The sequence below is a fragment of the Gossypium hirsutum genome, chromosome A12, assembly GCF_007990345.1.
Source record: "Gossypium hirsutum isolate 1008001.06 chromosome A12, Gossypium_hirsutum_v2.1, whole genome shotgun sequence".
Lineage (NCBI taxonomy): Eukaryota > Viridiplantae > Streptophyta > Magnoliopsida > Malvales > Malvaceae > Gossypium > Gossypium hirsutum.
Window position 1 is genome coordinate 87,099,702 of NC_053435.1, and position 72,089 is coordinate 87,171,790.

At 32.4% G+C, this 72,089-nt stretch overlaps 1 protein-coding gene across 1 annotated transcript; it reads right to left on the reverse strand.

Annotated features, from left to right (window-relative positions):
• Positions 1-5,611: 5,611 nt before the first annotated feature.
• LOC107932619 (diacylglycerol kinase 5) lies at positions 5,612-39,224 on the reverse strand. The gene is made up of 14 exons (XM_041082977.1): positions 39,077-39,224; positions 38,788-38,844; positions 38,480-38,689; positions 38,145-38,267; positions 37,511-37,639; positions 37,069-37,154; positions 36,353-36,476; positions 32,803-32,851; positions 27,193-27,275; positions 18,721-18,788; positions 8,265-8,339; positions 6,516-6,603; positions 6,291-6,392; positions 5,612-6,071 (listed from the first exon to the last, which is right to left on the reverse strand). Exons 2-14 carry the CDS (start codon positions 38,824-38,826, stop codon positions 5,706-5,708), a joined length of 1,542 nt encoding a protein of 513 aa, XP_040938911.1. The 5' UTR covers positions 38,827-38,844; positions 39,077-39,224; the 3' UTR covers positions 5,612-5,705.
• Positions 39,225-72,089: the final 32,865 nt, after the last annotated feature.

Below are 72,089 nucleotides of genomic sequence, written 5' to 3' on the forward strand. Positions count from 1 at the left end.
CAAATCTAAGATGATTTAGTGTCTCTGTATTGACAGAGAGCAAATCGAAGATAACAGATTTGGCATCTCTGTATTGACAGAGAGCAGATCGAAGACATAGCTGATTTGGCTTTCACGTGTTTACGTTAAAGCAAATCTAAGATGATTTCGCGTTTCTGTATTGGTGGAGAGCAGATCAAAGATACCAGATTTGGCATCTCTGTATTGGTAGAGAGCAGATCAAAGATAACAGATTTGGCATCTCTGTATTGGCAGAGAGCAGATCGAAGACATGGCTGATTTGGCTTTCAAGTGTTTTCGTTAAAGCAAATCTAAGATGATTTGGCGTTTCTGTATTGGTGGTGAGCAGATCGAAGATACCAGATTTGGCATCTCTGTATTGGCAGAAAGCATATCGAAGATAACAGATTTGGTATCTCTGTATTAGTAGAGAGTAGATCGAAGACATAGTTGATTTGGCTTTCACGTGTTTACGTTAAAGCAAATCTAAGATGATTTGGCGTCTCTGTATTGGCGGAGAGCAGATCGAAGATACCAAATTTGGCATCTCTGTATTGGCAGAGAGCAGATTAAAGATAACAGATTTAGCATCTCTGTATTGGCAGAGAGTAGATCGAAGACATAGCTGATTTGGCTTTTACGTGTTTACATTGAAGTAAATCTAAGATGATTTGGCGTCTCTGTATTGGCGGAGAGCAGATCGAAAATAGCAGATTTGGCGTCTCTGCTTTGTCAGGGAGTAGATCAAAGATATCAACATAGAATTCCTGAGGTTGCAGAAAGTAGGTTAAATATAGCAGATATTGTCTTCCTGAAGTTACAAGTGAAGCAAATTGAAGCTATCATATTTATGGTCCAATACCTCTGAAGTTGCAAATAGGTTGAAGACCATTTGAAGAAAAGATCTCAAAGATTGGGCTAGACCGGGCAAATTTGGTCCTTTTATAGTCTTTGCTCGATTCCTGTTACATAGAAATGAGCAAAGAGGGGCAGTTGTAATAGCCCAAATTCGCCCGGGCTTAATAAACCAAAAGAATAAAATAAAATAAAATGTCCAATTTGTACAGTCCATGTTACAAAAGAAATAAAACCCAAAAGGCAAATTATACCCCATAAACCCATTGCACATGTGGCCTAACACCCAATACCCCATTAGCCTAAATCAAACCCAAATACCAACACTACTCGACAGACCCAACTCGTTACATTACAAACCCATTTCTAAAAGCCTACTCCTAAGACCCAAGACGTACAAGGCCCAAATGGCCCAAGTTGTTAACAGAACATGGAAAGCCCTAGGGTTTCAGAAACCCTAGGCACCACAAATGGAAGGCTCCAGAAGCTAAACACCGTAATCAATGCGTCGGTTCGTCTTGCACCATCAGCACCGTGATTCTAGGCCATGATTTCAGGGTTCGAGTCATGCCCGAGTCAACGCTGGTGTTCGTTGTTGCTAAATCTCCTCGATCACCTGCAAAAATGGAAAGAAACGACAGAAACAAAACAAATATGGCAGGGAATAACTTTAAAATATGCAAAATACTATGTACAGTGGCTATAAAAGCCTGAATCAGAATGATGTAAAGGGGATCTTTTTGGCAGAAAAGAAAAAGAACACACAAATATTCACAGAAGAAATAAGAAACAATCGTTCATTTTCCAAGAGGTGATATTTTGTTTTTTTTTCATGTATAAATATACAGATCTATTTATTTACTTTCTATTTTGTAAAAAAACTGTTAAAAATCAAAAAGAAAAAGGGTTACCTGTGTTTTACCCAGAAACGAAGGCTTTTAGCCTTCTAAACTGCCGTACTCGGCGAGATTGGTGACGGCGCGTAGGCGCGTAGGGGACCCGATGACGGAGACACCACGGCGTTCCGAGGGTCTGCCCTCAACTCTCTTTCAGAGAGTTTTCTTTCATTTTTTTTAAAGGCAAGTTTAAAAATGATTTCAGGGCTAAATTTTGGTTTATATAACCCCTTGAGTACGACGTCGTTTTGGCTTAGTTCAATAAGTATTTAAATGGCGTCGTTTCAACAAAAGATCCGCGCGTTGACTCGATTATCCGGGGAGGATCCGCGCGTTTTTGGAAAATGGGCAAATTGGCCTATTAATCCTTCCGTGTTTTCGGTATTTCCAGTTTAATTTCATTTTATTTCTTAATTTAGCCCAAATATTCTAATTCTATTTCAATTTGGCCCTCACAGTGATTTAAGACCGTATTCGGGGAAACGGTGTCGTTTTGGGATTAGGGCAAATTGCCCAGTGAGTCCCTCGGTTTTTATGCGCTTTCCAAATGAGTCCAAATTCTTTTTATATTTCTCTAGTTAGCCCAAAGTTTCCAATTATTTTTAATTTTAATCCTTTTATATATTTTAGTTTATTTTAAATACTATTCAATTTTTTAAAAAAAATATTAATTGTATAAAATAATATATTTATGTAACATTCATTATATTATATTATTTTATTATTATTATTTATTTATAAATTACATGTTATCATATTTTATTATATATATAATATTATTATATTTTTTATTATGTATTATTACTCATTGATTGTATAAATAATTTTTTTTAAAAATTATTGTTAAATAAATAGTGTATATTATCCTTATTTATAGTATTCATATTTCATTATATTTATTACATATTACATTTTATTATATATTTTTATATTATTTATCATATGGTATATATTATTATATATTTTGGTTATAAGTTATATTCTATATTTTACTATATTATTTCTTACATTATTTCATTATAAAATATATATTATTTTAGCACTCATTAGTTATATAGTTTCATTATTTTATTTTACTATTAAATAAATAAATTTAATATCAATATTTAGTACATTATAAGTTATTATACCTTATAGTATAATCTATATATGTATCATTTAAAAAATGGAGTCCTCTTTTTATTATTTTTATATTATTTAATATATTTCTAAATAGCTTATTTTTATATTTTATACACTAAATTTGTTTATTTATTTTTAGATTCTCCTTTATTTTGATATTGTCTAATGGATTAAATTTCACATATCATTTTATTCTTGTTTTTTTATATTCACATAAAATTAGCTAATTATGATAGTTTAGATATATATTTGCATAAAATGTTGTTATGTATGCGTTATACAATTTTTATTATTGAATTAATTATATTCCATGTTGTATTTTGCATGTAATAATAATATATGTATGTTTGCGTTATTTATGATCATGCATGAAATAATAGCGTATTATGTAATTTAGATCCTTGTTCACCATCTTTACTATATTTGCATAAAATGATAAAACATATATTGTAATTAGGTTTATTCGATTTCTTGTGCTATGTAACACATCATTATTTTCAAGACAAGAAATCTCATTTGATTCAAAAGGAATTTTAAAAAGTAAGGCAATGTTTTGATATTTGGAAATTCGAGAAGTAGTGCCCTAACATGCTGGGTTGCAATTTCCCGTTTGTCCAAATATCTAAAATATCCTTTTAAGCGAGTTTTATAAATCATAAGATGATTTCAGCTACAAAAGTTTAAAGATATCGTGTCCAATTATGCTGGATACGATATTTAATACTCCTTCAAAGCGAATGAATCTCGATTCTCTTAATTTGAATTATTACGGTTTTAATGAAACCTCATTTTTTAAATATTTTCAAAATTCTGACATTAAGACAAAATTATTCAATTTGGTACCAATTTTGGGTGTTAGAGGGTGCTAATCCTTCCTCGAACCTAACCGACTCCCGAACCTATTTTCTCACAGTTTCGTAGACCAAAATGTTTTATATAGTGATCCAATCACACTTTAAAAGATTGGTGGCGACTCCCATTTTTATTTTTCAAAAAGTCGAATCCCATTTTTCAAACACCTTTAAAAAATGGTTTCGACACACTCGACTATATCTAAATAATATAAAAAATATATATAATATTTTTAACTATTTAGTATTACGCTAAAGACTTAATTGAAATGTATTGACTACTAAAAAAAAGACTACACTAAAAAGTAAAGTTTAAAATGTTAAACTTTAAATTTTTTTTTACATACTTTCACATTGAAAATGTAAAAACTAAAATATAATTAACAAATTCACTCACCTTATTTTTCAAATAAAAATCTCCAATCACCCTTCAGCTTATGTTATTGAAAAAATCTACTCATCCTTTAGCTTCTTTTTTCTTGTTAATTTTAGATTTACTGAATGATGAATTTTTATTTGTTGAGTTTATTGATGAGTATTTTATGTAATTGACTAATATTTTATATTTAAAATTTATTCAATACCATTTATTTGATATTTATAAATATTTATATTTATATATAGCATTAAATATATATATTAAAATATCAATAAATTTAAAATAGTACATTAAAACAGATTAGTTCATTATCGTATTGACTACCTTGGATTAGACAACAATGCCATGACTGGTGGTGTGGTGAAAGGCCATGGTGGAGGATGGGGGCTTTTTTAAGAAAGTGGGCTCGTGTTTAGTTATTGGAGTTATGGGGAGCATTTGAAGGTTTATCATTGGCTTGGGACAAATGCATTCACAAAGTTATGCTTGAGATGGCATGCAACCTGCTGTTAAACCACTTGGAGGACTAGAGGACGATCACTCGTAGAAACTGTATGCTAAGGCACTCATTATAGAACCCAAGTATTCCATACGCCTCCATCTGGTATTGTTGCTCTTTTGTTAAAGGATGTAATCAGGGGCGAAACCAGAGACAATGGCAGGGGCTCCAACTCCCTTAAAATTTCACTTTGACCCTTCTTAAAAATTATAAAATTTTTATTTAACCTTTTAAAAATTATAAAGTTAGATGTTATTAAAATAATAAAATTATACTTTTACTATCGTAAAAGTTGCAATTTAATTTTAACCTCCCTAAAAAATTTTCTGACTTCGCCCTTGGATGTAATGACAAAATGTTGCAAGTCTTGAGACTTTGTATTGATAGTTTTCCTCCCAAATCAAAGAACATCAAAATAAGGAGACCCACCCTCTTTTTGGTTTCTTAATTTTTTTATTGACAAATAAGAAATGATTAATTAATAAAAAAGAGAGTAAAATTGTACAAAAGAACAGGGTCAGAAAACCTTTTTAGGGGTCGAAATTAAATTATAATTTTACAATAATAAAAATATAAATTTATCATTTTAATTGCCTCTATCTTTATAATTTTTGAAGGATTAAATCGAATTTTTATCATTTTTAAGGAGTCAAAGTGTAATTTTATTTTTACTATTTTAAAATTTTAAAAATTTCAAAGGAAGTGAATGAAATTTAATTTTTTTTCAAAGAATCTGTGTATACCAGCAATGCTTTATGGAATTTTAAAGGATTACAAGATGACTAAAACTTCCCCTAAAAAGATGAGAAACTAGTCGAAGTTGGTTCCAATGTTGTCGCTTGTTACGTTCTTCTCATCTTTAATGAGGATGATGGCCTTAGAATAGCAATTCAAACCAATACCAATGTGTTATGTGCTTTCCTATTATTTTAATGCTATGTCTACGGTAAAGGTATTGAGTTCCCTAAATAATGGTTGGAACCACCTGGGTTTAAGATGACAGCAAGTGGGGCATGAACGATAGCATTTTACAGCTATATTGAAAAATGAGTATTTACCACGGAAAATGAGTGAAAGGGTAAAAGAAATGGAGTATTAAAAGTTTAACTAAGATGAGAGATCTCGAGGTCATCAGGGATTTTGAACGTATTGGCAGCACCAAATTTCCGAAACTCTTCTGGGTCATCTTCATCAACATCATCATCATCATCACCACCACCACCATCATCCTCATCGTCATCATCATCATCATTGACTTGGCTGCGATGGCTACTGGATGAGGTATCATCATTGATACTTTTAGACCGGCAATCTTGGGTTGCAAGCATATTGACTTGTCCGAGGTGAGAAATTTCGACCACCACAGTATCGATATCAACTGGCAATGGTTGCTTCCATGGTTCCCCATCAATCCTCATAAATGTATGGTCTGCGGCACCTTTGTGAAACTCAAAGCGTATCCGGTGTGCCTATTTTCCATATTAAATACTTGACATTAATATTTACTTAAATTTTAACTAATTTCTGGTCCTTAATAATGAAGGAAAATTATAAGGGACAAATAAAATCATTGATTCGAGTTTTTTTTTTTTTTTCATTCTTTGGTGCGGGAAAAGGGTTTGAGCTAGGGTTATCCATGAGCCGTATAGCGTTTTAACTATTGAACTATGCCTTCTTTTAATTATTACCTGTGCCAACCGAGTTCCATGTCCCTGGAGCCCATGCCAAGCATTTCTAAAACCAACAACCTCGAGAAGGCCATCATCAACGTAAGGTGGAGTGAAGTCTTTCTGTAAAGTCAATTGAGAAAAAATAATTCATCAGATTTTTATGGGCAAAGTTGGTCAATATTTCTTAACAAAAGGGAAACACCAAATGTCAAATATAAAACAAATCATGTATTTAGAACTAACATCACGTTGTCTTCTCCCACTTGGCACTCCCCAAGGATTTAGACCACCAGAAAAACTGGGCAAGTTAAGACATACGATCGACCTTATGCTGTTCGAGTTTGGAGAGGGGAACCAGGGACATTAGGAAAAATATATATATTAGAAGCATCATACAGTGAAGCAATGAAAGGAAATTAAGCTGAAAATTCTAAAATGAGCATGAATCATCTACTAGTTAAGAATAGGAATAGTAAAGCTTGAAAAGATGGAAAGAAAAAGAAAAGAAACAAGACGACATCTTTATCTCCCAGAAATCAAGAGAACCTCATTGATGAGATTATACTCTTCTTGAAGCTTTTCGAGAAATTGTGGGGTTAGGAAGAAGTTCTATAGAATCGCATGGCCAAATTTTGCAAACAACATTATCGTAGTCAAATAAAAACTGTCATGATAGTGAGTTAAGCCCCTTTCACTTTTCACCAGAGAACTATTGGGCTTCTCCTTTTTTCTTATTTAGGTTCATTAAACTCTTATATTATACTTCCTTAGTTTCTATTTATCAAATTATATTTCTCAAAAATATTAATAATTAAATGGTAATATAAAAGATATTAAAATAAGTATTCAAATTATCAAGTTATTGGCATGTGTAAATTAGTTCGCAGATAGGAGTATCAATTTTGCTTAGAGTTCGCTGTAATAAAAATTAGAATAAAAAAGGTGGCATAATGAAAAACAAGTAAATAAAAGAAGCAATACAACTGATTTTTGTTCATACAGTTTAGACACAATGGTCCTACATGAAGCATCGCTTAAATCTTTTATTCAATCATCAATTTATTCAAAAGTACACTTATTCCCTATCTAAAGCTCACAACTTCTTCTCCAAGCAAATATATGTAAACCCAATAAAAAACTAATGATCACTTAACTCACAATGGTCACACAACAGTGATTCGACCAAGTATAACAAACACCTTAGTCAACAAAGCAAACAATCAAATAAAGAAACAAACAAGCAAGCTAAACGAAACACACTTTGTGCACCCTGTATGTAAAAATCAACTCTTAAAACTAATAATTCCTAAGGGAATGTGTCACCTCTTTATAAGCTTAGAAAGCAAGAAAATATTCTCCTTTACAACAGTTGATAAGTTCTTGAGAAACTCCCTTGAATAATATTGATTATTATCTCTAAAAACTAACACTTCAATTATCAAGATATAATAGAACTTTTATGTATATCAAACCACTTCAAAGAAATCAGTTGAGAGACAAACACGTCACTTATTCTTGTTTTATCAAGCATGCCATAATCAAATGGATTAAACTTAACCTAAACGAAACTTGTATAGGGCTCAAAATGATGGCCCAAACAAGAAAACAAGTTTTTTGTTATTATTTTGTCAAACATGCAAATAGGCTCCAAAATGATGTCCCAAACGAGAAAACAAGTAGCATTACATGAAACAAGCAACAGCAGCTTCCCTAACAACATGCTCTAACAATCACTTTCTACAGGTGATTGAATGAAAATATGCAGAATGTCATTTTAGAATAAATTTTGGTATCTTTTTCAAGTATGGCAATATATAAAAATTAGTGACAGGCTCTGCCATGAAATGAAGAGATGGAATATCTTGTCAACACAACCTATGAATGTGACGTAATGAAAGTTTTTGGTACGAATGAATAGATCCTTTTCTTTCCACATGATCAAATAAATAATATCGAAAGCCAGTGACCTGCATTTGGACCAAATGAAATTACCTGTGGTGTATCTGGAGGTCTTCCCATTGACCAAGTTTCTTCTTGATTTGAACTTTTACAAGCTGGGCAACATTCCTGTAGTTTAAGATCAGAATAAAATTTCAGTTTACTAGAAAAGACATGAAGTTATATATTGAGAGATTATAAATGTTTCAAACCAATAGGAAAAACTTGGGAGAATTAAAGACAGTTATTTGCAGATATGCTGCAATTTCTCACAAAATGAGAACCTAAAATGCCACTTTGACTCGAAAGGCGGTAGTATTATATAGAACATATTACACGAGTAATTTTCATGTTTTAAACTCTTAAGTCCGTCAGCTTTCTTCATTTTTTTCTCTTTTGAATTTATGTTTTATTTCCATTAACAAAAAAAATCATTAGAGAAAAAAAAAGTCAATTATCAATGAAAGGAAAATGCATGAAACTTTGTTGAATATAATACTACTTTACTGGTTAAAAATATGACAATAACTTGTTTTTTTTCTTCGTTTGTATTTATCTTTTGAAGACAGAAGAGCGAAAAGATTTAGTTTAGATTTGACGGTTTGTAGCATGGGAGGAGATTATCCAAAAAATCCCTTAGAACAGCGAAAGAAAAAAGATATCTCGGTAACCAAATCCATAGGGAAGTATTGATTAGATCCAATGCAGATTAGCTGCCCAAAGAAAAACCACGTGGAAGTTCCAAGACCTTTAGTACCGTACCTTACCCCTGAACTAGCAATCTTCACGCCAAGTAGGACTGCCATTGTCCCTTTTATTTCTCTATCCTGTCTCTTTCTTATAGATTTTAAGGCAAAGCATGTAACAAATATTTTAGTAGATTTTAAATAAAATTTAGGATGTGGAACGATAATGTTAAGAATGGACATGATGATTAGTATTTAGATAAGTATTGCACTCAAGATAAGGATAATGATGTAGACAAAAAAGATTAATTAAGAATCATGCTTAGGATGTGGTGAAAGGATTTACGGGTGAGATCTTTTGTCTAAAGCATTCAAGTAAGACCTAGAAAAACTTGGTTCTTACATTCCTCTCCTTATAAGTTTTAAATTGTCAGCACAATTTAAATTTTTCTTTTTACTTTCATTTTTTTCTCGAAAACTATCATATATGAACTGTTAAAATGAAAGCATATTTAAATGCTTTTGATTTTTTTATATGGTTAGGTGAAAAGAAACCAACACATCTTCCAACCATCCTACCATAACTCAATTAAAGAATCATAGTGAAGAAAAAGCAAAGATATACATAGGCAAATAATGTATTGAGTGATTCATTTTTGATGAAATTTTTATAAGAATCATGGCACGTGGGACTGCAAAGCAAGATTGAGACATAATCAAGGAGGAGTTCCAAAGCAATGACAAAACTAGATAGTGCTTAACCTCAAAAGAGAATTTGAAGCTTTAAAGATGACCACACTTAGATTAGTAAGTCATCTTTGCCGAGCAACTTAATATGACTTAATTGGTGATTTAACTATATATCAATTATGGTAGCTTATCCAGAACTATATGTGTTGGCAGCTTGTTTGCAAAATTGGTGGCTTGTCAACATATGTGTTGGTGTGTTTTGATTGGATGAGTTATAGGGAACTCATTTTAGTGTGTAGTAGAGACGGATAGGATATTTTGAAAAATATGCATAATTATTTTTACTAAAATTTGACTATTTTATCGAAATAACCCCCACAAAAATTATTATTTATGTAAATGATTCTAGTTTAAAAACAATCACCTAAATGACTTGAAATGAACAATGTTGAGAGATTCTGAACACTCCATGACCAACATCCATGTCTCCAATCCCTAAAATATTAGCTAATAATTGAAAAAGTGTTTAAAAAATAATTTTTTTAGTGCAGGCCATTGCATGGCTGACAACCATGTATTATTTTTTGGTATCTAAAAATGTTTTTGGATTTTCGCTTTGTGATAGCCGACACTATTTTGGGTTTCAAAACATTTGGGCTATATCATGCTGTAATATACAATACAATGTTTGTGTAATAGGCATAGGTTTGACTAAAAAAAGTGTTTACTCAAAGCATGAATTAATGTGTTTCTGTAATAGACTGTGTGATAGGCATTTGGGCTATATCATGCTGTAATTTTTTAGTGTAATTTTATTAAAAAAATTAATGTTAGAATTAAGTTATCCAAATTCTTATTTAAATAAAATACGATGGAAAATAAAATAAAAGTAAAATCCATATAGAACTAGACTTCTTTTATTTTATTTTAGAATAAGGTTTTTAAACCTTATTAAACTTCATCTATTTTATATTGATTAGGATAAGGTGTTTCAATCCTACTAGAATATGGCTTTACAAGCCTATAAATAGACATAGTCTATTCCTCTTGTATTGAATTCAAATTTTTTGACATAGTGAATTTTCTTCTCCTCTGTCCGTGGTTTTTTCCCGAAAGGGTTTCCACGTAAAATTTGTGTGTTCTTTATTTTATTTTATTTTTTAAAAAATTGGTATCCGAGCTTCCGGGTTATTCATCTCGATCATGGTAATGGCGTCTTTGAAGTATGAAATTCCGCTGTTGGATCGCAACACCAGATTTGCGTTGTGGCAAATTAAGATGCAAGCAGTTCTTGCACAGATGGATCTGGAGGATGCCCTGCTAGGGATAGATAAGATGCCTTCGACATTAACAGATGAAGAGAAGAAGCGTAAGGATCGAAAGGCGTTAACACAATTACATCTGCATTTGTCCAATGAAATTTTACAGGATGTGATGAAAGAGAAGACTGCCGCTGCATTATGAAGAGGCTAGAACAAATATGTATGTCGAAAACTCTAACAAGCAAGTTGCATATGAAGTAGCGTTTTTATGCTCATCGTTTGGAGGAAGGTGCGTCTGTACACGAACACTTAACACTGTTTAAAGAAATTCTCTCAAACTTAGAGGCCATGGAGGTTCAGTATGATAAGGAAGATCTAGGGTTGATTCTACTTTGTTCGTTGCCCCCGTCTTATTCAACCTTTAGAGACACGATTTTATATAGCCGCGAGTCTCTCACAGTTGATGAGAAAAAGTTTTTCAACGAGATTAATGTGGCTTCCGAAATTTGGCCATAATGTCTAGGTCGAGTTTGGGGAGTTACATTTGATGGTATCAGAGTTGAGTTTAAAACTTAAACTATGGATTTTTAATTGAGTCTACATGCATGTTTTAAAGAGTATTTTTTAATATATATTACTATTAAATTTCAAAATCGAATTATCGAGAATCTAAGACTCTGATGTTGATTCCTCTTTAGATGATGTACTTATTGAAATTTAGATTGAAAATTAATATATATGAATAATTAAGAATATTTTTGAAACTGTAGATTTTAGAACTGAAAACTTTCAGGTAATAATTAGTGGTTGTACCTTGTGTTGATTGAGAATTGGTTTTACCCAAATGTCTGTTGTTAAAAGTGTTTCTATTAAACTGAGAATTTGGAGTAGAGGAAATTGTTAGTGATGTTTCTGTATATAGTTCCTTGAGACAATCCGTGATAGTGGATATGAAGTCTGTTGGTAGTTTAAAGCGAAGTAATGTCTAGAACTGCATTGGAATTAGAGTTGCACAGCAGAAGCGTGGTGGTCAGTTTGGAAAGAGGAGTGATGAATTTTGTGTTAAGTGTATGGCATGACAACAGGAATTTTGAGGATGAAATTTTTTTAAGGAGGGGAGAGTTGTCATATCTCAAAAATTGGGTTAGTAAAAATTGGGGTTAATGAACCAAGAGTGGTTACGCCCCAATTTTTAAAAGTTATCTTTGCACATTAGATGATAACAAGTATTTAGTCTAAAGGCTAAGTAGTGGTGGAGTTGTCCTTGAAGATCTGAGTTCAAGTTCTTTCCCTCACATCATTTTCTATTTTGAGCAATTTCACTTTAAAATCCTAGTTTGTACTATGCCTTGTTTTAAAATAAATGTGTTAGCATTTAACAAAGCAATTGAAGTGGTCAAGTGGTTAGGCACCTTAGGTAACTCCTAAATGACCCAAGAGAAAAGGAGGGCTATTAGGTAAGAGGATTCAATATAAGATGCATTTGAAGCCAAAGGAAAGGCAAAATGCAAGCAAAGGGCAAAAAAAGAAAAAGAAAAAAAGAAACAATGTGATTGAAGAAACAGTAACTCTAAAAATAGTGGAAAGAAAAGCAAAGTTCCACTATGTTCATGCTACAAGAAGTCCACAAATCTAAATAAGTATTATTAGTATAGACAAGATATACTATGCAAGAATAAAAGCCAACAATGACAAGATTAATGGGCTATAATTACAGACATCTTGCAGTAGAAAGATTAATAGGTTAATGATGCTTTATCTTATGCAACCAAAAGTTCCTCAACTGCATGGTTTATCAACAGTGGATGTACTCATTATATGGAATCAAACATCAACTTATTTAAGGAACTAAATAAAACTTCTTGTTCCAAAGTCATAATTGGTAATGGTGAGTTCATAGAAGTTAAAGGAAAAGAAATTGTGATAGTTAAGACATAATTGGGTACAAAACTAATTATAGATGTTTTATTTATACCACAAATAGATCAGAATCTCCTCAACTTAGGGTAGATGTTAGAAAAGAGTTATTATTTGGTGTTTAAAGACAAATCATATGTTATTTACAATATATTAGCATGAAAGGGAAATATTTCTCCTTAGATTGGGATCAATCTAATTTAACATATATTGATCTAGTTAATCAATCTAAATTGTGTTATAAAAAGATGAGGCATTTTAATTAAAGGTCCTAAATAAAAAAATCTAAGGTAGTAAATGTTTCTACGAGGTCATTTTACCCAGATGTATTGGATATGATTCATGAAACAAAAATTTGAGGTAGCAAATGTACTTTGAGGACTCAAGGCCTTGATTAACAACTAAAATGATTAGAAAATCAAAATCATTAGGTTAGATAATGATATTAAGTACACATCTGACAAGTTTAATGAGTTTTGCCGAGTTGTATGTATTGAAAACAAATTGACTAGATGCATTATAAAAATGGCTAGATGCATGTTGTTTGAAAAATATCTTTATAATAAATTTTTGTAGAAGCAACAAACACTACTATCTACCTACTCAACAAAATGCCAACCAAAGCCTTCAAAGTAAAGACTTGTATAAAAGTTGCTATGGCAGTAAACCTTTTATTTATTATCTTAAAATTTTTAAAAGCTTTTTTTATATTCATGTTCCTAAGGTTAAAAGTGACATGCTTGATTAGAATACAAAAATATTCATTTTCTTAGGCTATAGCAACATTAGAAGAGACTATAAAACTTACAATCTACTTATATGCAAGGTAACTGTAAGTAGAATTGTAAAGTTTAATGAACATGCAACATTGAGTTGAGAAACAAATGAAGATCAAGCCAAAAGGAACATATCAACTTGAATTCTTAATAGCAAAAAGATTTCACTCTTGATGATAAAACTATTCACCATGATCTAGTAAGAGGAACAAAACCATTTACTGACATCTATTAGACATCAAATGTTACTATACTTGAACCAAACAACTTTGAAGAAGCCTTCAAATTTTAAGAATAGAAAGATATCATGAAGGTGAATATTTTAATGATTAGAAGAATCTGACTTGGATGCTAGCAAACAAACCTAACAATAAGAACATAGTTAAAGTCAAATGGATTACCAAACCAAATCAAATGTAGATGATTAGTTGCTAAGAGCTACTACCAACAGTATAATGTTGATTATGTAACGCCCCAATTTTCGGGAATTCTGTGAATGTTGGCATAGGTTTAATTATGTTAGTGGGCCTCTAGAAGGCCCAAGCTTAAGATAGAACCCGGCAATTTTAGTTAATTTTTGTTCCATAAGAAAAAGAGGGTGAAATTATGAAATAGAACCTATATGAAAATGTTTGAAAATGCTATAGGCTAAATTGAAGTGGCCAAATAAATAGGAGTGCAAAATAGGAGGATTTGCATGACAAACCTCCCATTTTACATGAAGTGGCCAGCCATCATGTTGTTGTAGACAATACGAGCACTTGATATCCATAATTCATGGTACAAATTGATAATGGGTTAGGTAAATGTTCCATGATAATGGGTTAGGTAAATGTTTCATGATAATGGTTTAGGTAAATGTTCCATGATGGGCATTTCATGTCTTTTGTATTAAAGAATTAAATGGATGAAATATGAAATTTTATTAAAAAAAAAAGGGGTGAAAAGAACAAAGTTTTGTCCATCTTTGTTCATCATAGCCTAAAGTTAGAGAATAGAAAGGAGAGGAGAAAGCTCTTGAATGTTCGGTCACTTGGGGAAGAAAATTGAAGGTAAGTTCATGGTAGTTTGCTTCTATTTTGAGGTTCATGAGTTCTTCTTGATTCTACCTTAACTCTTGAAGCATATTGTGGTTTTTAGTTGTGTTGTGAGCATTTAGTCATGAATTAAAATGAAGGAAATGGTTGTTGTTTCATGTTCTTTTGATGAAAAATGGAAGATAGGTGAAGTTGAGCCAAACAAATGAGCATGCATGTGCCTTAGATGCTAAGGGGGAAAATCGGCTAGCATGTTGTGATTTAAAATGATGAAATGGAGATTATACTTAAGTAAAATCATAGATATGTGATGATTGATTGGAGATATACATGTTTAAATAACATGCATGCAAGTTATGTGTGAAAGAGTGAATTTGGTAATAAATCTGCTTGGGACAGCAGCAGTAACGTGACTTTGACAATCACCATAAATTGTGGGAGATGAATTAGAAGCTGAATAAATTATGTAATTAAAGCTTAATGAGTGTAGTTTCAAATGAAATAAACGAGAACATATTTTGAATTCTGTACAATGAGAAATTTGATTCGAAATGAAGAGTGGTCAGATTAGTCAAACAGTGAAACATGCAAAACTTTGAGAAAAATCTGGTATTGATTGGCCAAACCAAAAATTCTGAAAATTTTATGGATATAAGATATATGAGTCTATTTTCAGGGAAAATTAATGGCACTTGATTTGGAGTTTTGTAGCTCCAGTTATAAATGATTTAGCGACTGTTGCTCAAGAAGACAGCTTGCAGTGAAATTATGATTATGTGGTAAACATTGACAAAAATTTGTTAATGAGTTGCTTATTGATTTCTTATAAGCTTACTATGATCTGTAGATGTGGTTGGCCGAATATTGTAAGGGGTTAATACGTAGTTTGTATTTGAATAGTTAGATTAACGTGTTAGTAATCTAATTGTAGGCGGTTCGTGTGTGGATCTCGTCAGCATATCGTCGCAAACAGGTGTGTAACTAACACTCTCTTTCTTAGTCTGGATCGGCAAAAGTCGAAAAGCCGAAATGCCGAAAACCGGTATTTTGTAGCTTTGCGAGTGTGCGAATGCTCGGGACGTAAATCGATTAATGTTTTTGGTAAGCTGCAAAATTTGGACTGCAAAGTGCATGATTTCTGTGCCCTCGATATTTTTGGGCTTAATGGGCCAAAATTGGAATGATGGTCCAACGGGCCCAATTCGGTAAGAATCCTTGGTACGTGATTCTGTTAGTACGTGAAAAGTAGGAATATGCATGAAAAACCCTAAAATAGATAAATTACCGAAATACCCTTAGGGTTAAATTGACCTAAATGCATGTTTGACTGTTGTTTTTTTACTTCATGCCATGTTGTTATTATCTGATGCATGGGATTGGGATATTGACGGAGGAAGTACTGAAAGTGGCTTGTCCACGTACTGGAAGCTTTGCCTCAATTTACTGTTAACTGAGCAGCAAGGCTGCAACTTGGAGTGTTGGGCTGGGTGGGTTGAGCTATTTCCCACATGGAGTGTAGGGCTGGTATGGGTGGAGTGTAGTGGTTGGTGGGTTGAGTAGTCTCCCCAAATGGGCTTGCATATGTTATTGATGTTGCATGTATTTTGAAATGGGCCTATCAGCCATACTGTTATCTGAGTAAGGGGCTAAGGCCCAGTTTATTGTAATCTGAAAAGGGCTCTGGTCCAGTACCTCTGTTACCTAAATGGGCTTAGGCCCAATAGGCTTGAGCTGACTTGGGCTTTAAATGGGTTTTCCTTACACACTGAGTTTCCCCAAACTCACCCCTTTTATTTTCATCCACGCAGGAAATCCCCAACCATAGTGGGCTTGGAGGTGTGAGGGAATTCGGAGTGGCCACCCGTTCTGAAAGTTTGGTTTTCTTCTGGTGAACTGGACATCCTATTATTTACGTTGAGGTTTGGGTTTTTAAATGTAATAAGGCCGCTTAATTATTTTTGATGGTTTTAATATGTATTACTAAGATAGGTATTACTTATTTTAACTGTTGAAATTGGATAGCTTTAGGGGCGTTTTCAAAAAAAAAACAACAATTGATTTCAAAATAACACGACAACAAGCAAAGCTTCCGCAATGAAAGTATTTTCCAAAATTAATCACTTTTCCTAAAAATGATTTAATCAAATCGGTTTCCCAAAAATATACATGACGTTAAGGTGTGGCAATGGCGGTGTGCATGTCTAGGATTGGATCCGAAGGGAGCTTGGTACTTAAGTAGTCCGATAGACTCACCTCCTCTTTTCCGGTTTCCTACCTGGTGCACAGCTTCCATTCACTTTAACCTATAATGAAATTATCTTTTAAAACACTAAGTAGGTTTTTCTGGATCAACAATATAAAATGTTTTGAATGCTTCGATGTGGCATGTCAGATCCGGCCATAACGTCTGGGCCAGGTTTAGGGTGTTACAGATTATTTAAAAACTTTTCCTCCAATTAAAAGGCTAGACATAATAAGACTATTATTAGGATGAGTAAAACAGAAAAGATGGAAACAATTTAACTTAAGTTAAATTAGCATTTTTGATTGACTATTTTCAAGTGGAGATCTACATTAAACAACCTGAAGGTTTTGTTACTAAAAGGAACAAAGATAAATTTTATCTACTAAAATAGGTCCTTGTATGGATTAAAACAAGCTCCAAGAGTTTGGTATTTCAATAGTGATGATCACGTGTTGAGTTTGCAATTCAAGAAAAGCTTTTATGAGACTACATTGTATGTCAAAACTATTGATAACAATGATTTTTTTTATTGTCTCTCAAACATTGATGACTTAATGGTAATTGTGAGCAACTCTAAATTGATGCAAAAATTCAAAGATCAAATGATGGTATTTGAAATGATAAACTTGGGAGAGATGTTTTACTTTTTTGGAATTCAAATTTCTCGATTTGAACAAAGAATTTTCATTTATCAACAAAATTATGTCAAGCAAGCACTGAAAAAATTCAATATAAAAAATTGTAAAAGTGTTGGTCAAAATGAGAAGCTTTGCAAATATGACAACTCTACCAAGGTTGATGAAACCAATTATAGAAGGCTCATTGGTTTCTTTTATTTGAAAGCAACTAGACTAGACATAATCCTTGCTACCAATCTTTTTTTTAGATTTACATATTGTCCAAGTAAAGCTCAACTCAGAATAAGAGAGTGTTGAGATACATTAATGGAACAATTGATTTTGAAATTTTATTTCAAAAGTTAGATAAAGGGAAATTGGTGGATCATGTAGACAATGTTTTTCCTAGATCTTGTGAGGACATGAAAAGCATTTTTGACTATGTATATACGCTTAGTTTGAGCACATTTGCATGGAACTCAAACAATTAAAAAATTGCGACACAATCAATTGAATAAGTAGAGCATGTTGCAATTGCAACCATTATGAATTAAATAATGTGGCTAAAGAAATTGTTGAAAGATTTAGGGCTACCTCAAAACAAAACAATAAAAATCAAGTGTGATAATAAATCAATTGAGGCAATGGAAAAAAACCAAGTTTCGATGGAAGATCCAAGCACAAAAAAAGAGAGTAAATATCAATTTGTTTGTCAAAACATGAAGTAAAGTCAGTGTATTGTAGCTAAGAAGATCAACTTGCTGATATTTTGACTAAAGCCTTACCTAAAGAGAAGTTTGAAGTAAGGATTTAAATACCTAGAGAAAAGATTTCTCTTATTTTTACTATATTTTTATTTATTTTTTGAAGACCAATATTAAAGCTTTTAGTAGTTTTTAGGATAAAGGTTTAGGATAAAGATTATTAGAATTTAGATAAAGATTATATTTTTGACAAAGATCATAACATGTATAACAATGACTAGTTCAGAAATATGCTTAGGAAATGGTTTGGACAAAGTTTAAATAAGATTTGCACCTACAAATATTTCTAAAATCTTTAGTTTAAGGTAAAGTTAGAAACACAAAAGGTTGTTGTTACTATTTTCTCTTCCTTTTAAGCTTTCCTCTCAAATTTCTTCATTGTTTCTTCTCTCCCTCTCAACAAATGTAAAGGTTGGCCTTTACCATTACATAAAACTTAGAAGCAACCAAGCTTAATTTGAAAAACAATGAAAAATAGAAGCATAAAAGATTAAAAAAGAAGAAGACAAAGATTACGTTGTAGATGGATGAAAAGCAGATGCGGCAAACCACCCTTGCTTACAACCAAGCTTTGCATAAGTAGTCTGTTGGAAACAAAGCAAATGAAAATGAAAATTTATTAATTGACATATCCTCTTAAGAGATGATTTTTTTGTCAAAGATAAGTAAGATAGAGAAAATACACACACACACACATAGAAACAAATATACAAATGTTTATATATTCTATAAACAATGTATATCACTATACAATACATAAATCTATATTCATTCATCAAGAAAGGCTATCAAAAACATTTTGTACAAGTTCAAAATGTTAATCTTACTAAGAAGATTGAAATAATTGAGAATAAACACAAAAAGAAACAAGAATTAGAAAAAGTGTTGTTCTTGTGTCATGATAAACATTCAAGTAGTTCAAATACAAAAGAATGAACTATGTGAAGGAAAACTTCTTAGCTCCATTTATGCATTGTGCCAGGTTAATTTCAAAATTTATGCATTAATCCACTTCAAATTTCTTTCTTAAATGATTCACATGTATGTGTTGAACAAAGCATCTCAACATTTTTTAGAATTTAATTGCAACTCTAAAAAGTGAGTAAATTAACTAACATATGGACTCCACGAGTAGGGCATTCCTTTAAGTTTAGCAAAATATACCTTAGTTTCTCAACAAAAAAACGAAGCTAAAGATGTAATTTTTTTTATGGAAGCTAAATATGTAATTGTAAAATAATGAGGAAGATAAAATGGAAACGAGAATTTGGAGACTACTATGAAGAGAAAAAGAAATAGAGGGGAGCAGAAGAAATGAAGGTTCTAAAGAGGGGAAGAAAAAAAAGATTGAAGAGATTTGATCTGAACATTTTGCTTAATTATCCTTCTAGCTTTGATGGGTTTTATACAATAATAAAATGTACATAAAAAAGAATTAGGAAGTTTATAGCCTATTTTGAATTTCTTAAAATATAACTTACCTAAAATATATTCTAATCCTTAAAATTATGTTTCCCTCAAGTTATAGCATATAAATCATAGACTTCTAGCTTGTCACTTATATATTCAATTCAAGGTTTCCTAAAATCCTTAGTGAAAACATCTTTTAACGGATATTTAGAATTGACAAATCTGGATGCAAGGCATCTTGACTTAATATTTTGTCACACAAAGTATCAATTTATCTATATGCATTTTAATCTCTCGTGAACTATTGGATTTGAGGCATTATGCAATGTTGCTTGATTTTTACATATTAACTTCATTACATTGATAATTTCATATTTGAATTCTTGAAACAATTATCTCAATCAAATAAGTTCACAAGTAGTTAAGGTTATGGCTTTCTATATTTTGCTTCTAACTTGATCTTGCTACAATATCTTCCTTCTTACTATTTCATGATATTATATCCCCCCATCCTCAAAAAAGAAATGCAATATCCTGAAGTGGATTGTTTATTTGAGGAAGATCCTACACAACCAACATGAGTATCCAACAATTTGAGTATTTCCTTTATCTTCATACAATAAGCCTCGTCCAAAAGCACTTTTGATATGCCTAAGAATACGTATTGTGGCTACCACATGAAATTTTAGAAAATTGACTAATCACAAGGGAATGTTTGGTTGTATGGTAGTAAGACAATTAAATTTTTCAATCAATCTTCGATATTGGATAGGATCTTTTAGTGACTCCCATGTTTTGGAACAAGTTTGACATTGGGATTCATAAGAGTTTCCGTAGGTTTACAATCTAGCATTCATGTTTCTTCTACAATATTTAAAACATACTCTCTCTAGGAGATAGTAGTGCTTGAATTTGATTATGCTACCTCAATGCCAAAGAAATATTTTGACTTCTCAAGTCTTTTGTTTGAAAGTGATTGAAAAAAATGTTGTTTGAGATGGAAAATGCCTTCATAATCACCTCTTGTAATAACAATATCATCCACATATATCACTAAATTGATGCACTTGTCGTGATTATTTTGGAGGTAAATGACTAATTAATTTGTTCTCTTCTTTTCATCACAAAGTTGAATAACAACAATAAATCTTCCAAACCAAGCCTCTAGTGTTGTTTCAGTCCATAAAAAGATTTCTACAACCAACATACTGGCTTAAACTCTCCCTTAATAACAAAACCTAATGGTTGCACAATATAAACTTCATCAGTTTATTCACCATGAAGGAATGGATTTGAATATCTAATTTGATGAATAGTCAATGATTCATGGAAATAAAAGAAATAAAAAATTAAACTGAGAAAATTTTGGCAGCTAGAGAAAAGATCTCTCCATAATTAAGGCTAAGAATTTATGTAAACCCTTATGAAACGAATCATGCTTTCAATCATTTTATCTTGCCAATAGAATCGACTTTAACTATGTAAACCCATTAACCACCAATTGCAAATTTATTTGAAGATAGGGGAACCCAAGTATGATTAGCATGAAGAGAATTCATTTTCACCATTATAGGATGTTGTAATCAAGGATCCACCTTTGCTTCACTAACAATCTTACAAATGTATACATTGGATGAATTTGAGATAAAGGCACAATATAAAGTTGACAACTAGTGATAACTGAAAATTGTAAATAGGATGAGGATTAGGAAAAGAACAAATACTTTTTTCTAATTGTAATAAGTTTTTTTTGCTTAAGGTATAATCAAAGATGGAGATGTAGGAGATGTGTCATTGGGAACATAAACTTGTTCTATAAATGTAGGAAGATTAGAATGGTTTATAGAAGGCCATCTTGAGTAAACCTGAAGAGGTTTTGAAGGAGTTGTAATATCAAGAATAAGTAATATAGGAATTGAAAGAATTTTTTTTAACATCTTTTTTATTGACGGGTTGAGATGAAAAATAGGGAAATGTTTCAAAGAAAGTCAAATATGTAGAAATAAAATATTTGAGTGATTGAATCATAACATTTTTTACCCTTTCTAATGACAAGAATATCCCTAGAAGACACATTTAATGGATTTAAAAAGGAATTTATCTTTTCTTGGTGTATGATTGTGAATAGAGAAATTATAACCAAACATGTGTAGAAAATGGATAAGATGATCGATTTGGAAAAACAATTGCATGGGTGGTGTTGGAAAAAAGAAAGAAAGAAAGAAGTTATGTGATTAATAAGATATCATGTTGTTAAAACAAGATCCCCCAAAACAAATTGGTACATTAAGATGAATAATCTTAGTACAAGAAATTTCAATGTGATAAGTATTTTTATGTACAATTATTATTCTGTTGTGGGATATAAGAATAAGAAGTTTGGTAGATGATTCCTTAGGTACTCATGAATTTCTATAAATGAAAGGAAACCTATTCTTGTGCATTATCACTTCATAATATTTTAATTGAAAAACCAAATTGGCCAAATTGATTATGAATCTCAATATAGAAGTTTTTAAAATTATTAAGCAATTCAAATTTATTTTTTAATAAGAAACAATCAAGTGAAATGAGAACAAACATAAAAAAAAACGAAGTATCAAAAGTTAAATTGACACAACTTGGACCCCAAATATCTGAATGAACAATACTAAATAAATATGAAGTTCTATTATTTATTTGTTTTGGGAAAGAAGTATGGGTGTGTTTCCCAATTTGAAATGACTCACATTCTATGAAAGATAATTTTGAAAATTAAGATCAATCTTCTAAAGTTTGGATAGACTAAGATAACCTAGATAACTATGTACAAGATTAACCAAAGTATCGAAAGCAAAGGCTATTTGCGTAGCAAGATAAGTTAGATAGTGTAATTCATGAGACAAATGTCATTTGCTAATAATCTTCCCCAAATTCTTATCGTACACAAAAACAAAATGTGAAAAGAAAATTACTCAAAAAATTAAGTTTGTTTTTGACATTTACTGATAGAAATCTAGTTATAAGGGCATTCTTAGATATTTAGCTGTAAAAGAAGTTAAGAGAAGAAGCAAGGGTGGAAAATAGGTTTTTATTATAAAAAATATGGTCGGAAGCATCAGAGTCAAATACCCAAGTCCCATATGAGGAAGATTGAGTTAAGTAAGTAAAAAATTATTTGGTTGAGCAATAAGAACTATGTTGGAAGATTGTTGTTTCACTGCTTGATATTGTAAATACTAATCATAATTTGACTAAATTAATGTGATTGATTTGACCTTTTGTGTATGAGTAGTTGTAGTGAAAAAAGTTCATCTCTATATAAGCTGATTATTACAAGGAGGTCATACATGTAAAGCCTAACAAGTGTCATGTGTATGACCACATGTGTCACAATAAGTATCGAAACCATTTTTCAAAGGGATGTTTGAAAAATGGGGATCGACTTTTGAAAAACGAAAACGGGAGTCGCCACCAACCTTTTTAGGTGTGATTGGATCACCTTATAAAACGTTTTGGTCTACGAAAATTAAGAAAATAGGTTTTGGGAGTCGGTTACGTACGAGGAAGGGTTAGCACTCTCGCAACGCCTAAAATTGGTACCAAATTGAATAGTTTTCTGTCTTAATGTCAAAAATTTGAAAGAATTTAAAAATAGTATCCCTTTTTTAAAACTGGAATTATTTAAGTTGAAAAATCGAGATTCATTAGCTCCGAAAGAATACAGACATCACATCCAACATGATAGGACACGATATTCTTAAACTCTCGTAACTGAAATCATCTCGTGATTTACAAAATCTATTTAGAAGGATACTTTAGTCATTTAGACAAACGGGAAATCGCAACCTAGCATGTTAGGGCACTACTTCTTGAATTCCTAAATACGAAAAACATTGCCTCATTTTAGAAAACTTTTGGATAAAATATGACAATTAAATGAAATATATTTTTTAAAAAATAATGATTTGAGTAAAATTTAAAAAAATAATTTATTAAGAGTAATACTAAAAAAATTATTAAAAAATGAAAGAGTTTTATATGATATTAAAATTATTAAAAAATTAAAAAATATAAAAAAATTAGGGAAACATGGATTAAATCAAAATAAAAAGGGTTGAAAAACGAAGATGAACAAAGAATAAAATAAGAACAAACCGTAGAAAAATAAGAACGTAAGAGGGAAAGAAATTTGAGTGAAAGCTCTCAAAAATTTTTTTTGTTTCCCAAAACTCCAGTGTGTTTACAATGAAGGGAAAGGCCTCTATTTATAGTTGAACCTCCTCAAATCCAGCGGTACAAATCAATTACATCAATAGTTAAGATTAAAAGGTATCTACAAATTAAATCTCAAAGATTACAAAATCATATCTTCTAAGATTGCATATCATATCTAAGATTGCAATCATATCTAAGATTGTATCATATCTAAGATTGCATATCATTGAAGATTATATTTCCATATGAGTCAAGCTTGTAGATGGACCTTAAATCTTTTCAAGTAATGGGCCATTCCGATCGGGCCAAATTATATTTGTAATTCTGGACTGAACTTGGACTTCGTTTTTTTTTGGGTTTATTATTTTTATTTTTGGACTTATTTCTGGGCCTGGGCAAAATTGAGTGTCTACAATAAATACAATTGGATATAAATCCTCTACCTTTTTGTTCTTTGATGATCTCTTTGCTCAATTTTCTATATAGCTAAAACAAAGGATTCAATCTCGACTTAGGCTTGATTTGAGGAGTTGCAAAGTAAACAAGTAAACATATCTTCAAGTGTAATAATAATTGTGACGACAAGAATTTGATATTGGAAAGGGCACAGATCTACTCATAATCCAATTAAGGCAAGTACCATGAAATTCTTCTCTTTGTTATTTCTTGGCCATTAACATTTTTATAAAGATGCATGAGCACATAAAATTCATCCTTCAAAGTTTCAACCTACCTCAAATAGCTAGTCATATCTTGTTGATTTTGCTATAAAAGAACAAGATTTGATACAACTTTATAATTTCGCATATTGGCATTGGCCCAAGTTTGTAACAAGTTTTTCCAAACTTAAACAAAGTAATTTTAACTCAAAAGAATGCCACAATAGACTTTATGGTTCTGCATCAAATTTGGCCCAAACATCCCTATTTTTCTTATCAAATTTTCTAGCATCCAGTTCTAAATGATCTTGATACCTTTACTTTCATAAACCACTATTCAACAAAAATGGCTTAAGAAATATAGCTATTGCTACCTTGTAATTTGACAGTAGTGATAACAAGTAAACCAAAAATAAAACAAAGAAGTTTCAGAGAACTTGATATTTCGAGGATGTTGAGAGAATAAAGAAATACCCAAAAATCAAAAAGAGTTAGAACGCTAAATTGAGAGTCTCATTGGTGTCAAAAATACTGGGAAAGACATTGTAAAAGAGATGAATGAAAAGTGGTGGTTGGAATTGGGCTCAAGCATCAACCTACGGAAAGAGGGCAAAATATTTGGGGTGGAGCGTGTGACTTACACGCATGGCTTCCAATGGCGATACTTGGCCGGATAACTTGACAACAGCTAGATGTTTAATGGGAAGGGAATAGAATTTGGAGATTGTTATGAAAAGAAAGGAGAAGTAGAAGTGAGAAGAAGAAATAAAGGTTCTAACGTGACGAAGAAAAAAGGAGATTGAAGAGATTTTTCTAAAAATTCTACTTGATTATCCCAAGTTTGGACTTTTTTTTGGCAAATTATAATAAGAGGGCAAAGCCCTAACAATAATATGACTAGTGTGACTCGAATTCAAGCTACACCTGGGGCGTGGACACCCTGGCTATTAGGTCAACACCCAGGGTTCTAGATCAAATTTTTACTATAATAAAATGTACCCAAAGATTATAGCCTAAATTAGATCTTATATAGATTTTTCAACTTATCTAAATATATCCTAATCCATAAAATATAGCTTATCTAAATCTATTTTATTTCCTAAAATTACATCTATCACAATAGTAATTCAACAACATCTTCTAACATTTGAATATCCACATGCCATCATCCCACAAAATTGGGCATAGGCTCTTGAGAATATTGTCATCTCTATCTGGCGTCATGTATGCTTTCTAAGTCCTTCATTTCCTCGATAGATGTTAAACCATGAAAAAGTTACTAACTAGTTTCTAGGTCATGGATAGTAACTTAATTCTTGAAAAAGATTGTCCTCAAATCTGAAAGAGAATATGTTTATCAATAAAAAAGTGATAAACCATAAATGTAACATATTTTAATCCCATTCTTAATGCATTTATGGATGATTAATGATGTAAATCAGTGAATTTGATGCTCCTAATCCCTTAAATTCATGTTTCTATACTTATGAGAGCATTTAGGAGCTAAATGAGCGAAAAAGTGGCCAAAATCGAAGTTTTCAGGATCCACACGGGTAGGCCACACACTCATGTGATCCACACGGGCAGGCCACACGCCCATGTGCCATCCCGTGTCGATATCGCTCCCTGTTTCCCAAACACACAGAAAAAGCCAATTTTTAGGGTTTCTGAGCATTTAAAATTCTATAAATACATACTAGAAGAAGACCTAATAGGACACGCAAATTAGAACACAAGAATTATTTGAAGAACGCCAACAGAACCAGCTCAAAAGTAGGATCTCCTTCAGGACTATAGATCTCCCTCCAATTTTTCTCGAAGTTTTTGGGTTTCTTTATGTTTTGTTGTTTTCCTATTTTTAAGATGTTTTCCTACTACATTATGATCTAAAATCCCTAAATACCTAGGGAGGATGAAATCTATGATGGATCTTAGTATTTAATTATCTGAATTACACAATAAATACTTGTTCTTGTTCTTAATTATGCGTTCTTAATTCTTGCCTTAATATTTTTAGGATATTAATCCAAGTTTGATGTGCTTATTTAATAGAGTAAAAGTCCCTATTTAAGAGTAGATCTAGCATAATTAAGCAAGTTGCATGCAATCCTAGAGATAGGACAACATAAATCTGTCGGATTAGAGTCAAATCTAAAAGGGGAATCCATAAATCGAGTTAATGCGACAATAGGAGTTTTATTTAGAAAGAGATTTCAATTAATCAACCTAGAGTCAGTTGTTCTTAGTCTCGAAAGAGATATTAACATAATTTAGGGATTTCTTCAGATCAATGCAAGTGAATAAATCGTTTGATTTAGAGTCAGAATAATAAGTGAAGTCTAGATGGATTCTTTCCTGGGTATTGTCCTCTTTATAAGTTTTCTTCAAGTATTTTTCCCAATTCACTCTCTGTCGCATTCATTAGTTAATTAGTTTAGTTAAATTTAGATTAAAACAAATCTCATTTATTTTAGGCTAAATAATAGAAAGATAGTTAATACTAGTACTATTAGTTCTTGTGGATACGATATTCTGGACTCAATCGATAGGTACACTTGCCTTTGTCGTAATCGTAGTCTAGTTTAGTGAATCATAAAATGATCATCAAAAAGTAAGATAGGAGCCTATGTAACATCTTTTAGAAAGGAAAACCCTAATAATTTAACTGCAAGTGTCCATACATGAACCAATAAAAGCAGATGAAACTATGACAGAAATATACCTGATTAACTAACTGGTTTTTAAACTTTTCTGGATTCACCTTTCGTTCAGAGTGAAAAGCATAAGATACTTGAGCATCCATTCCTGCACACAACATTACAACAGTATTTGATGGAAAGTATAAACTGCAAATTAATATGAGCACTATTCAAATTTAAGAGTGATGATTTATCATCTAACAAATTTAATTATTCATAAGCATTATTCAAATTAAAAGTGATAATTTATCATCCAATTAATATATTTCTATAGGACATGTTTCTCTCAAGGAGTATATCTAATATGAAGGGTTGTGGCTCTTCAAATTGTATTCATTGAGTGCATATAAATAGAGGCATTATGGTGCTTACAAACATACAAGTCTTCAGTTCTATCGTCTCCACTCAATTTGTTTAACAATCAAAGAGAACTAATTTTGGAGATGGCGACAAAGGCTGATACCACATTCAAAATGATGAACCAATAGTTTGTGAAACTTGATCGGTTTGATGGTTTAAATTTCAATTGTTGGAAGGACAAGATGTTGTTCCTTCTTACTATCTTAAATGTGGCGTATGTTCTAGATCCAAACCTATAAGCCGGTGGAGGATCTCGCCCCCAATGCAAATTCTGAAGAGATTGCAAAAGTGGCTGAGCTGAAGAAGCGCAAAAAAGACAATTTCACATGTCGATGACACATCCCCAACACCTTGTCTGATCTATTGTATGATCTTTACATGTCGATGCAATCCTCGGTGGAAATATGGAAAGCTCTTGAAGAGAAATACAATACCGAACGACAAGGTACTAATAAAATTTTTAATGATGAAGTATTTTGAATTCAAAATGCTCGATAGTATCCCAATCATGGATCAAGTCCATGAATTACAAGTCCTTGTAAGCAGGCTTCGTGACTTGAAAGTTGTTATTCCAAAATTTTTACAAGTTGGGCTATCATTTCGAAGTTGCCCTCATCTTGGAACAATTATCGGAAGAAACTTCTGCATATGGCAAAAGACTTCACTGTGGAGAAAATACTTAGGCATTTGTGTATTGAAGAGGAAACTCGGAAGTGTGATATGGCATATCTTTCACAAAGTTCTAAAGTGAACTATGTGAGTGAATCTAAGAACTCTCGAAATAGCAAACGAAAGGCCACATCCGAGACCAAGAACGTGCAAGACAAGAAGAAAATAACTCGCAATTGTTACAATTGCAATAAGAAATGACACTATATTAAGTATTGCAGACTTCTTAAAAAGAAGCAAGATGCCACAACTTCCAAAGCCAATATGGTGGAGGGCATAGACTTAGTGGCCATGGTTACGGAAGGAATAAAAAATTTGGAGATCGATATGATTACTGAACTCAACATAGCAATGACTGATAAGTCCTGTAATTGTTTGCTTGACTCTGGAGCTACTGTCCATGTGTGTAATGACCGAAAAAAATTCAAAAGTTATGAACTAGTGGCAAACTGTGAATTGATTATAGGCAACTATCAATCGGTTAAGGTTCTCGGTCAAGGGAAAGTGGAACTCAAGTTCACATCTGGGAAAATTTTGACTTTGACTAATGTGTTGCATGTTCCCGATGTGAGAAAGAATTTAGTGTCCGTAAGTATTCTATGTAACAAGGGGAAAGTATTCTATGTAACAAGGGGTTCAAGATTATCTTGGAATCCGATAAGTTTGTCTTGCTTAAAAGTGATATATATTTAACGAGGGTATGTTCAAGTTGAGCATTGATATGAATAAAGTTAATTTTTCTGTTTATATTTTTGAATCTTATCCTTTGTGGAATGCGCGTTTAGCACATTTTAATTTTAAAACTTTACAATATATGCAAAAGAATGGTTATATAAGTCTAAGTAATAATGAGTTTGAGAATAAATGTGAAATTTGTATTCAATCAAAAATTACTAAAAAGCTATTTCCTAATAAGTGTGAAAGGAATTCACAAGTGTTAGATTTAACTCATTCGATTTTTGTGAATTAAATGGAACACTAAAAAGAGGTAGAAAATGATATTTTATCATTTTTATAGACGACTTCTCTAGATTTACTTATGTGTATATCATGAGAAGTAAATACGAGGCTTTTGATATGTTTAAATGTTTTAAAAATGAGGTTGAGAATTTGTTTAGTAAGAAAATCAAAGTGCTTCATAGTGATAGAGGTGGTGAATATTTTTCAAATGAATTTAATATATTTTGTGAGGAACAAGGTGTGGTACATGAATGTTCCGCGCCTTATACTCCGTAACAAAATAATTTGGCAGAAAGAAAGAACCGTACTTTAGTAGATATGGTTAACTCGATGTTGTTAATGCTAAACTTTCATATAATCTATGGGGTGAAGCATTATTGACTGTGTGTTATATTCTTAACAGAATACCATCGAGAAAATTTAAAGTATCTCCATATATGTTATGAAAGGGTCGGATGCCAAACTTAGATTATTTCAAAGTGTGGGGGTGTTTGGCTTACTATAGAGTTACCGACCAACAGAGAACAAAGTTAGGTTTAAAAGTCGTCAAGGGTGCATTCGTTGGATATGCCTAACACTCTAAGGCTTATCGTGTTCTTAACTTAGTGTCAAATACGATAATTGAAACAAGAGATGTTGTATTCATTGAAAATAAAGATTTCAATGATTCAACAGATTCAGAAAAAGATATCAACTAACGATCTCAAGTGATCAAACCAAAAGAAGTCTTTGTGATAATAAGGATACGGAGCCGAGGAAAAGTTAAACAGTGAAAAAAGTAAAAGACTTTAGTCTTGACTTCATTTCCTCACAATCTCTAGCATTCCTTATTAAAGGAAATAGAGAATCCGTAATTAAGAAGATCCCCATAATGTTTAATGTGGATGGTGATCCACAATCCTATGGTGAAGTCGTGACTTCTAGGGATGCAACATTTTGGAAAGAGACGATTAATGATGAAATATATTCAATATTATCCAACAATACTTGAATTCTAGTTGATCTTCCTCAATGATCGAAGCCTATCGGGTGTAAATGGGTGTTTAAAAGGAAGAATACTCCAACAAGAGGTTTCTTAACCTTTAAGGCTAGGTTGATGGCTAAAGGATTTAGGCAAAAAGAAGGCCCAGATTATTTTGACACCTATGCACCAATGGCTAGGATGACCTCCATTCTAATTCTTTTAGCTTTTCCATCTATCCATAAGTTACATGTACATCAAATGGATGTTAAGACAATTTTTTTTGAATGGTGATCTCGAATAAGAAGTCTATATGGAGCAACCAGAAGGTTTTGTCCTTCCTAGAAATGAACATAAGGTGTGTAAATTGATCAAGTTATTATATGGTTTAAAATTAGCGTCTAAATAGTGGCATGAGAAATTTGACTCAGTTATCTTGTCAAATGGTTTTTTTACATAATAGTAATAAATGTATTTACTTTAAATTCACCGATAGATATGGTGTAATTATTTGTCTCTATGTAGACGATTTATTGATTTTTGGTACGAACGTGGAAGGTGTTCGTGAGACCAACGAGTATCTAGCCCTGAAATTTAAAATGAAGGATCTCAATGAGGTAGATACAATTCTAGGAATAATGGTGTAAAAACATGAAAATGGCTTTGCACTAAGTCAATCTCACTACATTGAGAAAGTATTGGAAAAGTTTAAACACTTTAATATCAAAGATTCAAACACTCCATACGATTCAAACTTCAAGTTAAGTGAGAATAATGGCATGGCTATAGTGCAACTTAAGTACACCAGCACAATCAAAAGTCTAATGTATGTAATGCATTGCACTAGACTCGATACCGCATTTGCTATGTGCAAATTGGCGAGATTTACAAATTGTCCTAGTACCGATCATTGGAAAGGAATTTGTAAAATTTTTAGGTATCTTAAGAAAACAAAAAAAATTGGATGGATTTTTATAATTGGAGGTGGACATATTAGTTGGGCCACCAAGAAACAAACTTGCATCTCACATTCAACTATAGAGGCTGCATTCATAGCCTTAGTGGCTACTGGCAAAGAAGCGGAATAGCTAAGAGATTTCTTGCTAGATATAAAGTTATGGCCACAATGTAGGTTCACCATTTCCGTATATTGTGATAGTGAATCTACCATGTCTCGAGCATGCAATAAGGTGTACAATGGGAAGTCCAGACATATAAGTTTGAGACATGAGTATATGAGACAATTAATTAAGGATGGTGTGATAATTGTTACCTATGTTAAGTCAGTTGACAATTTAGCGGATCCATTGACAAAAGGTTTGTCAAGGAATTTGGTTAAGAGTATCACCGCTAAGATGGGATTAAAATCATTCTAATCACATCATTGATAATGGAAACCCTACCTTATTCTAGCCAAAAGTTAGTTTCAAGGTTCAAAGGGTAATAACAAGTTATCGAGTGACAACGTACACTAAGAATCAGGAGTTAGTGTTTATATTTTAAGAGGATGAGTTTTACTCTTAATAGATGGATATTAATTGTCATGAAATCCAACTATATGGACATGAAGTGGTGTCACTTCAACGAAATTTTCTTCATGGTTTTCTCTCGTACATGTTCATGAAATGGGATGAGCACATGGCCAAAACGGTGCTAAAGCAAATTAAATTTTTACTCTAATACTTTACAGTTATGGGTGAATTTTTTCCGGTATTAACTTTAACAGTGATGGTTCAAGCGACTAGCCACCATTTACTTTGTTGATACTCTGAGAGTTTTCACTAAAAGAAGGTTCAATCTGCGGACACCCTTGTTTATGCAAAATTGTTGTGTACTTATTTTTTGGAATTAGCAATTTAGTGGGGGATTGATGGAAAGTATAGATTGCAAATTAATATGAACATTATTCAAATTTAAGTGTGATGATTTATCATCTTACAAATTTAATTATTCATAAACATTATTCAAATCAAAAGTGATGATTTATCATCCAATGAATACATTTCTATAGGAAATGTCTCTCCCAAGGAGTATGTCCAATATGAAAGGTTGTGGCTCTTCGAATTGTATTCATTAAGTGCATATAAATAGAGGCATTATGGTGCTCACAAACATACAAGTCCCCAGTTCTATCATCTCCACTTAATTTGTCCAACAGTACTAATAAGGGTTAAGCAGTCAACAACTTCTCATGTTAGAAATAAAACCTATAATCAAGATAAATGAGGACAAGTATAACCAAATCTATTGTTTTATAATTGGATTTTAAGATAAAGATAGCAATGAAAGTGCTAACTTGCATAGTAGTTAAAGTCTTTTGGCGATTACATGAGGATCTTACCTTTCACTTACAGTGAGAGGATCCTAATCCAAATGTAAAATGGAACTAGACACATTAGGAAACCTTAAATTTCATAAGGTCTCTATTCAATCATATCTTCTATAGTATCATATATTCTTTACAAGATTGATCAATTCCATTACGCAATGAAAAGTAAAGGAAATATGAAAGGGTCACTTTGTAATATCAAAAAGTATAATCAATTGCACCTTAAAGTATCATTACAAAAACAGAAGCATTTTGAAGGCATCCACAGTTATAAGATACTTCTGAAGAAAATTAGGACAACTTCACATTAACAACAAACAACTTTAATACTTTATATAGGGAAACTACTCTTACCCATGCTGAAGTAATTCCAGAATCCCCCACAAAATGTATGGTAACCTTCCTATGGAGAAAAAACTTTCATATAAGAATGCAAACCAATAAAAAATTATAAGTTACAATAATGCTTTCACATATTGCATTTTCTTTATAAATATTAGGAATCGAGTAGAAAACATTGACTGCAAGTTTGACCAAAGACTCAAGAAAGGATTGTGTTACTGAAAATTGTTAGTGTCTCAAGGTTTGCAAAGTCTTTTTATCATTAACTTGACTAAGTCCTATGGAGATTTGTTAGCTTATTAGTAAGAGCTATTAATTTGTTAGTAAAAGTAGAAAGCTAGGTGTTGTTAGCTTGTTAGTAGGAGTAGGAAGCTAAAATTTGGTTGAGTTTGTTACTTGAGACATTTATATAAGGTTTATCTGGTTAATGAATTCAATCATCCTGTCCATTCTTATTTTCTATGCTTCTGTTAGTTCTCTGCTAAACTAATATTGGTATTGAGAGCTCTTTTTCTTGAGGGACCTGTAAGAAAAGTTTTGTGAGAGTTCTAAGAAACTAAGAGATACATTTGTGAGGTGTTGAGGAAAATGGAATCGGGATCAAGTAACATGTCTGTCTTAACATTGCCTGTGTTTGATGGAGAGAACTATCAAGTATGGGTTATGAGAATGCAAGCATACATGGAGGGTTTTGCTTATTAAGAAGTTGTTGATGAAAACTCTGAGGTGACTCTACTTCCTAACATTCAAACTATGAACCAGATCAAAATGTATAAGGAGAAAACCACCAAGAAGGTTAAGGCAAACGCTTACCTTTATGCTTCGGTTTCACCAACCATATTTAATAGAATTATGGCTTTTAGATTAGAAAAAGAGATATGGAACTATCTCAAGGATGAGTATCAAGAAGACGAAAGGATCGAGAGCATGAAGGTGTTAAACTTTATCAGAGAATTTGCAAGGTTACAAAATGAAGGAGTCTAAGTTAATCAAAGAATACTCTAACAAGCTGGTGGATATAGCTAACAAGGTAAAGGTTCTTGGGACTGATCTCTCTGATTCTAGACTGGTGCAAAAAATATTAGTCTCTATACCTGAGAAGTATGAATCAATTATTGCCTCTTTGGAGAACACAATAAGGTCTATGAAGCATCTCATAAAGAGCAATGTAATAGAGCATCAATAGAGATTCATCAATAATTAGATGAATATCTGTTCATTGAAGAAAAAATCAAGAGCCTTAACTTATTGACTCAACTGAGAGTAGTGGAGTTGATCAGTACTTTACAAGCATAAGAGTAGAGGAAGCTAAGGAGGTAAGAATGAAGCATAGAAGGAGCATTGAAAGCTAAGATGCAACAGAGTGAAGTAGGAGATGACCAAAAGTGGAAAGGAAAGAAAATTGACGGCAATAGTGATTCAGAAATTGTTGCAAAAGGTAATGGTGTTGGAAATTCTAACAAGTATTCTTCATGTAAGTATTGTAGAAAACAAAATCATCCTCATTTTAGGTGTTGGGGGAGGCCAAATGTGAAGTGTAGAATGTGCAACTTGATGGGGCACATTGAGAGGTTCTTTAAGGAAACAAGAAATCAATAGTAAGGTGAAGCACAAGCTGCAGTTAAAGAGGAAGGGGACCAGTTGTTTGTTGTCTCTTGCTTCTCATCAAGCACTTTATGTGACAGTTGGTTAGATGATAGTGGTTGCACCAACCACATGACTTGTGATGAAAAATTGTTTAAAGACCTTGACAGTTCATCGATGTCAAGAGTAAGGATAGGAAATGGAAAGTACCTAGAAGTGAAGGGAAAAGGTACAGTAGCAATAGAGAGTTGTGTTGGAACTAGGTTGATTTTAGATTTTCTTTTTGTACCTAAGATTGATAAAACCTTGCTGAGTGTAGAGCAATTAGTAGAGAAGGGATTAAAGGTCATGTTTATAGAGGGATGTGTCTAATCCTTGACTGTAGTGGCAATGAATTGTTTAGGATTAAGATGTAGGAGAAGATTTTCTCATTGAATCCACTCGAGAATGAGGAAGTGGCATCCAAGTGTTAGGGAGGAATGAAATCAAATCAAATGGACCTTCTTACTGAGCAAGTTAAGAGTTTTGCTGGAGAGATTACATTTAGCTCCAATACCCTGAAATACCTATTGGACCAGTTTGCAAATTATCCTAATAACTCAAAATCTCAACTTCAAAATTTAGAAAGAAAGATTCATGAAAAAATGAATCAAGTGAGGATTTTAGAGAAACACACAATTGAGAGTGGGGAAGCTTCACTTTTTAATGCATTATTGTCAAAATGTAACTAACAGTTATGAAATTGATGACACAATGTAATGAAAGAGTTTTGAGCTTGAGATAAAATCAACACATAATTGTATCCTTCAAGAATAATTTCAAAATAAGTATTCTAAGAATAAGGAATTGCATGCAAAGGTAATCTCTTGGAGAATAATTAGCATCTCTCTCTTATGATAAACTATCATCTTATGCACATGAAATATCTGAAAAGATGTTGATGAGCTACGAAAAAAATTCAATCTCAAGAGACCGAGAGCGAAAAACTAAACTAGAACAGGAGAAACTTTCAAAAGAGAATAATGGGTTATGTTTCCAAAATAAAAAACTGACTGAAAAATCTTCTTATGCGAAAAAATTGACATATGTAACTGTTGTTAAGTTTAAGAATTTAGATGGTGAGGTGATCAGGCTTTCAGTGCAAAATGCAAAATTGAAGAAGGAATTATTGGCTGCGAGAAGATCTGTTAATCAAACCATAAATGGTGTTAATCGCAAGTATAGAGATAACACAAGAATTTAGAGGATAGAACGGCACTTTGACCACTCTCATGACTTTTCTAGAGCAGTTGCTGATAATTTTGAAATGTGGAATTTTGATCTAGATGATCTAGATATGAAATTGCAGGCCAAGAAACAACTAGAGGTAGCTCTTGAAGTTGCACTAGCCAAGAAGGAATTCATGGAAGATGAATACTGAAAAAGTTAAAGGAACTGGTTTATTGCGGATTAGAGGATTAGATGATAAATTACTAAATCTTTCCATGTTAGTCGATTTGAGTTTCTTAGGTATAAACTTGGTGTCTGCAACACTTGAGTCAGGAGGAGAATGTCAGTGTCTCAAAGGCTGCAAATTCTTTTTATCATTAACATGACTAAGTACTAGGGAGATTTGTTAGCTTACTAGTAAAAGTAGGAAGCTAGGTGTTGTTAGCTTGTTAGTAGGAGTAAGAAACTCAAATTTGGTTGAGTTTGTTACTTGAGACATGTATATAAGGGCTGCTTGGTTAATGAATTCAATCATCCTTTACATTCTTATTTTCTATGTTTCCATTAATTCTCCACTAAACTAACAGAAATATTCAAAGAACAAAAGATATTAAAAAATCTTATGAAATTAGAAAAAAGATATTCAGTTGTTAGTAACAAGAGATGGCCTTAAGGTTTAAAAAAATATACAATTTCTTAATTGCAAAAAACAAAGTGACACAGAGAAACGACTCTAAGGAGACACAAAGGTAATGGTAGAATGTCTTACCATGTTTAGTTCATCTGTTAAAGAGACGCGACTGAAAGCATGTAAAGAGTGTGGTAGCTCAAGAGGTGCAACAGGATCATAGGAACCTCCCTTCGGAATTTTCATCCTCATGAGAAGATGCCAACTGAACGAATAAAATGCATTTACCAGTAACTGATTGAAGTTTTATATATTAGTCAACACTATATTGATTGAAAAATAATAAGCTAAACCATACGTTGTAAGGAGAATATTTTCCAAAACAAGACATTATATCCCCACAGAGGGGGAAAATACAAGTGAAAGAACAATATATCAGGCTTTGAGAGTTATAGAAAGCATGGTAAGCAAAAATGCTTCTTAATTCTGGCTTCCTTAAGAGTAGAATTTTAGTGAAAATGATGGAAAGAATCAAAAGAGAAGAAAATATTGCTCACTCAATGTTGTAGTTATTTTAGGGAAGGACTCCTTTTATATCCTACATCTTTCCCAGTAGATATCATTTATCAAAAAACAGTTGCACATTAGTCATTAACGATTCTTCCCTATTGTAAAATTCCTACCATATTAGTAATTAATGATTTTGTTCCCACTGTAAACTTCCTACCATATTCGTACATAGTCAGAGGATTAACCGATGATTTCTACATGAGAAAATTTACACCATAACCTGGTAAAGAGAGAGAGAGAGAGAGAGAGAGAGAGAGAGAGAGAGAGAGAGATGTCAACTACATTACTTGTCTATTTTCATTTCCTTTGATTTCATTACTTGATCCAAGAATGACAACACAGAGTTACGATCAGTCTCGGGATTTTTCTTTCCCTACAATTTAGAAAACTACAAGTTAGACAAGCACTCAATTGCTCATAAATTATTGGATATATATCATGTATAGGGACTTTTATAATATTCCTATTACCACTTGCAGTGCTGATCAAGAATTTGAAAAACTTAAAGAGCAAACATTACAAATTTCCCTGGAAAGGGCCTAGCCTTAAATCCATATTGGAAAGACAACAATAAACAAAACTGAGATATGAAATATTCGAAGGCTTCCGAGCCAATTAAAGCTTCCTGTGCCCAAAACATGACACCATGACCACTTATTGATTGTTCCATGTAATAAAACATATCAAGATACTTGAATCCTCATTTTATCACTTGAAAGAAATTCTTACCCAACCAAAAGCAAAAGGCAGATTGTTTCCCGTTCCCAAAGGAACTGTAGCAATTGGAGGCGGATGTGATAATTTAAGATCACAAAGAACCCCAAGAAGCCAGCCAGCTGTTCCATCCCCACCAGCAACCTAAAGATCAAGCTAGAAGTGAACAATAATTAAAATAGTAGTAACGGTATAAATAATGATTGAATTAATGGGGATAGAGGAAAAATTTATTTTAGGTATTATTTGTGGATATCAAAATGAAAGATAAAAAAGGTATAGTTTAAAATTATATATTTTAAAAAGATAAAAAATCATTTTTTAAAATTAAAAATTATAAAAAATATTCTCTTTAAAATTCAAAAATTAAAAAGAAATTCTAAAATTTCGACATGATTGGTTATTGAGAACCTAAATCGACATGTCGACTATGAATTTAGGATTATGAGGATTTAATGTCTTTTTCTGACATAATTATTGCCTTATAATCACCCTAATCGACTATATTATTCCAATAAATAAAAAAAATTCATACTATTCCAATAAATAATTTTTTCTATATTATTTCGGGAAAAATTCTAGTTTAAGTAACAATAATGCACTACCGGTACTGGCTATTTGTAGCCTCGTTCTAGAAAGACAGACTTACAATTATTCTTAATCTCTCATAAATCTTTGCAGCAAATTTATCATTTTCTTGTTTCAGCTTTTCTAGACTGATGTAAAGTCTACGAAGCACCTTATCAGGGGCTTCTTCCCCCAAATCGGTAACCTGAAATCAGTCACACTGATATCAATCCCAAAGCAAAATATCCAAATATATCAGATAAGGTTATTTGAACAAAAAAAATATAAGGTAAAATTATTGGTTTGATTCGAAACGTACTTTCTAAAATGTTTTGGTTGAATAAATCAGTGTGTTTGATTGTCAAAAAAGAGCTTTTGAACAGCTCAAAAGCAATGTCAAACAAGCATTAAACGTACCTGACGTTCATTGAGGAGAGTTCTATATGTTACAAGAAGATCGCCACCCAACTGACCGCCACTCTTGGAGTTGATAAAAACTAACACTGGATACTTAGGTGCATCGGGAACATCGGAGATGTTTGTTTCGCCGCTAAATATATAGGTAGGAATGTAGAATTCCTTCAAGAAATCAGCATCGTATTTGGAGCCAGCCATTAATGGCTCCAACTGCATTATCAAATGATAAATGATTGTCGTACCACAAAAAATTACTAGGAGTTAAAACAAATGAAGTAGAAGTAGCTGCACCAATCATTGAATTATACCTTGCGTTTAAATGAATTCCAGCCTCTTATCAGGGACATTGAGATTGATTATACCATCTGAAATATTTATCACAACTTAATTGATAGTAAGTAAAAAGGAAAAAAGGCTTAAATTAAAAAAAAATCAATAAAAACAACGTATGAATTGCAAAACAAGAGGACAAAAAGAAGCAATAAAGATTCGAGCTGAAGCCTCTTTGCTTGCTAAAAATTGAAAAAACAAATGATTGTTGATTGGAGGCTGAATTTTAATTTTACAGAACAAAGAGAAGAGAGATTTAAGAGATACCTGACAGATGAATAAGAATAAGACTTTTTTTTTTCTTTGGCTTTCTTGGGGTGTGATTTGTGATTCAATGAAAGCGTTTTAACTTTGCCATCTCAAAGTTGTATGAATGAAACGTTCAAATAGGAGATGTAAAAGGACAGAGTTGACTTGGTCTGTTCCCTATAGGTGTAATAGCGCTCGTCTTAACCCAAACTAAACCAAATCAAAAATAAAATAAAAAATTAATAAACTAGAAAATTAATAAAATTCTAAAAAGATTCCATTTACAAATACATTTAAAAAAAACAAAGCCCTAAAACCTAAATCCCCAACAGCCCAATAGCTCAAAACTTAAAAAAAAAACCTAGAACCCTAAACTCCCTCCAGTTGCTGCCTCTACCACATCAACAAGTACGCCGCCCGAGGTCTGCCCTCCTTTCACCGAAATGGCAAAAAATGCGATTCCCAATAATAGTTCACCGAAGAGCTCCTCGTCACCATCACGTGAAAGTGCCTACAAAAGAAAAAAAGAAAGAAACAAAAACAACAACAACAAAGAAAAGAAAAATAAAAAATGTATTCGATTTAGCTATAAAAGTCTACCAAACACACTGTAATTTTTTCATGAAGAAATTCAGCAGAGAATCAAAAAAATGAAAAAAATGTGTTCTTTTTATTTTCAATTTGCTTTTTTTTCTATTTTTATTTTCTTTTTATAAAAAAAAGATTAAAAAGATAAAACTTACCGCGCCGTTTCTACTCCCATCTCCATTGGCTGCGACTCTCTGCCAATTCGAGGGGTCTCCAAACCCATTAGGGTTCGTCAATGGCTTTATCAGAGAAAAGAAAGCGAAGAGTTCCTTGGGTCTTTTAGGAATTTCGGTAAAGTTTTAGGGGTATTTAGTCTTGTATTTGAGTAAAGGAAATCAAAAGGATCAAAAGAGAGTGTTTTGGGTATTTTTCCGCCACTGAAGGCAACGGTCGCCGTTGCCGATGACCGGTGGTCGCGGTGGCCCTTGAGACCGAAGAGGGAGAGAGTTAAGAGAAAAAAAAAGAAGAATGTTTTTTTTAAAAAAAACAAAGTAGAGGAATGAATTTTTTTTTAGTTTTTTTAATTTATATAGGGACACTATATGACATCGTTTTGGGGCATAGCTTAAAATGCTCAAAACGACGCCGTTTTGATGCTTAGCCCTACAACTCGACCCGAACTCCTTTAGATCCGTGTGTTTTTGAAGGAATGAGTTTTTTTGCCATTTTGGCCATTCCGCATTTTAACATGTTTTTAAATTAGTCCTGCGCATTTTTATTGTATTTCATTTTTACCCTATTATGTTGATTCCTTTGCGATTTGGTCCTTTGACCTACTGTCAACCCAAGGGAATGACACGGATTGGATTAATTACTCTGTAACACCCCAAACCCGTATCTATTGTCGGATAAGGTTACGAAATATTACCAACCAATCAAAGCATTTAACAACCAATTCATAAGTAATCATAAGCATATTCTAATTCAATCATTAAAATGCGAATTGTCCCAAATCGAGCTTTAAAGTTCCCTTAAAAACATTTTGGGACAAATAGAAATCATTTGAAAAGTTAAAGAAGAACTTGCAATTTTATTTTTTTTTACTACAAGGTTCACACGACCGTGTATTAGCCGTGTGTCTCACACGGCCAAGTTACACACCCGTTTGTCTGGCCATGTGGATCTAAAATGTGTCAAAATCACTCAATTTAGCCTAACATGAAGCTACTTAAGACACTAAGCTTTAAGTTTCATACACACATCAAGCATTTGGTTAAAACGCATATTAACATTTAGCTTCAAACATAAACATATACTTATAACTCAATTTACATCACATTCACAAAGCAACTAACAACCAAAGACATCTTAGGTGCATGCTATTACAAAATTAAACATCACCACACTTGAGATCGGGATTCTTGTTGTTGGATGCTGAGTTGGCGATCAAAAGATAGTACCAACCTGCATACGGAAAACAAAATCGCACACTGAGTAAAACTTAGTGATATTACTATAATCCAAAAATTTTAAGACATGATATAATACATGAATGCTCAAATTGAATTATATCATCATACTACTATCTAAACATACAATTACAAGATATCACCATTTCAATTTCATGCCTTTCATCACTTTATTTCATACTATACTCAATTTTCACAAGTATTCACCTTTAGTTGGTTTGAACATACATCTCAATTCACATCACTTGTTATATTAATAGCTTTTCGTAGATCAATCAACAATTTACTTATATTATAGCACAAACCAATCCACATTAAGCAACTTCACTTATTTGAATAAATACAAGTATATCTAAAGCATTTGAATTTACTTCACAACTTTAATAATCTAACTCAAGAACATATCATATCGTCAAATGAATAAATGTATATACATAAGTAAATATAATCATCTTTAGTAAAGTAAATATAATCATTTTTAGTAATACCTATAACCATCCTCCTTAGATCGTTCATCAAACCTTTCTGTATAGTCCAGTTGATACACGACACCCGGTGCCTAACAGATAATCCTCAAAAGAGTTTGCGCCCAATGCTAGCCGGATAAACTGATAAATAATTAGTGAGCCCAGGTCTAGTTAGATAAACCAATGATATTTGCGTCCAGCACTAGTCGAATAAACCGACGAATGTGTGCCCAGCACTTGTAACAGTCTGATTTAGACCCTAATTGGAACAATGGTTTCGGGACCACTAATCCGAGTCAAAAAAATATTTTTAAAATTATTTTCTGTGTGAATTTATATCTGTGAAATTTTTGTGATTTAATTTTGTTGTTTGAGTGTCCGATTAAATAAAAAGGGCTTAATTGCATAAAATGAAAATTGATAGTTTAATGTGTTAGGACCAAATTATTGTTGTCTTTATAATATGAAGCATTTATAATGTAATTAGGCCACTATTAATATAGGTGGACAGAAATGGACATAATATATGTGAAAGTATGATATTTTAACTAAGGTTAAATTAGTAAATTAGAAATACAAGTTAATATAATAAAACATAAAAGATAAAACATGGTTTCATAATTGTTGTTCATGACCGAAACATAAATAAGAAACAAAAGAAAAAGAAAGCTAGGGTTTGGCCTTGTTTAAACTTGATAAGGTATGTGTATAGCTCGTTTTTTATAATTTTTACGTTTTTTATATCGTTGCTAGGTTATCTACAAGACCCATGCTTGAATTTCTGATTTTGGTGAATATTTTGAGTTCTTCCATTGTTGAAATCTTGTGATTTTTGTTGTTTGATGGTAGAAAATAAAAGATATGTGATAGATTAACATGTTTTGTATTAGAATTTTTGATGATTTTGAGTAATTAGGACTAAATTGTAAAAATAATAAATTGAGGGACTAAAATGTGAAATAAATGAAATGTGTGGACTTGTATGAACACTAGGAATATTCGGCCTAAGCATGGTGTGTGCAAATTTTGCATGTTTTGTGTTTTGTGCAATTTGGACAAAATTGTAAAAAGTGTAAAATGTTAGGGGTAAAATGGTAATTTTCTCATTTATGTGTTTTTGGATGAATTTGGTTGAATATTTGATTAAATAAGTTTAATTTATATTAATTTATTTCAAGAAAAAAGAAAATCGGATTTGGATCAAGGGAAAACTAAAGTTGTCGACTAGCCATCCCGTTTCGTTTTTCATCGTCCAAGGTAAGTTTATAAGCAGATAGACGTTGTTTATTTTAATTGTATGTGAGCTATATATGCTGAATTGGAATATGTGAATATATATATGTAATAACTGAATGTTTATAAGCTTGGCAACTATGTTTACGAATTCGTTTCGATCGAGTTACAACGTTCGAAAACCCCTATAAACCTTAGGAATAGCTAGGATACATATGTCATGACATAGGATTCCGATATGTGATGTGCGAGTAAGACCATGGCGTCGATATATGTGTGCGAGTAAGACCATGTTTTATACATTGGCATCGATATGTGACTCCGATATATGTGTGCGAGTAAGACCCTGTCTGGGATAGTGGCATCAATATGTGATTACATGTAAGACCATGTCTGGGACGTTGGCATTGTACGATATGTGTGATTATCTGAGTGTTCTTTCCAATTCCAAATGGTTCATCGGGCAACGGTAAGTTGTGATCGAGTGTGCAAAATGAGCTAATATGATCAGGTATGAATTGGTTTATTACTTACTTGAAATAAGGTAAGTAAGTTACTAATGTGAACATGTATACCTTGTGAAGTATATTCCACCATTGCTATGTATATGCATACGATATCATATTATGATTCAAGAGTATATGTATATGTGTTCACATAATGATATTTAGCTTTGAAATCGAAAGATATTTTGTCAACATTTATATATGTGTATTCGGCCATAAGTAAATTTATATGAAAAAGTATATGTTATATGTGACATCATAAGATTTTGGTTTAATATGATTATGTTGGTATAATTAGATTTACTTTAAATGAATTGTTCATGTTATTGAATAGTTTATTTGCTTGTGACTTGCTAAGCTATAAAAGCTTACTCTGTGTGTGTATATTGTTTCTGTTTTATAGATTTTGGATCAAGTTACGAGCTCGGGGATCGTCAGCAAAGTCTATCACACTATTGACTATTTTCGGTATTTTATAAGTTGAATTTTCAAACCTATGGCATGTATAGGTTGGATTATATTTTTAAAATGTTGTATTTTGGTTTATGTATAATTTGAGGCATGTGAAAATGGCTTAATTTCTATGTTTGAATTCAGTTAAGTTTGATTGTGGTTTGAATTCATTTTGGTTATAATGTTATGTGCTATTAATGAATGGTGTTTGTGGTAAGTGTTATATGTTTTGGAAATGGTTAATGATTTTGGATGAATATGTGGCTAATTCGGCTATGGTATGCATAGGTAAAAGTATATGTGAATTTGGTTGTTGTATTTGGTCAATGTGTTATATGTGATTTGGCATGAAAAGTTGTTTGGCTGTATCCGAACATGATATAAGTTTGTTTTGACATGATTATTACATGGTATGTAAGATTCAAGTTTTGAATATATGTCTATTTATGGTTAATGCCTTATTCTTGTGAAGTATAAATTGTAACATGAGTTGGTTTGAAAACTATTACAATAATGTGTTTGTAACTTCGGTTATAAGATGGAATTATATGAGACGGTTATAACCAATTTGTGATTCGGCATTTGCTTGTATAAATATTTATGTATATGATAAGTTGACTTGATATATATCTCATCTTTAGGTATATATATATATATATATATATGATGGTGTTTAATCATGTGTTTCAGTTATAGAGTAATAGATGGATGTGTATTGTGTTACAACATGTAATGCGTTAGTAAATTAAATTGCATGTTATTTATATAAGGTATATTTGGTATATGCTTATTGTGTAAAGTAAAAATATGTATGGGTATGTGGGTTATTTATATGAGGTATATTTGGTATATGCTTATTGTGTAAAGTAAAAATATGTATGGGTATGTGGGTTTGATGGCTATTCGAAAAAAAATTAATATGTATAGGTAAACTTTTTGTTAGCCGAATAGATAAAAGATTAATATGGTTTTTCTATTGGTTTTTAAATGGCACATTATTTGAATGTCAGAAATGTTATAGTATACATATTTAATTGGTATGTGAAATGGCATATATTGGTTTTGAATTTAACATTTGATCTTCATGAATTTTTATTTGTATTAATTAATTATATCCTTTGAAATTATATGAACTATTGAATCGAAATATGTTAGTTTGATATTGAAAATATATTAGATGATTAATTATGTAATGAAAGTCTGTTCTGAATTGTATTATGATCATTAATGCCTCGTAACCTCATCCCGGCGACGGATACGGGTTAGGGATTTTACAGCACTAGTCAAATAAACTGAATAAAGTTGCGCCTAGCGCTAGTCGGATAAACCAACGGATAATTTAGTGAGCCCAGCTCTAGTTGGATAAACCAACGATATTTGCGTCCAACGTTAGTCGAACGAATCGACAATGTCAATTATTCATTTGCAAGTCCATAATTTTTACTTTTCATAACTCAATATAAAATTTCATAATTTAATAACACTTCCACTCCAATTATCTACTATTCATACATTAATCATTCAATTGAATTAACTCATACCTCCATAAACTTCCATTCAATTTAATTAACAATTACATCAGGGATATATATTAAGGCATCAAGTAGTAACTAGATTAATTAAACAATTTATATAGTTCGAGCTTGAGGACTACGAACTTACCAAAATACGACGGATGTCTACTCAGTGATCTTTTCCTTCCCACGGTTGATACTCGATGTATTCTTCACTTGATCTATTTTTAACAATTTAGCTCAATTAATACCATTCTTGTTTCTACTAAAATTAATCAAATCTTATATCTTAGTGCACTTTCATTTAACAACAATTGCCATCTACTCAACTCAACTATTAACAATAAAAAATTTAATTGATCATATTTCCTTCTTATTTCAATAATTCACTAAATATACATTTAATTTATTAACAAACCCCAATAATCTTAAATTTAATAATCATACTTTGCTAAATTTATTTAAGCATTAAACTCATTTCTAGTTAATGCAAACCAATTTCATATCACAAAATACTTTATAAACTTAATGGACTTAGTAATTAAATCCCAAATTTTCCAGCATAAGAACAGTCCACTAAAACAGTCCCTAAATTTCACAAAATTAACAATTTAAATTATGTTATCTTGAATTTACAACATTTTAGTCCCTAGAAACTATTATCAATAAAACCACCACACAATATGACCAATTTAGTCTACAAAATTTATACTCAATCATCACCTCAAAGGCATTTAGTATTCAACAAAATAGCCAACCTTTGAATTTCTCACCCTTGGTATCTTTTATAATTTCCATTCACTCTCAAAATTTCAATATAGGTAAACTAACTCATAACATTATATCATCAAAAATATAAATTTCATGCAAAAAAAAATCATATCTAACTTACAAATTTACACATGCACTAAACCCCCATAGCCGAACAGCCCTTTCCCCCCTTCTTTTAGTTTTCGGCAGCAAAGAAAAAACCAAAGAATTTCACCTCTACCATATCTTTTATCTCTTATTATTATTATAATTTTAACTTTATTTCTTTTCTAATATATTATATTTATATAATACTAATAAAATAGATTAAAACCATCTACTATCCATAACTCATCAAATTAATGGACTAATTTTTAAATAGTTCGCTATTCTAATCCCACTTTGAAATTTAATATTAATTACTAATTTATCACCCATTTAAATTAATCATTGTACTTAATTAAACCCTAATAATTAAAATTATCAAACTATCATTCTACTCGTTTCCAAAATGACTCTGTAAATATTAATCTCAATTTCATATACCATTCAATTCAATACATTTAGCTACTTATTTACACTTTTACACATTTTCCCCAAAACATTTACATCCTATACAATTTAATCCATCATATCAACCAAGTTAATTCCATAATTAACACATAACCCACTATTGCCGGATACTTAACTCTTAATATACAGTTTATATATATATATATCTTTAATTTATAATAAAATCCTTCTCATTTATAATTTACTCAATTAAATCCCTAATTTTTAAATGTAGTAAAATTTTACTCTATAAAATAACACAAATTCAACATCAAGCACCCAAACAAAACTCTTTCAAATAAAAACTTCAAAATATCTCAATGACATATTTTTTTTATACATTGATAATTTCACATAAATAAACAATTTAATCCCCCATATTTTTAAAATTTTCCAAAATAATCTTCAACGTACAATTTCATGAATTGACTTTACAAATCATCTCACTTCACTTCCAGTTTTAAAAATCTACCAAAATAATATTAAAAACTTAGATTTTCTATCATAGTAATTTCTATTAACTACAATCATTCCACAAATTTCAACATGGGTATGCTAGTTCATGATACTAAGGTTCCAAAAATAATTATAAGCAAAAAAGGATCAAAACATACCAACTAATTTGAGCTTCAAATTAAAACAACAATGGCCAAATATGTTTTCTTCTTTCTCCCAAATCGATAAGCAAAGCTTAAAACTCATTCCCTCTCTCCACTGAGCTATTTGTTTCTTTTTATTTTATTTTATAAATAAATATAACTACCATACTCTTCATGATGATGCTCATACATTTCCACTGTCATTATTTATCAAACTGGTCTATTTATTTAATGATTCCTTCAATATAGATTCATTTTATAATTTAGTATTAATTCTTACTTCTATCACTTATTTAATTTAGTCTCTTTATTTTAATTCAACACTTTTTATTCAAAATTACATAACCAAAAATTTAATTCACTTCTAATATAACTCTGAAAATATTTTTATTAAATATTTACGAGTCCGGTTTAAGGAAACGAGATCCCGATACCTCAATTTCCAAAACCATCAACTTTAGAACTGATACACTTGTATCTTGTCTAACATTCCAATAATTAAAATTATTAGACCAACTTCAATATAATACTATAATATCCTCGTAAATATTAATAAATAATATTCACTGATCCTCTCATAGGAAAACAGTATTCCAAAACCATTGTTTCCGACTTCATTGACTTTCGGGTCATTACATGCTCTCTGAGCCCTAAACTTTTATATTCTATTTTAATTTAATCTTTTATATTTTGTTTCCTTGTAATTTATTTCGCAATTTATGTTTTAAATTTTTGTTTAAATTTCAATTTAATCCCTTATTTATTTAATACTACCTTTTTATTTATTGTTTTTATTATTCTATCTCCTAAAATTTTATTATGGTTTCGATTTAATCTTTTTATTTAATCTTTCCCTTTTTTTATTTATTTAATTTTCAACATTTTTAATTCCTTATTTATATTTTGTCCTTTAATTTACATAACTTGCACTTTTGTCCTTTAAGTTTCCTAATCATCTCATTTTAAATCATTTTTTTATTTTTTTATTTTTTAATGCTAATGTTATTGTTAAATGATTATTTTTGCTAATTAATATTTTATTTTGTTATCACTAATATTACATAACTATGATCATAGCGTTATCATAATTTTTTATTACTTTACCATTTTTGACATTACTAATGTTCCACTTATTATTTTACTATTGTTGTCATTATTAAATAGTATTATTAATCGGCTAAAAGTTATTCCAACTACCACTTATTATTTTGTTATCATTTTTTGACCACGTAAGCTATTCTATACTATTTTTGCCATTTCCATATTAAGCAACATGTTTAAATATTCGTTTATTTTTGTACCAACACTTGAATAAATTATTCCCATATTGCATTAAACATTATATTCATTTTTACCCGATGCATAAAAAATGAATTTTTTTTAAAATCGAGACAACGTTCTTTGTTTAAGGATTCGAAAAATAATGTCTTAACTTACGGGGTACGACTTTCTCCTTGGACTAAGATAAATGAGCATCCTTTTAAAATTCAAAATATATAAGATTTAGGTAATGATCAAATAATAAGAATCCTTATTTTTGAGGATTCGAGATATCGTGCCTTAACTTACGGGACATGATCCTTTTCTCGATTGACTCGAAATAAGAAGACTATTTCCATAAAGTCAATTTAGTTTGCAATCATGCAAGAAGAGAATCACATCTTAAATTTTCTTTGAATTTTCAATTGTCGACACCCAGACATCAAGTAATCAATTAGGTACCAATTTTGGGTGTTATGAGGGTGTTAACCCTTCCGCATACGTAACCGACTCCCAAACTCATTTCCTGAATTTTATAGACCGAAATTTATCATTTTAATAAATATAACATTTTATTAAAATGATCAAGTTTTGAGGTAATCCAATCACACCTAAATAAAAAGGATTTGTGGCAACTCTATTTTCGTTTTTAAAATAAAAGTCGATTTCTAAAAAGGTTTCGACAGCTTGTCGACTCCATTAGGGATAAATAAGAGAGTCAAGCTGCGAGTTGATTACTTTTTAGCCTTTTTATCAAAAATTGATAATTCGGTTTAAATTAATGATCCCTTCTTGTATTTCATCCTTCATATTTTATTTTAACGGTAAATAATGTCTTTATTATCTTGGGTTACATAATGATTCAATATGTCTGTTTTATTGGTTCGAGTTTCTCTTGGTATATTTTCACATATATTGCATGGCATAATTATTCCATTTTACTCTTCTTAAATGGGAGTGGGAAGCTATTCCTTTGTGAGGTATTCACCTCCGTATAGGATGGTGAGTCGTTTTATGGATACATCCGTACCTATATCTTCGTGAGATTTTCATCTCTATACAGCCGTAGGGAAATGTATTCCCCTGAACTGAATTTAGTCCGTATGACCCTATAATGGGTGAGGATTGAGGAATCTGCAGGTTCAAGTGCCCTTACTTTAGAACTGAGCTGCATATACTAAGCCCTAAAGAACCTACCCTAGGTAGAACCATATCAAACCTTTAGTTGTCACCCGAATATATGTTATATTTATTATTTCTTGTTGTGTATTCTAGCTTTGTATGAAATGTACTGACTTGTTTTGTTTTAGTTGTGTTTGCATTGCATTATCATCATAGAAAAAGGTGTTGATTAGCGTTCAGATGATAAATAGAGAGCTTGTTATTGAAAAGGGATTTTTTGATAAAGTGGAAGATAATGCGGCTGTCCAAATATGGTCTGAGAAGACACAATAAGAGAAAAGTGACAGCCTAACGGAGGGGTACACATCAAAATTATGGGATTTCACCCGCATTAGTGTGACTCAGAATAATATTAAAGAGTCGAAAGAAATATGGGATCAATGGGATGACAAAATCAAGCAATTATTTTATCGTGAATATGGAGATTTGCCTTATCTACTCGATGTCAAAGTAGATAAGTACCTATTCTGAGCTCTTGCCCAGTATTGGAATCCCACCTATAGCTGCTTCACTTTTGGAAAAATAGACTTGGTGCCCACCGTAGAAGAGTACACCACTTTGCTTTGTTTCCCAAGGATCCAAGTTGACAAAGCCTATTCTAAAGCCACTAACATCCTAACATTCTTCAAGAGACTGATGAACATAACTGGGATGAGCAAGCAATAGGTCGCGGCATGGATTAAACAAAAAGAAGATAGCAAATGCATCCCTTGAAAAAGTCTGCGGGATTTGATCTTGGTAAATCAAGATGCGAGGAAAATGGTCGACGTCTTCACATTGAGTATTTATGGGTTGGTCATCTTCCCCAAAGCACTAGGGCATGTAGATGATGCAGTTTCAAATCTATTTGACCGACTTGACAAAAGGGCCACCCCGTCCCAACAATTTTGGCTGAAACTTTCAGATCGTTAAGTACATATCGGAGAGCGGGTGAAGAAAGATTTATCAGATGTGCACAGCTTTTGCTAGTCTAGTTCTATAGCTTTTCTAGAAGGTAGAAAAAGTCTGTTATCGAGTGTTCTCTGAGGACTATTCCCCTTTGAAAGAATTCGTGGCTATCCCAAGACAAGACAACATTTCTAAAGAAAAGTGGATGGCAATTCACCAAAGTCTCCAAGACGAAGACGTTGAATGGAGACCCCTTGAATGATCTCTGATGAAATTTTGTACCGATGTGGAGACTTTAATTGGGTCCCTCTACTCACGATATGTGGAGCTGTTGGATATGCCCATCTACTTGTATTGAGACAGTAACGGTCGAGGTATCTTATACCAGCAATGCAAGGGTTGGCTCAATGCGAGTTTGCATACAAATGTGACAATTACAAATAAAAGATTCGAAAAATGTCAAACGCCTGGAACCAAACTCACAAAATGAAAAGATTTTCCACAAATCCCATGATAACCCTTGAGTATGATTGGTGGTGGGGTAAATGAATCAATGACAATGTCCCTTTGTCAAGTCAAGAAAATACTCGGTCGATAGAGGAACACTTGTAAGTAATCTCGTCTGAATTAGAGATCGCAAAGCAAGATTTTGAAAAGAACAATTCAGAGCTGGGGAAAAGGATAGAAAAGTTGGAAGAGAAAAATATTCAACTAGGATTAGACGTTGAAGTCCAAAAGTTAGAAGCTAAAAAATGAGAAAAGGAAAAAATAAGGCTGAGAAAGACTTTGACAGCTTAAAAACGAATTATAAGAAATTGCATTTGTCGTTAAGGACCGCTGGGTTAGGTAAAACATCGAAAAAATGGCGGCAGGAAATCCAATAAGAAAAGATTAGAGCTGATTAGTGGGAAAAGAAATTCCATGATGCTTGAGTCTGAGAATATGCTCTAAAAATGGATTTGTTAGAAAGTCAAGATGAAAAGGTTAGATTGAGAGCCCAAGTAGCTAAATTAAAAAAGTCATTACATCAACATCGTAGTCGCAACTCTATGATTGAGTTGAAAACAAGTTTGACTAAGATTGAAGAGTTGAAGGGAAAGATAGAAGAGCTTGATGCTGTACTGCAAAATTGTGAACTTCGAGTTGAGCTTTTTGAAACGAACAATGAACATTGGAAAGAGCAACTCCAACACTCTCAAGTTCAGATTAGGAATAGAGATCACATTATGGGTGAAGCTTTGACTCAAGTACAGGAAGTAGCTGACCATTTGTAAACTTTAGTGGTTCAAGTTGACATGATAAGCTTGAGATACGAACTGGAATTAGATCGGGGCCGAGAATTAGCTTGGCTTCTTAGGAAAGTCAAGGCTTTGAATATTAAGGCAAGGTCATATATGTAAAATGTATCCATTTTATGTAAATAAATTTGTTTTCTAGTAAAGTTTTTCTAATAGAGTTGAACCAGAATCAATGCCTCTTTTTTTTTTCATTCGTTCATTAGCATTACATTTCATTTACATGCATTAGATGTCATAAAAAGGCCATAATTAATCAAAATTATGACAGTTACCCTAGAAACCAACAAGAATCTACCAACCGAATATTTTTACGGTATCCGTGATAAAACCAAAGCCATGGATCAAAGGTTAGAGAGATTAGAACAAATTCAGAAAGAAATGTAAGATCAGTTGCAAGCGCAATTACAGCACAAACTAGCTAAGGTGCAGCAAGAAATGAAGGACCAAATACAAAAGTCCCAGCAAAGCATAATAAGCTAGTTGACTCAGTTACTGGCCGGAGGGATTAAAAAAGGGAAGAGTACTATGATTAACTCTAGGGATAATAATGAAGACCCTACATACCCTTGGACTTTACCCCAATAAATGTCTAACCCAACTGAATACATATCCACAAAGGGTACCCGTTACTATAAGACCACAACAATACCAGGCCAGTACCTCAAGACCAGTAAATTACCCAATGGGCTTAGGTTCCAATCCTAGAGATAATCTGACCAACCCCATTGTTTTAGATTTAAACGACATGGCGGAAATGGATAGAGCAAGAGTAGAATTGCCAAAACAGCTAGAAGATCGGTGCAAGTGGTTGAAGGAGAAATTTAGAACTATAGAGAGTGCTGACTACCTTTGCGGGGTCGATGCCAATGAATTGAGTTTAGTCCGGGATCTAATGCTCCCATCAAAATTCAAAACTTCAGAATTTGAAAAATACGATGGGACTAGTTGTCTTGAAGCCCATATCACAATGTTCTGCTGAAGAATGACGGGATACGTCAATAACAACCAATTGTTAATCCATTGCTTCCAGGATAGTTTGATCGGGCTGGCTGCCAAATGGTACAACCAGCTAAGCCATGCTAAGATCAATTCATGAAAAGACTTGGCACAGGCTTTCATAAAATAATACAGCCATATGACCAACATAACATCCGATAGAATTACGCTGCAAAACATGAAGAAGAAGCAAAGTGAAAGCTTTAGGCAATATGCTCAAAAAATGGAGAGAGGTGGCAACACAAGTTTAGCCACCTCTTCTGGAAAAAGAGACAACTATGCTTTTCATAAACACTTTGAAAGCCCCGTTCATTAACCATATGCTAGGTAATGCTACCAAGAGCTTCTTAGATGTAGTAATGTCTGGAGAAATGATTGAGAATGTAGTAAGGAGTGGGAAAATAGACACAGAGGAAAACACTAAAAGGTTTGCCCTGAGAAAGAAAAAAATGAAGTAAACACCACGAGTGTGTATAATAAGAGTAATTCAAAATCGGTCATTGTAGGCCAACCAAGGACCATGACAACCAGCCATCAAGGCCCTTCGAGGAAAGAATCTGACTCAAGGCCAAACACGGAAAACTTTAATTCACACCTATCCCGATGATGTATGGAGAGTTATATCAAAATTTGTTTAACGCGCATATAGTATCCTTATTTTACTGACAACCCATGCAACCTCCATTCCCAAAGTGGTATGATGCGAATGCTTAATGCTAGTACAACGTTGGAATAATGGGACACTTGATTGAGAACTGTACGACATTCAAGAAATTGATCAAGAGGTTTATCAAGATAAGGATTGTAAGGTTCGATGATCCCTCTAGACCTAATGTGGAAAAAGATCCATTACCCGATCATTCTGACCAAGAGGTAAATGCAATAACCGAGAGTGGAGGAAAGAAGACCAAAACCGATGTTGCGGACGTAAAATCTCCACTAAAATGGGTTTAGGAAAAAATGATAAACGGAGGATTAATCATGCAAGATTCAAAGAAGATGCCCAAAGGAGTGAGGAGCTATTGTGAGTTCCACGCTAAAGAAGGTCATGAGATCTAGGAGTGCATTGAATTCAAAGCTCTACTACAAAGTCTAACGAATAACAAAGAATTGAAATTCTTTGAAGATGCCAATGGCTCGGAGAGACGAGATGTTTACGCCTCGGAGGAAGGACCAATGGAGAAAGTTTACAAGGTCAACCACCCAGTGGTGATTATTTCCTAGCTGAGAAGTAATAAAGTGGGAGCACAAGCTATGCCAAGAGTTGTAATTCAAAAACCCATGGCTTTTCCCTACAAGGATATCAAAAGGGTTTCATAGAATTATGATTGCAACGTGATGATCCCGGAAGAGGAAAACTCAGTTGGCACTTCAGAAGGGGCCCAGGATATTGGTTTCTTCACGTGCAATGGAAGGCGTTATGACCCTGCAAATACAAGAACCAAACCCCTTAAGGAAAAAATCCTGACAGTTGAGTATAAGAAAGAAAAAAACGGCTAGACTTGAATTACCTATCACTGAGCCAATAATAAGAACGAGGCTAAGGAATTCTTGAAGTTCTTAAACATAGTGAGTATAGTTTTGTAGAACAGGTACACAAACAGCCAGCTCACATATCAGTATTAGCATTACTCTTGAGTTCAGAGACACATTGTAACGCGTTGATAAATGTGTTAAATGAAACTAATGTCACTGGTAATATCTCTATAAACAAGCTAGGTCGCTTGTTTAACAATCTGAGTGCCGAAAATTTCATCTTCATTAATGATGATGAAATACCTCTAGGGGGTACGAGATCCACGAAATCTCTACACATCACTACCCGTTACAAAGGATATACATTGCCAGAAGTGTTAATCGACAATGGATCCGCACTGAACGTCTTGACTCTATACACTCTGAATAGATTGCCAGTGGATAGCTCTCACATGAAGACGTGTCATAATATAGTGAGAGTCTTTGATGGTACAGAAAGGAAGGTGATGGGGAGGATTGAAATACCACTCATAATTGGTCTGAACACATATGAGGTGGACTTTTTGGTAATGGACATCAAACCTTCCTATAACTACTTACTGGGTAAGCCTTGGATTTATTTGGCTGGGGCAGAGTCATCGTCACTGTACCAAAAATCAAAATTGGTAATAGAGGGTCGACTAGTAGCAATAAACATTGAAAAGGATATCATTGCATTTGTAAATAGTGACGCACCATACATAGGTGCGGATGAAGAGGAAATAGAATTTTCCATTCGATCACTGGAATTTGTTAATACAACTTTCATTATTAAAGGAAACAAGATCCTAGTGCCAAAAATATCCAAAACCACGAGACGGGTCTACAGTTGATTGCTAAAAAAGGAGCCTTGTCTGAAAGAGAACTCGAAAGATACCTTCAAGGAAGAGTCAAGGCACCAATATTGATGGACAAACAAGACCGTTTTAGCTTAGGGTATAAGCCAGATGTGAGACAGAAGAAGAAGGAACTGAAAAAGAAGCAAGAAAGAAAAAGAGCACGACTAAGTGGGGGATAGATTAAATGGGAACCGATGATCTTTCCTCATATATCTAAAACATTCGTGTCAGGAGAAATCATTTATCCTGAACGAAAAATGGTAGAAAAAGAGACCCTGTTAACCAAAAATGCGAAAAGAATGTTGGGAAACTTGAGCATTAATGCCATGTTCGAATAAGGAATTAAGGAAGAAAGCCTATTAGGCATTCGTCCTTATATCCCCGGAAGTGTTTTGAACAATTGGACTGCGGAAGAGATCCTTATAATTTTTAGAACTAATTCAGAGTAATGTTTAAAACACACTTATTGCTCTAAGCTTGGGAGTAATAAGAATCCTTTGTGAAAAAGGCATATGTCCACTATTTTTATTTCAATAAAATACATTTTTATGTAATCTATGTAAACCAAAAGGCAGTAAAGGGGAGTGCAATAGTGAACTTCTAGCTAGCAGAGCTCTAAAGGATTACAAGCCTTTAAATTTTGATTTCCAAAACAAGGATTTGATGTATGTTGTAACCACTGAAGAAGATACTCTAGAAAAACATCCCTGGAAACTAAATTTTAACGGGGCCTCAAACGCCATGGGTAACGGAATTAGGGCAATCCTAATATTCCCAGAGGGAGATCATTATCTTTTTACCAGTAAACTTGACTTTGATTGCACAAATAACATGGCAGAATATGAAGCATGCATCATGGGTATCCGTGCAGCCATAGAACGCAAGATCATGGTCCTGAAGGTATATGGGGATTCTGCACTAGTGATCTATCAACTCAAAGGTGAATGGGAGATGAGAGATCCCAAGTTGATCGATTATAGAAGGCTGGTCCTTGAGTTAATTAAAGAGTTTGATGACATCACCTTCTGCTACCTCCCGCGAGATGAAAATCAAATGGCTGACGCCTTGGCTACCTTAGCTTCCATGGTTAAAGTAAATAAACAAGAGGATGTAAAACCTATCCAGATGAGTATTTATGAGTCTCGGGCCCATTGTTACAGTATTGAAGAAGAAGAAAAGGATGATCACCCTTGGTACCATGACATAATACACTATGTAAAGAATCGTGAATACACTAAGTAGGCAACCGAGAATGATAAAAGGATGCTAAGAAGGTTGGCTAACGAGTATGTCCTAGATGGAGAGATCTTATATTAAAGAAGAAAGGATCAAGTGCTACTAAGATGTTTAGACACTGTTGAGGCCAAAAAAATCTTGGAAGAAGTCCATGAAGGTTTTTACAGAACACTTGCTAATGGCTTTACAATAGCCAGATAAATCATGATATTCAAATATTATTGGTCTACCATGGAAGGGGATTGTATCAGTTATGCCAAGAGATGTCATAAATGTCAAATTTATGAAGAAAAAATTCATGTGTCTCATTCACCTCATGTTATGACTTCTCATTGGCCTTTCTCTATGTGAGGCATGGATGTCATTGGGCCAATCTTGCCAAAAGCTTCTAATGGGCATCGATTCATCTTTGTGGTTACCGATTACTTCACCAAATGGGTAGAAGCCGCTTCCTATACCAATGTCACAAAGTCAACAGTTAACAAATTCTTGAAGAAAGAGATCATATGTTGATACAGAATGCCAGAAATGATCATATCTGACAATGTATTAAATTTGAACAACAGCACAAAAGCAGAAGTCTGTAGTCAATTCAAGATTAAACACTACAATTCATCACCATGTCGCCCAAAAATGAATGGTGCAGTAGAGGCAGCCAATAATAACATTAAGAAGAATGTGGGAAAAATGATAGAGACTTATCAAGATTGGTATAAGAAGTTACAATTGGCACTCTATGCTTATCAAACGTCAGTCAGAACCTCCACAGGGCAATGCCTTTCTCATTGGTTTATGAAATGGAGGCGGTTTTGCCCATTGAAGTCGAGATTCCTTCTCTCTGAGTTTTATCAAATTTGAAGTTAGATGAAGTAGAATGGATCTAATCTCGATTTAATCAGTTGAACTTGATCAAAGAGAAGAGGCTAAAAGCTATCTATCATGGTCAGACATACCAAAAATGAATGATGCGAGCTTATGACAAAAAGGTTCATCCCATATAATTTCGTGAGGGGAACCTAGTATTGAAAAAGATCATACCCATACAAAAAGACTTCAGAGAAAAATGGATGACGAATTGGGAATGACCTTATATGGTAAAGAAAGCTTTTTTCTAGAGGAGCATTAATTCTTACCAAGATGGATGGAAAAAACCTATCCAATCCTGTGAATTCAAATTTAGTAAAGAAATACTTTACCTAAAAATATAGAAGAGGCCAAGCCGAAAACCTGCGAAGGGCGCTTTAAGACCAAAAGGGTTTTGAGTTAAAAACCCGAAAAAGGGCGGCTCAATTTTTTATCAAAAATGGGAAATGTGGTAGTCTTGTCCCCTCAGAAGTAACAAGGAGGAAAAACTTTGCATCTTGAAACATCAACAAAGTACTCTAGATCTCCTAGACACATATCAAGCTCAACATGATCCTTAAGAAGTTTATGCGAAGAAGCTCATACTGCGATATCTGGGGCACCTAATTTCATTTTACTCGTTTTATGTTTAGGAATGTCTACTATTTTGATTAATCTTTTCATTTAAAGTTTTGCTCTCAATAAATTTCAGTTTTATCCGTTATTACGACCTTTTTCAAGCATTTTTGCATTGAAATAACGATTAATGGACTAAAAATATTCAAGTAAAAGGATTTCTGTACATTGCTCTAAAAAACTTCTAAATAATACAGGGACTTGAAGTAGGACCACTAGTTAGAACTAAGCAAATCTAAGGGATAGAAATGTCTGAGAACAAATAGTCTAAATTGTGATTACTTTTTCGGGTTTCCTATCAAAGATACTGGATATGAACAAGAAGGCATGGTAACACATCAGTGGTAGAACCTGTAACAGCCCAATTTCAGTGAAATTAGAATAGTGGTTTCGGGATTACAAATTCGAGCCTAAAAAATGAAATTATTTAAATTTCATAAAATGATAGGTATTATGATAGGAATATTGCATGAAAATTTTTATAGAAAAATTTTATCAATTGTGTGTCTAATTGCAAAAGGACTGAATTGAATAAAATGTTAAAGTTGCATACTAATAGCTATAGGGATTATATAGCTAAGGAATTCAAAGTGAGAAGTCCTTATATGGCAATTAGACCAATGATGAAAAATATGTAGACATTTTTAATGAGTCATCCATTGAAAAATTGAAAAAGGTTAAGGATTAAATTGGAAATTGAATTAAATAAAGTATGATAAATGATTAAATAGAATTAAACTCATTTTATATCTTCTTCTTCTTCATAAAATACATGGAAACCCTAGGAGAGAGAAAGAAAACTTTTCAAGCTTGAATCGGTAAGTTCTATGTCCCGTTTTCAGTAATTTTTATATTTTTGAGATCAGGAAAGTTTAATTTCTTTATTTAAGTGATTAAATTAAAAGAAAACCAAAGTTTGGAAAATTACCCATGGATGAATATGCTATAAATTGAAATTTTTTGATAGAAAATGAAAGATTATTGATAGATAAACCACTTTTACAAAGTGTTTTTAGTGAAAACATGTGTAGGGACTAAATTGCAAAGTAGTGAAATTCTTGGAAAAATTCTGAAATTTATGAAATACATGTGCTGTAAAAGTTCTATTGGAATTTTGAGTAAGCTTGGAATAAGAAGTAAATTGCATGAATTTCAATTTCCGAGCCTAGGGATGAAATTGGAATTAATTAAAAGTTTAGGGGTAAAATCGTACTTTTGCCTAAAATGTGAAATGGGATTGATTGAATGTAAAAATCATAGAATTTATGATTAAATTTATTGATATAGATCCGAAAGTGTCGAACTAAGAAAAAGATCGAGAGAAGAAAAAGTCTCAGATTAGTAGATACGATCAATTGTTGAGGTAAGTTTGTATAACTAAATTAAGCATGTAAATGTGTTGAATTGATTATTGAATCATGTGTATCATGTTTTATAATTAGTATGTACATGTAACAAACCAATGTTGATTTGTGATTTACATGTAAATGATGAAATATTACATGAATCCGTTTGAATATTGATTTCCGATTGGACAGGTGATTATCGTGTATATCAGATCCTGCATATGTTGCAGTAAAGGTTGTTCTGAAAGGATAATCCTTTGATCTCATCAGGAAAAGGGATGTGACCCGAAAGGGTGGTATTGAAAAGGAAAGGTATACTTTGTGTATACCACTTGAAAAGGAAAAGTACATTATATGTGTACACTTGAAAAGGTTATGTACACTTTGTGTGTACAAATTGAAAAGGGTATGTACACTTCGTGTAACCACTTGAAAGGGGAATGTGCACCTCGGGTGTACAACTAGAAAAAGAAATGTCCATCAAAAATTCAAAGATTCAACGAAAATGTATTAACAAGTGAAATAAGAAGAAATGACATGATGAGCTCATCTGTACATAATAATGTTTTTGTACTAACCAATTTGGTTAAATGCTTGTGTATAGGCCATATTTGTTAGTCTACCAAATTGATGGATAAATTGCCTTATGTATGATTTACTTGTTATATATGAATGGTAAGTGTAGTTTGTTATATGGATTTACTAAGCATATAATGCTTACTAGGTTTATTTTTCCCTTTTTTATAGTGCTCGAAGCTCGTGAAGGTTGTATTGGGTCGGAGCTATCATCACACTATCAACTCATTGATTTTGGTATAAACGATAAACCCATTTTGATATAATGGCATGTATAGGCTAATGAGGCCAAATGATGAAGTAACATGTTTGTTTACAACCTAGCCATTGGAATGGCTAGTAAGATGTATTTTGAGGTAATATGGTATGTTCATGTTCAACAAGATACAAATCACCTTTCATAAAACGTGATTTACAAACCAATGTAAAGGTAAGCTTCAAGGTATGGTTAAGAGTTGGAAATGTCAGATTAAATGATGGAAATTGATTAAATTGGCTGGTATATGTATGTAAGTTTCTATGCAGGAAAATGATTAAGTTTGGGTGAGATATAGGGCCAGGAAATGGTCTTATTTCGTCCACTAACGTTTATCTAGCCGTGTGTGACACACGGACAACCCACAGGCGTGTGAAATGACCGTGTGTCCCCTGCATCCTTAAAAATGAAGTTAGGATAGTACACAGGCAAAAGATACGGTCGTGTGTATTGGTCGTGTGAAGGGCACGGGTTTCAAGCATGGTCGTATGTCAAAATCATGTGAAAACGGCTTAAAAATGGTGAAAAATCAGTTTACCACACGGCCTAGCCACATGGGCGTACGCCCAGGCCATATGCCCCTTTGATACTTAAGAAATTGCAAGTTAGAATTCCACACAGGCTAGCCAGACGGCCATGGGATCTCCACGGGCTAGCCACACTGCCATGTCCCAGGCCACACGGGCGTGTGCCCCTATCTTCAAGGAAAAATTTCCAAAGTTGTCAGTTTAATCCCGAACCACTTCCAAAGCATGTATTGGGCCTCGTAGGCTCATATTAGGGACTTTATGGTTAAATTTGAAAAAAATTGATTTGGAATGAAAATTTATGACTCGGTTTTGTATAAATGCTAGTGTATAAGTCTGGTAATGCCTCGTAACCCTATTTTGGCGACGGATATGGGTTAGGAGTGTTATAGAACCTTAACGAACAACAAGCAATGTCAGCTTAAGCACTAAAAAGGGGATCATTCTCAAAAATGTCATTCTGCATTCATACAAATGTCATTCATATACATCTAGTTAGGAGTATTTTATTCATTCTGATCATAACATCCTAATCACTTGGTATAAAATATAAGCCTATGAAATGGATTCTACAGGTCCTATTCCCCAAAGAATGATGTAACAGATCAGTGAAACCATAAATCCTATACCCTTAAAGTTGCAGTGGGTCGGATTGAATCTACCATAGTGAATCTTATCTCCCTAAAGTTGCGGTGGAGCAGATTGAAGCTACAAATCCTATACCCCTGAAGTTGCAGTGGGTCGGATGGAAGTTACCATAGTGGATCTTATCTTCCTGAAGTTGCAGTGGAGTAGGATGAAGCTACAATTCCTATACCCCTGAAGTTGCAGTGGGTTGGAATGAAGCTACAACTATAAATCCCATACCCTTGAAGTTGTAATGGGTCAGATTAAATATGCCATAGCAAATCTTATCTCCCTAAAGTTACAGTGGAGTAAAATGAAGCTACAACTTCTATATCCCTGAAGTTGCAGTAGATCAGATTGAATTTATTGTAGTGAATCTTATCTCCCTGAAGTTGCAATGAAGTAAGACGAAGCTATAACTCCTATATCCCTGAAGTTGCAGTGAAGTAAGATGAAGCTATAACTCCTATAGCCTTGAAGTTGCAATGGATCTGATTGAAACAACAATTCCTATACCCCTGAGGTTGCAGTCGGTTGGAATGAAGCTACAACAACAAATATTATCTCTTTGAAGTTGCAATGGAGTAAGATGAAGCTATGATACTAAATCCTACCTTCCTGAAGTTGTAACGAAATGGATACAGTAAGGTAGAGTAACCAAGAACTGAAAGAGTGGGATACTTCAAAAAGAGAAGCACCAGAGAAGTCAAGATTCAGCTGGACTGGACAAAATTGGTCCTCCTTTAAAGTCTTTCCTCCCTTCTCGTTACACGATAATGAGCAAAGTGGGGCAACTGCAGTAGCCCAATTTTGCCTGGCCCAACCCAAACTAAACCAACCCAAAAAAAAAAAATAAATAAACCAAAAAATTAATAAAAGTTCAAAAAGAGTTTATTTACAAAATATAAGCCTAAATACAAAAAAACAAAACAAAACCCTAAAACCCAACTACCCAATAGCCCAAAACTTAAACAAATAAAAAAAACCCTAGAACCTAAACTCCCTCCAGTTGTCGCCTCTACCATATCAGCAAGTACGCCACCCGAGGCCTGCTCTTTTTTCATTGAAATGAAAAAAAAAGGTGACTCCCCACCACGATTGACCGAAGAGCTCCTCTTCACCATCACGCGAAAGTTCCTGCAAAAACAAAAAAGAAAGCAACAGCAACAGAGAAAAGAAAAATAAAAATATAATCGATTTGGTTATAAAAGCCTAGCAAACACACTGTAATTTTTTCACGAAAAAATTCAGTAGAGAATCAAAAAATCAAAAAAGGTGTTTTTTTATTTTTATTTTCTTTTTATAAAAAAACAAGATTTAAAAAAAAGAAGAAGAAAACTTACCGCGCCGTTTCTACTCTCGTCTCCAGCAGCGACGCTCTTTGCCAATTCAAGGGGTCTCCGAACCCATTGCGGTTCGTCGATGGCTTCAGTGAAAAAAAGAAACCGAGGGTTCCTTGGGTTTTTTAGGAATTTCAGTAAAATTTTAGGGGTATTTAGTCTTCGATTTGCGTAAAGGAAATCGAAAGGATCAAAATGAGGTGTTTTGGGTATTTTTCGGCCACCAGTGGTGACAATCGCCGTCGTCGATGACCGGTGGTCACGGTAGCCTTTAAGACCCGAGAGCGAGAGAGTTGAGAGGGAAAAAAAGAAGAAGAAGGTTTTTTTTTTTAAACAAATAAGAGGAAAGAATTTTTTTTTAGTTTTTTTAATTTATATAGGGATACTATACGACCTCGTTTTGGGGCGTAGCTTAAAATGCCAAAAATGACATCGTTTTGATGCTTAACCCGACAACTGACCCGAACTCCTTTAGATCCGCGTGTTTTTGAAGGAATGGGTTTTTTACCATTTCGGTCATTTCGCTTTTTACCATGTTTTAGAATTAATCCTGCGCATTTTTTTATTTCATTTTTACCCCGTAATTTTAATTCCTCTGCAATTTGGTCCTTTGACCTACTGTCAACCCAAGGGAATGACACAGATTGGATTAATTGCTCTCTGAGCCCCAAACTTTTATATTCCATTTTCATTTAATCCTTTATATTTTGTTTCCTTGTAATTTATTTCGTAATTTATGCTTTAAATTTCTGTTTAAATTTCAATTTAATCCCTCATTTATTTAAATCTGTCTCTTTATTTATTGTTTTTATTATTTTATCCCTTAAAATTTTATTATGGTTTCGATTTAATATTTTTATTTAACCTTGCCCTTTTTTTTTTAGTTTTCAGCATTTTTAATTCCTTTTTTATATTTTGTCCTTTAATTTACTTAACTTGCACTTTTATCCTTAAGTTTCTTAATCATCTCATTTTAGTTCATTTTTTTGTTTTGTTTTTGTTTTTTTATTTTTTTAATGTTGATGTTATTGTTAAATGATTGTTTTTGCTAATTAATATTTTATTTTATCATCACTAATATTACATAACCATGATCATAGCATTCTCATAATTTTTTATTACTTTACCATTTTTTGTCATCATTAATGTTCCACTTATTGTGTAACAGCTCGATTTTGGACTTAATCAGAACAGTGATTTCGGGACCACAAATCTGACAAGGAAAAATTTATTTTTATTATATTTTTTTGGTTTACGATTTCACAGAATGATTTCGTGAAAATTTTGTTCAAAAATTTTGACGTTTAGGCACTCAATTTAGTCAAAAGGACTAAATTGTAAAAAGTGAAAAAGTTGAGTTCTACATGTTAGAGGTGTTCAATTGTTATGAAACTTTAAATTGGAGATCCTTAAATGGTAATTATACCATTGGTTAATTTTTTGGACAAAAATGAACATGAAATAGGGGAAATAGAATATTTTTAAGTTAGGGGCATTTTGGTCATTTAGTAATTAAAATGAATTAAAAACAAAATTAAAGGCCATTTTTTGTCCATCTTCAACCCCATGGTCGAATTTCACAAGGGGAAACCATGGCTAGGGTTTTTCAAGCTTCCAAGCTCGATTGTAAGTCCATTCTAGCCCCGTTTTTAATGATTTTTACATTTTTGAGATCCTCGTAACTCGGTTTAGCTATTTCTACCATTATTTTGAACTAGGGTTTGTGTTTAAAAGTTTACCCATGGATGACCATACATGTGTTTTGATGTTTTATGGAAGAATATGAAAGTTTGGAGTGTGATAAACAATATTTACTAAGTGATTTTTCATGAAATTTCATAAAAGGACCTCTTTGTAAAAGTTATAAAATATGTGTAGAAAATGTGATTTAGTGAAAATTTTAGGCTACTATAAGAGGAAATATGAATCGGCTAGGCTTGGGTATTGAGAAAAATGGATACATTTCATTTTAACAGCCTAGGGCAAATTTATAAATATGTGAAACTTTAGGGGCAAAAATATAATTTTATCATAATATGATTTTTGGACTGATTTGAATAGTATAATAATTTAATAATTCGAATTTGATATTATAGATAAAGAAAAAACGAAGATTGGACTTAGAACGAGAGAAAAACGAGTATTGGACGATTTGGTCCTTTTTGCCATTTGAGGTCGAGGTAAGTTCGTGTGTTAATAAACGTTATTGATTTGTGTTAATTATGAAATATTTTATATATTTGATTAAATTGTGAAAATTAAAGTAAACGTTTGAATTGAGTAAAAACGCAAGATCAATCACGATCATTGCGTAATGTAATATGAATTGATGGTAAAAGACCATGGTTAGACCATGGCAATGTGCTAAGTGAAATAAGTGATTCGCATGTAAGACCATATCTAGGATATGGCATTGTGCTAAGTTGAATAAGACCATGGCATCTAAGTGAAATAAGACCATGGCATCTAAGTGAAATAAGTCCATGGCAATGTGCTAAGTGAAATAAGACCGTGGCATCTAAGTGAAATAAGTCCATGGAAATATGCTAAGTGAAATAAGTCCATGACATCTAAGTGAAATAAGTCTATGGCATGGTGCTAAGTGAGAAATTTCCCGGTTGAACCTTAGGAATAAAATAACTTTGGACACAAGTGTGGTACTATGTGAAGGCCACTTTATGAATATAATAGCTTTGGACACAAGTGTGGTACTATGTGAAGGCTACTTTGTGAATATAATAGCTTTGGACACAAGTGTGGTACTATGTGAAGGCCACTTTATGAATAAAATAGCTATGGTTACAAAGGTGGTACTATGTAAAGGCCATCGTGTATCTGTTATTATTCCGATGTGTTCAACGGAAAATGACTAGGTGTAATTGAATATGACTATGTGATGAATAAGTGCAGGTACGTGTGTGTAAACTTATGAGCAATGTGCTCGATATGTGATCGAACTTTGGTAAGATTGATATGGAGTAAGTGTTACAATGAAAGTTACTACAAACAAAACATGAAAGAGTGAAATTTAGTAATAAAATAGTTTTGGACAGAAGCAGTTGTGTAAATTTGAAAATTCACCAAAAATGGTGTAAATTGAATTATAGGTTGAATAAGATATAAAATTAAAAATTATTGAGTCTATTTTCACATAAAATAAACTATGCAAGCAAAAGAATTTCATATTATGAGATATTTGAATTTTTGTGAGACAAGGTCAGAATGATTTCGAAATTCCCTATTTTGACTTTGGAAAATCATTAAAAATTTTATAAAAATAATTATTTGTTAGATTTTATATTTTTAAAATTATTATTGAGTCTATTTTCAATAGAAACAAATAGAAACATCATCTGAATCCCATACGATGAAATAATTAATTTTTAGTGAAGAAGGGTTGAAACTGTCAAACAGAGAACAGGGGAAACTTTAATGAATAAAATGTACTTATTGGCTAGACCAAAAATTCTAAAAATTTTATGGTAGGAAGATATGTGAGTCTGTTTTCAGGGAAAATTAGCAGATCTTAATTTGAAGTTTCGTATCTCAAGATATAAATAATTTAGTGAATGTGACTCGAGTAGATAGCTTGAGATGAACAAGAGTAAATAGTTGAACTATGTGCAATTATGATTGTATTATCTTGAGAACATATTGTGAGAATTGGTAAAAGCATGTTAATAAATTTCTTATTATTTACATACCAACTTACTAAGCTATATAGCTTACTCCGTTTATTTTTTGTGTTTATAATGTTCTCAAGTTAGCTCGGGTTGGAAGTCACCGGAGAACCTATCACACTATCAAACTAACAAATTGGGTATTGATGATTCTTATACTTAAGGTCATGGCATGTATAAGGGACTTGGTTATTTTTGTATGTGCATAATTGTTTTGGCCTGAAATGTTGGCCTATGCTATTTGAAAGTTCATTGTTGTGTAAGGCCATTTGATGTTGGTATATTGGCTATATTATAAGTCCATGATGATGCATTGCAAGGATGTGTATGCTTACATATGTGGATGAATGAGTGGTGATATCTATGTGTGACGTAAATTTGCACACAACAGCAAGTCAGATTAGTGCACGGGCTAGGGACATGGCCATGCGAGCCACCCAGCCGTGTCTTAATATCACATAAGAGTGTGCCCCTATTTTTCATGAAATTTTTCAAAGTTTTCTAAAGTTCTCGGTTTGGTCCCGAACCGTTTCCAAAATATGATTTGGGTTTTGTAGGCCCTTATTAGGGACTTTAAGATGAAATGTGAAAAGCTTTAAATTTGAATGCAAATTCATGATCCGATTTTATATGATTGCATGTGTTTATGTCTGGTAATGCCTCATACCCTGTTCCGGTGTCGAATACGAGCAAAGGGTGTTACATATTATTTTACTATTATTGACATTATTAAATAGTATTATTAATCGGGTAAAAATTATTCCAACTACCACTTGTTATTATTTTGTTATCATTTTTTACTACGTAAGATATTCTATTTTTTTCATTTCCATATTATGCAACATGTTTAAATATTCGTTTATTTTTGTACCAACACTTGAATAAATTAATCACATATTGCATTAAACGTTATATTCATTTTTACCCGATGCATAAAAAAGGAATTTTATTAAAAACAAGGCAATGTTCTTTTTTTAGGGATTCGAGAAATAGTGCCCTAACTTACGGGGTACGACTTTCTCCTTGAACTAAGATAAACGTATAACAGCCTGATTTTGGGTCTAGTCGGAACAGTGGTTTCGGGACCACAAATCCGATACAGTAAAATTCATTTTTATTATATTTTTATGGTCTACATTTTTATGGAATTTTTTTTGAAAATTTCGTTCAGAAATTTTGACGTTAGGGCACTTAATTTAGTCAAAAGGACTAAATTGTAAAAAGTGCAAAATGTGAGTTCTATATCTTAGAGGTATCCAATTGCTATGAGATTTTAAATTGGAGGTCCTTAGATGGTAATCAGACCATTGGTTAAACTGGTGGACAAAAATGGACATGGTTTGGTATATTTCTAAAGTTTTTCATTAAGGGCATTTTGGTCATTTAGTTATTAAAATGAATTAAAAACAAAATTAAAAGTCAATTTTTGTCCATCTTCAACCCCATGGCCGAATTTCACAAGGGAAAACCATGGCTAGGATTTTTCATGCTTCCAAGCTCGATTGTAAATCCGTTCTTACCTAGTTTTTAATGATTTTTACGTTTTTGAAATCCTCGTAACAAGATCTATCTATTTCTACCACTAATTTGAAGAGATGTCAAAATTTAAAATTTGACCCATGATGGATATTTGTGTATTTTGATTTTTGATGGTAGAAAATGCATGTTTATGGTTTGTTAAACGACTTTTGCTAAGTAATTTTCGGTGAAAATGCTTAAAAGGACCAATTTGTAAAAGTTATAATATATGCAGTAAAAGTGTGTTTTAATGGAAATTGTGGGCTGCTATAGTTATGAAAATGATTCAGCTAGGCTTGTATGTTAAAGAAATTGAACACATTTCATTTTACGAGCTTAAGGGCAAAAATGTAAATATGTTAAAGTTTAGGGGCAAAAATATAATTTTTTCATAATATGATTTTTGGGTCACATTGAATAATTTGACTAATAAATCAACTAAATGTGATATTATAGATCAAGGAAAATGACGTTTGGACCTAGGACGGGGGAAAAACGAATATTCAACGGTTAGATCCCTTTTTGTTATCCTTGGTATCGATGTAAGTTCGTATGTAAATAATGCAACGTTATAGTTGATTTTTAATGTTTTGATGTTGTATGAATGTATGATTGTTCCTATGAGTATAATTCGACGAAGTTTCGACGAGAGAGAGAAATTCTAGTTGAACCTTTGGAATAGATAGGATACAAATGTCATGACATTAGGGTTACTAAGATTACGTGTGAGACCATATCTGGGGTATGGCATCGATATGAGATTTCGTGTAAGACCATATCTAGGATATGGCATCAATATAAGATTTCGTGTAAGACCATAGTTGGGCTATTGGCATCGATACGAGATTACATGTAAGACCATATCTGGGATATGGCATCAATATAAGATTTCGTGTAAAACCATAGCTGGGCTATTGGCATCAATACGAGATTACATGTAAGACCATATCTGGGATATGGCATTGGTACAATACTGTGAGTACGAGATTCCCGAGTATCCTTTAGTATTCCAAGTGGTTCAACGAGAAATTCAATGGGTATGTCAAAGAAGAGAAAGAGATTGTATGTATTACGAATTGGTACATGAATGTACGTAAAGTTCATAAGTATTGACTTCATGAAATTGTGGGTTCATGATTTCTACAAGAATGATTTTATAAAAACATTGTGATTATTGGTTTATACTTGTGGTGTATGAAATACATGATAAATTCATTTGATGACTATGTGGTTGGCTTTCGGGCCAAATGGAGTTGTGATATAGCATGTGTTATTCATGCAAATTGTGATTTATCGGATATGAGAAAGATGAAATATATTAAGATATATACTTGGAAATGTAAGTACACAAGATTAATGTGCATGGTTACTATGAGGTTTGAAATGATTTGTTAACTGTTGTAATATGTTATAACGAAAAGATTATAATTGTTGGGATAATGCCAAGAAATGTTAAATTATGCTTATAAGTTGATAAAGCAAACATTGTGACTGAATAAAAATTATAACCATGAGATTATGGTAGATTATAATACTTTGTGTTTGTATTGTTGAGTTATGATAAACACTTGGTAAGATGTGAATGAGTAAGTCATACTATGAGACTTAAATGACACTTGTATGAATTTACATTATGTTAATTGTATGGTTGAGGTTGCTTATTATTTGCATATGAACTTACTAAGTTATATAGCTTACCCCCTTCCTCTCCCATGTCTTATAAGGTTATTAAGCTAGCTCGGGTTGGAGGTCGCTGGAGATACTATCACACTATCAAGTTATCATTTTTGGGTATAAATGAATTCAAATATTTTAAGTTTATGGCATGTATAGGAACTTGGTCATTTGTTATATGTGTCATGATTAAATTGGGCCATATGTGTTTGCTTGTAATTGTTAATGTTTCTTCTTATATATAGCCATGAATGATGGCTTATGCTGATTATAAGTTCATTCATATGTTAGTGCCCTCTTGTGAATGTGAAAATTAGTATGGTCTTATTGGGCTATTTATAATGTTTTAAGCATCATAAATGATGGCGTGAGAATGACATGTTATTGTCTTAGTTGTGAATGTTTGGTTGTCCAAGTATGACATGTTTTGTGCCTTTGAATTGATACGAGTATATGGGTGAATAAGGGTGGCAAATGGCTTGGTAAATAGCCTTGTTTTTGTCAACACGAGTAAACACACGGGCATGTGTCTAGGCCGTGTGTGACACACGGTCAGCCCCATAGGCATGTGATCCAGCCATGTGTTCCCTACACCTTAATTGAGGAAAAACAAAATGTCCAGAATTGAGCATACAGGTAGAGACACGGGCGTGTGTCTCAGCCGTGTGTGCTACACGGCCTAACACACAGGCGTGTGACTTGGCCGTGTGACCTCATTTTGATGATAACGTCATAAACAGAATGCTTCCTATTTTGAACACGACTTGAAGCACGAGCATGCAACCCCTTTTGTCGAAACCATTTTAAAAGGGGGTATTTTGAAAACGGGAGTCGCGGGCAACCTTTTTAAGTGTGTTGGATCACCTTATAAAAATTTTTTTGGTCTACGAAATTGTGAGAAAAAGGGTTCGGGAGTCGGTTACGTACGAGGAAGGGTTAGCACCCTCGCAACGCCCAAAATTGGTACCAAATTGAATAGTTTTATCTTAACGTCAAAAGTTGAATTTAGAAATAAGATCTCTTTTTTAAAACCGTAATAATTTGAGTTGAAAATCAAGATTCTTTCGCTTCGAAAGAGTACGAACATCACATCCAGCATGATTGGACACGATATTCCTAAGCTTTCATAACCGAAATCATCTTGTGATTTACAAAATTTATTTAAAATGATGCTTTTTAGACATTTAGACAAACGGGAAATCGCAACCCAGCATGTTAGGGCACTACTTCCCAAATTCCTAAATACCAAAAAAAAACATTGCCTTAATTTTTTTTTAAATTCTTTTGGATGAAATATAAATTTTATGACAATGATGTATATAATATATTACAAGGTATCGATACTAAATAATATAAAATATATGATACATACTTTAACAATTCATGCAAGTATAACATAGAAAATGATAAATAATGACATAAATTTCATAATATGCATCATCATTTCATGCAGATATAACCATAGAAAACAATGATCATAACAATACAGATTACATAATACATACATAATAATATTTCATGCAAAATATAACATAGAAAACAATGAATATAACAATATAAATTACATAATATATAACAATATTTTATGCAAATATAACTTAAAATAACACAAATAATTAATTTTTATGCAAATATGATAAACAATAAATAACATAAAAATAACAAATAGTTGGTGAAATAACATTAGCATACTAAAACAATATTAAATAAATACAAAAATAATAAACAAAATATGAACATATAAATCAAAAATAAAGGCAAGAAAACAAATACAATTTTTAAAAAAATAGATGCAGTATTAAAAAATATTTAAAACAATGTATAAATGATAAAGGAGAGTTTTTTAGAGATGATTAATATATAAAAAAAAACACTACATGATATAATAACTTAATATATAAAAATAATAATGTGTTAAATAGGAACAAAATTTTATAGTAAATTTTAAAAATATTAGATATTAAATATCTAATAACGATATATGTATTATTTAATAATAATTTACAAAATTTAAAATTTTACGCAATTTAATGAATAATAAAATAATATATAGTTTATAATAAAATAAAAATGTAAGGAATAATATATATAGGAAAATATATAACATATAATAAAATTTATAAATAAAATGTATAATAATATAAATAATATGATAAATAATATATAAAAATAATATATATACAATTTGTACATGTAACTAATGTTTATAAAAATAAATAATACATATAGTATTTAAAATAAATTAAATATATATAAAAGGATTAAAATTGAATTTAATTTAAAAATCTAGGGTTAATCACAAATAATAAAGAATTCGGGCCTAATTGAAATGCACACCAAAATCTGAGGGACTCACTGGGCAATTAGCCCTATTCCCAAAACAGTGTCGTTCTCAGAATAGGCTTTATAATGGCCATTGGGACTAAATTGAAATAAATGTAAAAGGTTTAGGCCAATTTAAAATAAAAATAAAAAGAAATTATAAATTTTAAAAATACGGAAGGATTAATTGGGCAATTTGCCCATTTACCAAAAACATGCGGATCCTTCCTGGGTCACGGGTCAACACGCGGATCTTCTATTTGAACGGTGCCGTTTTAGTGCTTATTACACTAAGCAAAAACGACACCGTTTTTATAATACTATATAGGTCATATTTCGGTAAAAAAAATCATTTCTTAAAGCTAAATTAAAAAAAACCTAAAATCCTCTGCAAGGGGGAA

Excerpts from the sequence above, each read along its gene's own strand:
- LOC107932619 (XM_041082977.1), bottom strand. The coding sequence starts at position 38,826 with ATGTCCCTGATAAGAGGCTGGAATTCATTTAAACGCAAG. Across the intron at positions 32,852-36,352 it reads TAACAGATGAACTAAACATG|GAAGGTTACCATACATTTTG; the intron begins GTAAGACATTCT and ends TTTTCTCCATAG. Across the intron at positions 18,789-27,192 it reads AAAACCAGTTAGTTAATCAG|ACTACTTATGCAAAGCTTGG; the intron begins GTATATTTCTGT and ends TGTTTCCAACAG.